This window comes from Magallana gigas, chromosome 8 (assembly GCF_963853765.1).
Source record: "Magallana gigas chromosome 8, xbMagGiga1.1, whole genome shotgun sequence".
Taxonomy (NCBI): Eukaryota; Metazoa; Mollusca; class Bivalvia; order Ostreida; family Ostreidae; genus Magallana; species Magallana gigas.
Window position 1 is genome coordinate 31,601,492 of NC_088860.1, and position 72,089 is coordinate 31,673,580.

Sequence of the window (72,089 nt, forward strand, 5' to 3'; positions counted from 1 at the left end):
AACATTTAGAAGCCCTTGTGGTAAAAATCGTAGGAGAAGCTCTTGTGGAAAAAATCGTAGGAGATATAAGCCTTTAAAATTAGCCAAAGTCACTGGAACCTTCTACTAGTACCCTTTCAAGGATTATCATAGGGTGAGAAATGATAGTCATATAGCTCTCCTACCTTTCCTTGTAGGAGATGTATATCTTTTTCTTCCAACTCAAGCGAGATAGAAAAAAATGTCTAAAAAGAACCCTCAAAAGCCACTTATTGCCATCCCTACAGTCCAAATTTGAGACCGGAAAACATGGCTCTCCTACACAGCCCTGGTATCCGTTTGATGCACACTTCAAAGATAAGGGAGATAATGTGCCACCTTTCATCCCTATCAATGTGAAATGCTAAAAATGCCAAAGTTCGGATGAGCTAACTGAATCCTTATAAGGGTCGTAGGCTCCCTCTAGCTGTTGAGATTTTCTACTTAACATCAGTGTTTTCTAGTTGTTTTGATCAAACTCAAGTGAGATATAAACCCCTGAAATGAGCCCGAAACTCTGGGAATCACTTGCAATTGGTGGTACCCCTACAGCTCAAATTTGAGACCGGCAAATAGTAGCCCCATAGGTTCCTTACACTGTCCTGGTTTCCGTTTGATGAAACTTCAAAGATAAGGGGGATAATTGACCTCTTCTCCCCTATATCATTGTGAAATGGTTAAACGTTCGGATGAGCTAAATAGTTGCTCGTATATATCTTCGCGATATTTCTCGAAGGTTCACTTTAAAACATAGCTATCACAAAATAATCCAAAATTCACCTTTGGATGTATGTTGTTTTGGTGTGGATTTGCGACCGATGCAAATTTTTAAATGATAGTGAAATCACAATCTAAGATGTCCGATCTTCTCGTGTTTGTAATGATACGAGGACATTTTGAATTTTCGATGCATTTATTTCTGAAGGAAAGTTAACAGAATCGGGGATCAATTTTGAAGCATACTTACAGGCAAATACCAATATTCAATTGAATTTCATTAGACACAAACACATTGCTCCCTCCAGAGTTGTCAAAGCTCATGAAAATTATTCATGAATAAATCTTCTTGATATTAATTGAAATATGCCGATATAATAAAGTAAAATATATTTTTCTGATCGAGCACTCTCAGTACTTTCATGGTTTTCCTTGTTATCTGCTAGCTTCAGCCAGGTATTCATACCTTTACAATGCTACTGTACATAATGTAATTTTTTTATATCCATTTTGAAAATCGGTAGTTTGATGTGAAAATGTGCGTTTATGATGATTTTGGTTATATAACTCTTAATTTGGAATTTTACCTCTGTCTGCTAATGTAAAGCTTTATGTTTGTACCTAGAATAAATAAACCATTTGGATTAAAAGAACAAGTAGATTTCAACGTTTACAAAGGCGAAAATATGATGATAAATTCCAAAAATTATATTTAAAAATCACTTTGAAGAGCTGTAAATCATTTGAAAAACAGAGATTTGGTCTGCGATTTTAGCTTCTGAAAGAATAATAATTTCTTATGTGCTGTGTGTTCTGATGTGTTAAATAACTTGAGAATTGACAAATTGATACACATAGAAATAAACTTGAAGGACAAATGAAATGTTTAAGCGCTAAATAATCAATTTCTGGCCAAAATCAACCGTAGAACAAATGAAATATTTTAGAGTGTTTGGTTGTTTAATAATGTATCAATTCATTTTTGGGGCCAAAAACACTTCATTAAGGTGGAATAACACATCATCACAAAATGGCTGACCGCTGATCGAAACGACATTTCGTTTAATCAAAAGCATTTTATGGACTGAAACATGTAACTTACTCCATAGCCGAGTGGATAAAGTGTCGGACTTGTGATCCGTAAATCCAGGCTTCGAATCCCGCAGGAGCTTTTCTTGTTACTTACTGGAATATTTATTTAAGATACTCATTTTTATCCCCAAACTGCAAATTTTTCGCTTATTTGTCATTTGTACAGTTTGTTTATCATTATACCTTTCATTATTAAAATATTTCCTGTAATTTGAGTGACTTTTTCCAGGTGTGTTATTCCACCTTAAAATTCCTACGTTGTAAAAAGTTACTTACGCAATGATTTGGATACAAGCACTGTAAAAAAAAATCTTAAGTCCAAAAAAAACTCTACTGAGTACCCTACCAAATCACCACCTCAACCTCAGTATAATCTACCTTGTAAAAGCCTAAACCACCTCTACCTCAGTATAATCTACCTTGTAAAAGCCTAAACTTATACTAAAGGTTTGAGCTCAGTACATAACAACATAAGTTGATTGCTTTTAAAATACTTTTTATACATTTCATCAAATGAAAACACCGAAAAAAATAACAATGCCAAAAGTTACCGATTTATTCCGAGAGTAATGACAGAGGAAATAAGACACAAAAAGAAAGTAATCTTAATCCGTGACATAATTCTGAAACGAAGAAGCTAAACTGAGCAAATTTCATGAACTTGACTGTACTCTGGATACAATGTCATCTAAGTCAGAGGTATCCACAGATACAAATAGATGATTAAAGTTATTAAAGTTAAAGGGACATGGTCACGATTTTGGTCAAATTTTATTTTTCTGCAATTATTATTTAAAATGCTTTAGGAATGCATTTCTAATGATCAAATGAAATTTGGGTGCCAGTCGATGAGTTTTAAGCATGATACAAGGCTCAAAATTCTTCGTCATGTAAACAAGGCTAGTGCCCTGTTTTTGTTTACATAGGTTCAATATACCAGCAAAAAATATTTTTCAAGCTGATATTTGTCTATCTTCTTATTCGTTTTAAGCATAAATAAACAGTTCCTGACGATTAACACATTTATTTGAGGTCTAAAACTGGGATTCTCACTTCACCATTAAAAATGTAAACAAACGCTTTGATTACATAGCGAAGAATTGTAAGCTCTGTAACTCGCGTATAACTCAACAAATGACACTCAAATTTTGGTTGCCTATTAAAAATGCCGTACTAAAGCATTGTAACCATTAAAATTGGAAAAAAAAACAATTGATCAACATCGTGACCATGCCCCTTTAAATCAATATTTTGAACATCAGTCAATGTAATGAAATAACTATGCTGATAAACCAATCAGAACATCAGTTGAAAATAATGTATTTACTCACAGTATGTAATGTGGAATCATTCGATTTCGAGATGGCTCAATTTTCGTGGAATTCATGGGTACCTCTCATCCACGAATTTATAAATTAGGGCTTTAAAGTCATTTTTTGTAGGTATAAGATAATACGTCCCCTTGAACCTGTAAAATTTAAGCAATCCACGAAAATTGGCCCCCATGAACTTGATTCATGATTCCGCGGTATTTCCCCTTGTATTTGCACTAGAATTCTGGGACGTTTAATTTCAATGACACTCCAAAGCTGAGCACGGCGAATGAGCACAAGTAAACGTATTTACCCGTTTTGAATAAATTTGTTATATTGTAAGTTTATAAAATTAATAAAACGTTTCAATTTACATAACCATGGCCGATTTGGATTGTACTTATGAATACAATTCGTTAAAATCATATCTATTCGTTAATATTATAGTGTTTCCTCGACAAAGTTTCGGGCATTATATTTTTAGTCGCAGAAGCGAACTAAGTAACATGTTTTATGGTTGTTCCTTATATAATTATTATCCCTGACAAAGAACGCATATAATGACTTTCTAACGACGATACACAAATATTTAATGCAATTTAATATCAGTTTACATTAATGAATTAAGACATTTTGCCAATAAATTAAAAAAGCCTCAATCAGAGTAGCTGCTTACATATTGGATATTTTAACACGTGTGATATTATGTCCGTAATCTATAACTGAATTTTATTTGATACGTACTTATCGTAAAAATTAATTAAAACCCTAATTTCATTTTCTATAAACCAATCCGAAATGCGCAGGGCACCCTTTGGCGGATCTAAATGAGTAGAAGTTTACATCAAATTATATACTTGCAATGAAATAATATTGAATGATTACGTATAAAGTGAATATATTTACTGAGAACTTACACAGAGTATGCATTAGAATGAAGATTTGACAAATGTTGATTAAATAAGATAAGACAATTCGTTTCTTGAGTGTCAGATCTTAGTTTTAATGTATAGAACTCATTCAAAGAACGGCATCATCTGGCGTGTTCAGCAGAGCGGGTGCTCGCGGGCGCTAGCCAAAATTCCTTCAGATATATATACATGCAACACAAATGTTGGCGCACACGCAAATACTTTGGATCTGATTTAAAATGTGCAAAAAATATGTATATATTATCGCTTTTATACCAAAGCAGTTTCGATAAACAGGTTGTGTTTTTCGTCTTTATGGATAAATAATGTAAGCCTAATACGGGGAAGTTGAATGGGGTAGAGGTAAAAAAGGGTCTTTTTTCTAGTCAGCTGCAAGATATGAATTACGACCACGTACATATATTACTATACGTGTATTCATATTATCCATTTAAGTTTAAATTTTTCACCCCTGTCTGCTCCTCTAACTATTTAGCTTGGGAGTAAAAATTTTATTTCAGTATTTGGGAAAAGATTAAGAAAGCTATTAATCAACAATTCGGACACAGTCTATATATAAAGAAATTGGGGGGGGGGGGGGTATGGTTCAACATATTAAGGCATTGTATCATATTGTGTGTTAAAAGATAATTCCTGCGCTTGCGCGGTTATCATCTATCTATATATAAATTAAGACATTTGCCAATAAACTACGAAACGCCTGCACCAGAGTAACTGCTTATATCTGTCGTATTTCAATTGTGTGATATGATGTCCATAAGCTTCACTGAATTTCACCTGATAATAATTAGTAAGACATAAATTAAAAAAACCCACTTCCATTTTCGATAAACCTGTCCGAATTGGCATAAATGAGAGTAAGATGGTGGACACTCTTTGGCAGATCCAAGACAGTGGGAGTTTGCATCAAAATACATGCTTGCAGTGAAATAAGACTATTGAATGGTTACGTAAAGAATGAATATATTTACTAGAAACTTATTTAGGGTACGTGTATACATTAAAGTTAAGATTCGACAAATGTTGAGTGAAAAAAGATGCGCGATTTTAGTTTTGATGGATAGACGCTTGCGAAGCACGACCTCTGGTGAGAAAATCGGATAGAGCTTCATTTCCAGAACGGGGTAACCAAGGACGGGGGATGATAAGACGAGTTTCACATCATTGCAGGCTAATACCTTGGATCGGCAATCTTTGGTTCATTTTTTTTTCAAAAAACTTCAATGGATTAATTTGATACAATTTTAGTTTTGATGGAAAGAACTTTCCAAAAAGCGGTTCGACTAACTTTGGTTTAAGATGCGCAAATAAATATGCAACACCACAGATTGGTAGTAAATTCTAAACAATGAACATATTTTGTTCTACGTCTATATTAGTAAATGATGTATGCATAAAACGGGGAAATTGAATGGGGTGGCATTTTTTTTCGAAATTCTAATTTGAAACAGTGACAAAAATTAAAATGAAATTTGACCTAATGAACATTTAGAGAACGACGCACAAAATACCGACTCACTGGTTTGAAACTGAATGAAAAAATATTGCTATTTTTTCCAGTCAGCTGCAACGAATAGAATTAAAAAATGTATATGCCATCCATTTCAATTTATATTTTTCATCCCTGCCCACTCTTCTATATATTTTACCCATTCTGTTTTTATTTTAATTTGAAAATCATGTTAAGAATTCAATTAGGAAAGTATTTGGGCACAGTGTGTACAATAATGAACAAGAAATTTGGTTCTACATATTAAGTATCATCTTGAAATATTTAAAAAGTCCTATATAATTGTCTTACCAAATGACTGTGGATATAAGAAGCAAATTCTATCATCAATATTTAAAACAATGTTTGCTCTAACTTGTAAATAGACTTAAGGCATAATGATCGGTAGTCCAGATATAGTAACTCTGTTTTATATATTGCATATTAATTGAAATCAAATGCATGGCTGAATAACTAACAAAAGAGTAATATAAAATACATCTACATAAACAATGAAATGCTTTCTTTGTTGATTCATTCGGGATATGGATGTGGTGACATTGCGGAAAAAATACACAACCCGCGTTAGAGAAAAAAGTTCTATCAATACAAAAAATGGGACTATCAGACATCTTACATTGTGATTTATTCTCATAAGAATTAGCTTCTTTCACAAATCGATAAGATAACACCAGAAATCCAAATGTGAATATAAAATTATTTTGTGTCAGCAATGTTTTACGTGAACCTTCGAGAGAAAAAAATTACTAAGATATATGTGAGACATTTTAGCTCACCAAACTGGCTTTGGCATTTTTTTAGCATTTCACAATAATGTAGGGGGTCCATCGTCTCCCTTATCTTTGAAGTGTGCATCAAACGGATACCAGATCAGTGAAGGAACCTAGCTATTGGGCTATTATTTCCTGGTTTAAAATTTGGACTGTAGGGGTACTATCAAGTGATTCTCAGGGTTTCGGGTTGTTTTCAGGGGCTTATATCTCACTTGAGTTTGATCACGAACGCCTGGACCCACTGAGATTTATTAGAGGGCCTCAAGAAGTATTTATTGAGAAGATTGGCAATTAAATCCTTTGTTTTTGAATTGTATTAAATGAATATCGTGACAGGATACTAGTATGAGGACCTATAGGGATACCATATCTCGCCTCCAGATAAAGCGTGTAGGGATACCACCAGGTTGTTCCACTGGGCTTAGACACATTAAACGTATTGCTTATGTCGCCCTAGTTTTTTTCTATCACAAGAGCTTCTTCTTATTGGGTTTTTAAGAAGACTTATAATGTTTCATGCCAAGCATTAAAGTCATCTTGGGTCCATAAAAATGCCCATACAGTTCACTTGATCGAAATTAACCACTATAAACCGTTTAATAAGGAAATAGGGGTAAAAGGTGGGTAATTATTTCCATTTTTTTTTTCGAATGTCCTTTAAACGAAATACCAGGTTTAAGTATATAGAACCCATATAGCTATTATTTTCCGTCCTGAGATTAGGCTTGTAGGGGTAGCATTATGTGGTTCCAAACGGTTTGAGCTCATTTCAAAGGTTTATATCTTCTTTGATTTGAATCACAATAACTAATAAGATTTTTATCTCAATAGCTTCAAATTACTGCGCTTAAAAAGTGGACCTTCAAATGTATTCATGCAATATTCATAACAAAAATTAAAATCATTTGAAACCCTTTAAGGGGTCCGAGATGACTTATAATGAAACATCTGAATGTGACTTCAAAACACCAATATTAAGAATCCCTTGTGGTAAAAATCGTAGGAGATATAAACCTTTAAAATGAGCCCAAGCCCCTAGAACCCTCTGATAGTACCCCTTCTAGGCTTATCACAGGGTGAGAAATGATAGTCCTACAGCTCTTCTACCCTTCCTTGGCATTTGTTTGATGCACACTTCAAAGATAAGGGAGATAATGGACCTTGAGCCCTATATTTTTGAGAAATGCTAAAAAATGCAAAAGTTTGGGTGAACTAGCTGGACCCCTTTAGGAGTCGTATGCGCCCTCTAACGCTTATTTTGGATACTTCTTGATGACATCTACTTAATTCAAGTGTTTCCTTGTTTTTGTAATAAAACTCAAGCGAGATAGCTGAAAAGAGCCCGAACCCTTGGGGCCACTTATTGGCATGAATACAGTCCATATTTCAGACCGGGAAACAATAACTTTATATCTCTCCTACACAGCCCTGGTATCCGTTTGATGCACACTTGAAAGATAAGGGAGATAATGGGCCACCTTTCATCCCTATCAATGTGAATTGCTAAAAATGCCAAAGTTCGGATGAGCTAACTGAATCCTTATAAGGGTCATAGGCGCCCTCTAACGGTTGAGATTTTCTACTTAGCTTCAGTGTTTTCTAGTTGTTTTGATCAAATTCAAGTGAGATATAAACCCCTGAAATGAGCCCGAAACTCTGGGAATCACTTGCAATTGGTGGTACCCCTACAGCTCAAATTTGAGACCGGCAAATAGTAGCCCCATAGGTTCCTTACACTGTCCTGGTTTCCGTTTGATGAAACTTCAAAGATAAGGGAGATAATTGACCTCTTTCCCCATTTATCATTGTGAAATGGTAAAACGTTCGGATGAGCTAAATAGTCGCTTGTATATATCTTCGCGATATTTCTCGAAGGTTCACTTTAAAACATAACTATCGCAAAATAATCCAAAATTCACCTTTGGATGTATGTTGTTTTGGTGTGGATTTGCGACAGATGCAAATTTTTAAATGATAGTGAAATCACAATCTAAGATATCCGATCTTCCCGTGTTTGTAATGATACGAGGACATTTTTAATTTTCGATGCATTTATTTCTGGAGGAAAGTAAACAGAATCGGGGATCAGTTTTGAAGCATACTTACAAGCAAATACCGATGTTCAATTGAATTTCATTAGACACAAACACATTGCTGCCTCCAGAGTTGTCAAAGCTCATGAAAATTATTCATGAATAAATCTTCTTGATATTAATTGAAATATGCCGAAATAATAAAGTAAAAGATATTTTTCTGATCGAGCACTCTCAGTACTTTCATGGTTTTCCTTGTTATCTGCTAGCTTCAGCCAGGTATTCATACCTTTACAATGCTACTGTATATAATGTAATTTTTTATATCCATTTTGAAAATCGGTAGTTTGATGTGAAAATGTGCTTTTATGATGATTTTGGTTATATAACTCTTAATTTGGAATTTTACCTCTGTCTGCTAATGTAAAGCTTTATGTTTGTTCATAAATGAATAAACCATTTGGATTAAAAGTACAAGTAGATTTCAACGTTTACAAAGGCGAAAATGTGATGATAAATTCCAAAAATTATATTTAAAAAATCACTTTGAAGAGTTGTAGATCATTTGAAAAAGAGATTTGGTCTGTGATTTTAGCTTCTGAAAGAATAATGATTTCTTATGTGTTATGTGTTCTGATGTGTTAAATAACTTGAGAATTGACAAATTGATACACATAAAAATAAACTTGAAGGACAAATGAAATGTTTAGGCGCTACATAATCAATTTCTGGCCAAAATCAACCGTAGAACAAATGAAATATTTTAGAGTGTTTGGTTGTTTAATAATGTATCAATTCATTTTTTGGGCCAAAAACACTTTATTAAGGTGGAATAACACATCATCACAAAATGGCTGACCGCTGATCGAAACGACATTTCGTTTAATCAAAAGCATTTTATGGACTGAAACATGTAACTTACTCCATAGCCGAATGGATAAAGTGTCGGACTTGTGATCCATAAATCCAGAGTTCGAATCCCGCAGGAGCTTTTCTTTTTATTTACTGGAATATTTATTTTAGATACTCATTTTTATCCCCAAACTGCAAATTTTTCGCTTATTTGTTATTTGTACAGTTTGTTTATCATTATACCTTTCATAATTAAAAAATTTCCTTTCAATTTGAGTGACTTTTTACAGGTGTGTTATTCCACCTTAAAATTCCTACGTTATAAAAGTTACTTACGCAATGATTTGGATACAAGCACTGTAAAAAGTCTTAAGTCCAAAAAGAACTCTACTGAGTACCCTACCAAATCACCACCTCAACCTCAGTATAATCTACCTTGTAAAAGCCTAAACGTATACTTAAGGTTTGAGCTCAGTACATAATAACATAAGTTGATTGCTTAATACTTTTTACACATTTCATCAAATGAGAACACCGAAAAAAATAACAATGCCAAAAGTTACCGTTTCTTCCGGGAGTAATGGCAGAGGAAAGAAGACACAAAAAGAAAGTAATCTTAATCGGTGACATAATTCTGAAACGAAGAAGCTAAACTGAGCAAATTTCATGAACTTGACTGTACTCTGGATACAATGTCATCTAAATCAGAGGTATCCACAGATACAAATAGATGTTTAAAGTTATTAACGTTAAAGGGACATGGTCACGATTTTGGGCAAATTTTATTTTTCTGCATTTATTATTTACAATGCTTTAGCAATGCATTTCTAATGATCAAATGAAATTTGGGTGCCAGTCGATGAGTTTTAAGCATGAAACAAGGCTCACAATTCTTCGTCATGTAAACAAGGCTAGTGCACTGTTTTTGTTTACATAGGTTCAAAATACCAGCAAAAAATATTTTTCAAGCTGATTTGTCTATCTTCTTATTCGTTTTAAGCATAAATAAACAGTTCCTGACGATTAACACATTTATTTGAGGTCTAAAACTGGGATTTTCACTTCACCATTAAAAGTGTAAACAAACGCTTTGTTTACATAGCAAAGAATTGTAAGCTCTGTAACTCGCTTATAACTCAACAAATGACACTCAAATTTTGGTTGCCTATTAAAAATGCCGTACTAAAGCTTTGTAAACATTAAAATCGAAGAAAAAAAATGGATCAAAATCGTGACCATGCCCCTTTAAATCAATATTTTGAACATCAGTCACTGTAATGAAATAACTATGCTGATAAACCAATCAGAACATAAAATGAAAATAATGTATTTACTCACAGTATGTAATGTGGAATCATTCGATTTCGTGACGGCTCAATTTTCGTGGAATTCGTGGGTACCTCTCATCCACGAATTAATAAATTAGGGCTTTAAAGTCATTTTTTGTAGGTATATGATAATACGTCCCCTTGAACCTGTAAAATTTAAGCAATCCACGAAAATTGGCCCCCATGAACTTGATTAATGAATCCGCAGTATTTCCCCTTGTATTTGCACTAGAATTCTGGAACGTTTAATTTCAATGACACTCCAACGCTGAACACGGAGAATGAGCACAAGTAAACGTATTTACCCGTTTTGAATAGATTTATTATATTGTAAGTTTATAAAATTAATAAAACGTTTCAATTTACATAACCATGGCCAATTTGGAGTGTACTAATGAATACGATTCGTTAAAATCATATCTATTCGTTAATATTAAAGTGTTTTCTCGACAAAGTTTCGGGCATTATATTTTTAGTCGCAGAAGCGAACTAAGTAACATGTTTTATGGTTGTTCCTTATATAATTACCTCTGACAAAAGCGCATATAATGGCTTTCTAGCGATGATACACAAACATTTAATGCAATTTAACATCAGTTTACATTAATGATTTAAGACATTTTCCCAAAAACTAAAAATTGCTTCCATCACAGTAGCTGCTTACATATTTGTCATTTCAACACGTGTGATATTATGTCCGTAATCTATAACTGAATTTTATTTGATACGTACTTATCGTAAAAATTAATTAAAACCCTATTTTCATTTTCGATAAACCAATCCGAAATGCGCAGGGCACCCTTTGGCGGATTTAAATGAGTAGAAGTTTACATCAAATTATATACTTGCAATGAAATAATATTGAATGATTACGTATATAGTGAATATATTTACTGAGAACTTACACAGAGTATGCATTAGAATTCAGATTTGACAAATGTTGATTAAATAAAATAAGACAATACGTTTCTTGAGTGCCAGATCTTAGTTTTGATGTATAGAACGCATTCAAAGAACAGCATCATATGGCGTGTTCAGCAGAGCGGGTGCTCGCGGGCGCTAGCCAAAATTCCTTCAGTTATACATAAATGCAACACAAATTTTGGCGCACACGCAAATACTTTGGATCTGATTTAAAATGTGCAAAAAATATGTATAAATTATCGTTTTTATACCAAAACAGTTTCGATAAACAGGTGTGTAAGCCTAATACGGGGAAGTTGAATGGGGTAGGGGTAAAACAGGGTCTTTTTTCCAGTCAGCTGCAAGATATGAATTACGACCACGTACATATATTACTATACATGTACTTATATCATCCATTTAAGTTTAAATTTTTCACCCCTGTCTGCTCCTCTATCTATTCAGCTTGGGAGTAAAAATTTTATTTCAGCATTTGGGAAAAGATGAAGAAGGCTATTAATCAACAATTTGGACACAGTCTATAGATACAGAAATGGGGGGGAGGTATGGTTCAACATATTAAGGCATTGTATCATATTGTGTGTTAAAGGATAATTCCCGCGCTTGCGCGGATATCATCTATCTATATATAAATTAAGACATTTGCCAATAAACTACGAAACGCCTGCACCAGAGTAACTGCTTATATCTGTCGTATTTCAATTGTGTGATATGATGCCCGTCAGCTTCATTGAATTTCACCTGATAAATAATTATTAAGACATAAATTCAAAACCTACTTCCATTTTCGATAAACCTGTCCGAAATGGCAAAAATGAGAGTAAGGTGGTGGACACTCTTTGGCAGATCCAAGAGTTTGCATCAAAATACATGCTTGCAGTGAAATAAGACTATTGAATGGTTACGTAAAGAATGAATATATTTACTACAAACTTATTTAGTGTACGTATATACATTAAAGTTAAGATTCGACAAATGTTGAGTAAAAAAAAATAGTCAATTCGTTTCTTGAACGCGCGATTTTAGTTTTGATGGATAGACGCTTGCGAAGCACGACCTCTGGTGAGAAAATCGGATAGAGCTTCATTTCCAGAACGGGGTAACGAAGGACGGGGGATGATAAGATGAGTTTCTCATCATCGCAAGCTAAAACCTTGGATCGGCAATCTTTGGTTCATTTTTTTTCAAAAAACTTCAATGGATTAATTTGATACAATTCTAGTTTTGATGGAAAGAACTTTCCAGAACGGGGATGCCGAGAAACACGGTTCGACTAACTTTGGTTTAAGATACGCAAATAAATATGCAACACCACAGATTGGTAGTAAATTTTAAACAAAGAACGTATTGTGTTCTACGTCTATATTAGTAAATGATGTATGCATAAAACGGGGAAATTGAATGGGGTGGCATTTTTTTTCGAAATTCTAATTTGAAACAGTGACAAAAATTAAAATGAAATTTGACCTAATGAACATTTAGAGTACGACGCACTAAATACCGACTCACTGGTTTGAAACTGAATAAAAAAATATTGCTATTTTTTCCAGTCAGCTGCAACGAATAGAATTAAAAAATGTATATGTCATCCATTTCAATTTATATTTTTCATCCCTGCCCACTCCTCTACATATTTTACCCATTCTGTTTTAATTTCAATTTGAAAATCATATTAAGAATTCAATTAGGAAAGTATTTGGGCACAGTGTGTACAATAATGAACAAGAAATTTGGTTCTACATATTAAGTATCATCTTGAAATATTTAAAAAGTTCTATATAATTGTCTTACCAAATGACTGTGGATATAGGAATCAAATTCTATCATCAATATTTAAAACAATGTTTGCTCTAACTTGTAAATAGACTTAAGGCATAAGGATCGGTAGTCCAAATAAAGTAACTCTATTTTATATATTGCATATTAATTGAAATCAAATGCATGGCTGAATAACTAACAAAAGAGTAATATAAAATACATCTACTTAAACAATGAAATGCTTTCTTTGGTGATTCATTCGGGATATGGAGGTAGTGACATTGCGAAAAAAATATACAACCCGCGTTAGAGATAAAAGTTCTATCAATACAAAAAATGGGACTATCAGACATCTTACATTGTGATTTATTCTCATAAGAATTAGCCTCTTTCACAAATCGATAAGATAACACCAGAAATCCAAATGTGAATATAAAATTATTTTGTGTAAGCAATGTTTTGACGTGAACCTTCGAGAGAAAAAAATTACTAAGATATATGTGAGACTTTTTAGCTCACCAAACTGGCTTTGGCATTTTTTAGCATTTCACAATAATGTAGGGGGCCCATAGTCTCCCTTATCTTGGCTGCAGGGGTACTATCAAGTGATTCCCAGGGTTTCGGGCTGTTTTCAGGGGCTTATATCTCACTTAAGTTTGATCACGAAAGCCTGGACCAACTGAGATTTATTAGAGGGCCTCAAGAAGTATTTATAATGAAGAAAGATTGGCAATTATATCCTTTGTTTTTGAATTGTATTAAATGAATATCATGACAGGATACTAGTATGAGGACCTATAGAGATACCATATCTCGCCTCCAGATAAAGCGTGTAGGGGTACCACCAGGTTGTTCACTGGGCTCAGACACATTTGTATTGCTTATGTCGCCCTAGTTTTTTTCTATCACAAGAGCTTCTTCTTATTGGGTTTTTAAGAAGACCCCTGATGTTTCATGCCAAGCATTAAAGTCATCTTGGGTCCATAAAAATGCCCATACAGTTCACTTGATCGAAATTACAAAGTGTATAGAACACATAGAGCTATTGTTTCCGTCCTGAGATTAGGCCTGTAGGGGTAGCATAATATGATTCTCAACAGTTTGAGCTCATTTCAAAGGTTTATATCTTCTTTGATTTGAATCACAATAACTTATACGATTTTTTTTTTCAATTGCTTCAAATTACAGCGCTTAAGAAGTGGACCTTCAAATGTATTCAATATTCATAACAAGCATTAAAAATCATTTCAAACCCTTTAAGGGGTCCGAGATGACTTAAATGCTTATTATGAAACATCTGAATGTGACTTCAAAACACCAATATTAAGAATCCCTTGTGGTAAAAATCGTAGGAGATATAAACCTTCAAAATAAGCCCAAGCCCCTAGAACCCTCTGATAGTACCCCTTCTAGGCTTATCACAGGGTGAGAAATGATAGTCCTACAGCTCTTCAACCCTTCCTTGGCATTTGTTTGATGCACACTTCAAAGATAAGGGAGATAATGGACCTTTAGCCCTATATTTTTGAGAAATGCTAAAAAATGCAAAAGTTTGGGTGAAATAGTTGGACCCCTTTAGGAGTCGTATGCGCCCTCTAACGCTTATTTTGGATACCTCTTGATGACATCTACTTAATTCAAGTGTTTCCTTGTTTTTGTAATAAAACTCAAGCGAGATAGCTGAAAAAGAGCCCGAACCCTTGGGGCCACTTATTTGCATGAATACAGTCCATATTTCAGACCGGGAAACAATAACTTTATATCTCTCCTACACAGCCATGGTATCCGTTTGATGCACACTTGAAAGATAAGGGAGATAATGGGCCACCTTTCATCCCTATCAATGTGAAATGCTAAAAATGCCAAAGTTCGGATGAGCTAACTGAATCCTTGTATGGGTCATAGGCGCCCTCTAACGGTTGAGATTTTCTACTTAGCTTCAGTGTTTTCTAGTTGTTTTGATCAAATTCAAGTGAGATATGAACCCCTGAAATGAGCCCGAAACTCTGGGAATCACTTGCAATTGGTGGTACCCCTACAGCTCAAATTTGAGACCGGCAAATAATAGCCCCATAGGTTCCTTACACTGTCCTGGTTTCTGTTTGATTCAAACTTCAAAGATAAGGGGGATAATTGACCTCTTTTCCCCTATATCATTATGAAATGCTAAATCGATCGGGTGAGCTAAAAAGTTGCTTGTATATATCTTCGCGACATTTCTCGAAGGTGCACTTTAAAACATGGCTATCACAAAATAATCCAAAATTCACCTTTGGATTTAAGTTGTTTTGGTTTGAATATGCGATAGTACGAAACCCCATTAAGCTCATTTTTGTAGGTAAAAAAACATTTTTCGCGAATAAACGCGTAACTTTCGCGAATAAACGCGTAACTTTTGCGATATAACGCGTTACTTTTGCGAATAAACGCAGAACTTTCATATAAATATTGACATTTTTTACAATGACCTTTATGAAGAACAATGACTAAAAGCAAACATATTTTAGTATTAAATGAAACAAAATCTTTAACACATTTAGATATGAATAAATCTGATAAACTTCATACAAGTTAATATAAATTTAAACTTGGGAAATCTTTAAAATCTTACGGCTGATTTTCTAACGACATAATGCATCTTACTTTTTTTATTCTCATCAGTGCTGTATTATTATACATTATTTAACGTTTGCATTATGACAATTTTAATTCGAATTAAAAGTTTCATTAAATATTACTGTCAAATTGAAAGGATATCATTGTTCAAAGCATTATATATGTTTTATCGCCGCGACATAAGTTAACGTCTAGTTTGACGGCTTTATATCAGAAAAATAAGTCAAGTTGTGAATTAATCTATACATTTTAAAGCTATTGTTTAAATTTAGATAACATAAATTCGTCCTCTACATTTATCACACATGTCGTTTGTATGGTGTTCCGATGGGACCACTTTGACCTTCGCACTTTCGTTTTTAGGTCGAAGATGCAAGAGTGCGAAGTCGCGAAGGCGAAAGTGCGAGAGTGCGACGGCGAAGGAGCGAAAGAGCGAAGATGCAACGGCGAAGCGCGAAGATGCGATGGCGAAAGTGCGAAGGCGAAGAAGCGATACTATACTTTCGCTCCTTCGCCATCGCAAATTCGCACTCTCGCCTTCGCAACTTCGCCTTCGCCTTTTTTGATAGCATTCAGAATGTCTTGGTCGATTACATAGAATTTGATGCAGGCACCGTACTTGCCAAGGTTTTCCGATTAATCCATGATATTATTGGTACGCATGCGCTAGGCCATTGTGCTTACTATGAATGTTTATAAATATTTTAATGTGTATATGTGACATATATGTTTACCAGTGCTGGCTCTGCCTAATCATTATATTCTCCACATAAAATGTAATGTCCGCCATAATGTATACATATACACTTCCAGACTTACGTCACTTACCAGCTGTGGATCAAACACAGTAACATAATTTCATTATGCGACTGGACACTCCCTGCTCATGTACATATATGGATCTAGAGGGGGAGAGGGGGTCCGCCCGCGCCCCCCCCCCCCCCGTAAATTCAATATTAATAACTTCACACATGTAGTAAAGTGGAAGAGAGTGTCCGGATCCCATCCCTCCGAAAAATTTAATTTTATTAATTATATATAATAAAATCTCCAAAATATGCCTCGGACCCCCCCCCCCCCCTTCCCCTTGAAAAAGTTATGGATCTGCACAGGCTGTTGAAAATAAATTCTAAAAAGTTCACCGTCTGCCTCAGTTGTCCTTTTATACATCTAAAATTGTCTTTCAATGATAGAGAGCTCCACAATTATAAAATGGCGACGGCGAAAACGCGAAAATGCGAAGGCGAGAGTGCGAAGTTGCGATGGCCAAGGAGCGATGCTACTATCGCTCCTTCGCCATCACAACTTCGCACTGTCGCCTTCGCATCTTTGCGCTTCGCCGTCGCATCTTCGCACTTTCACTCCTTCGCCGTCGCACCTTTGTACTTTCGCCTTCGCAACTTCGCACTCTCGCACCTCGACCTAAAGGCGAAAGTGCGAAGGTCGAAGTGGCCCGGCCGGTCCATCGGAAGACCATACGTTTGACAATCAGTACTAAGATTTAAAGATTTTCAAGTTTGATTTTATATTAATTTTACAAAAAAAAGATAATTATACAATGCCTGTGTACAGGGTCGGCGAACAAATAAAAAATGATGTTCTACCTTCATATCTACTTGGAACATCTAACATCTAACAGTTATATGAAGTTTTATTAGATTTGTTTATATCAATTTATAAAAAAAAAAAAAATTGTTATCATAAATCAACGTAAAACGGATGATATAATAATACTGAATAATAAGTATAATACTGAATAATAAGTATTTATCTAAAAATAAACTGTATTTGTTTTCAATCGTTGTTTTTAATTAGAGTTCTTCTAGGAATTGACACTACTTATGTAGAAGTTTCGTGTTTATTTGCGAAAGGTACGCGATTATTCACGACAGATACGCGTTAAAGCGCGAAAGTTTCGCGTTTATTCGCGAAACTAACGCGTTTATTCGCGAAGCAAACGCGTTTATTCGCGAAAAAAACGCGTTTGTTCGCGAAAGTTACGTGTTTATTTGCGAAAAAAATATTTTTTACCTACGAAAATGAGCTCAATGGGCAGAGGCAAATTTTTAAATGATAATAAAATTACAATGTAAGATGTCTGATCTTCCAGTATTTGTAATGATACGAGAACGTACATTTTTAATTTTCGATTCATTTATTTCCGGAGGGAATTTAACAGACTCGGGGATCAGGTTGGAAGCATACGTATAGACAAATACCAATATTCAATTGAATTTCATTGGACACAAACACGTTTACTTTATCATATCGGCATGTTTTAATTAATATCTGGAAGATTTATGCATGAATATTTTTCGTTTTTCTTTTTCTTTCGCGCCGCCTCGCTGCGCTCGCTATAAGTCTCGGTGTAGTGTATTACCTTATGACGGTCAAGTACTTCCAGTGCTTTGATTTTCTTTATTGCACAGATCGGGTTCGGGATCGCGTTTTTATTACAATCATTTGTGCGTTTAATTAAATGCAATTGAATTGCCAAGAAAAAAAAAATGTTTTACATTGATTAAAAAAACTTGTCTGCTGTTTGAGAACTGCGAAACGGATATTAATTTCTAATGGTGTTTCCAGTAAAGACAAGAAATGTTTGTGCTTAGGAAATGGATAGGATTAGAGAAAGTATCTAATGGAGTGAGATGTGTTTCATTTGCTTCGTCATACAAACGAAGTCTCATTTCAATAGGTAAAAAATTAGAAAATGTTAAGTACAGTAGGCCTATTATACATGTAAAAATAGACAGCTGACAACGTAGTACAGATTGTATCCACAAACATGTTGTAAATTTATTCTATGAGAGTGTAGAAATGTATTTGTCTTTTTCTTCAGCATGTTTAGTTACAGTTTTAGGCAGCAATTGAAATTAATTTTTATGTAGATATTTGTTTTATATTTGAACCAGAATTTCTTATTCTTCTTGCAGGTTGTTTATCTGTGGCATTTACGGCTACTGGGTAACTGTATATTTTTTTTTTTACAAAGAAATTTAAATATTGCAAAAATGTTTGAATTGTGAATAAAATTTATTTTTTAACGATGGTTTAAGTTGTAATGATCTTCCTCAGAAGGTGTACAAGATTTGTGGATACATAAACAGAGACAACATTTTATAGCAATACTTGCGTGCGACCTGTTCTCACAAAATACCATTTCTCGCTAGTTTATTAATTGTTACATCATTGTATCAAAATTATATGCGAAAAATGATGTAAAAATGCACTGGCGAGAACTGGTAATCGTCGAGAACTGGTTGCACACCAGTATGGTGCTTTTAATTAATAATGAAACAAGTTGATCATACATTAAGTATTCATATATATATTTTTACAATTTCTGGTTGCAAAAAAACGACGGCATCCTAACATCCAGACATGTCTTAAACTTATTGAGCCCAACACTCTTAATGAAGCATTTGGTCAATTGCTTATATGTTATCGTTAGTTAAGAGTGTTTCGACGGTATTAATAACACATGTCATTTTTGAATTGTAATAAGGCCCGCCTCATCAGGAGTTCACCTTATGCATAAACCAATTAATCTCTTTGAACTTCATTTGGTTTTTAATTTGGATCTAATAATTAGATTACCTATATTTTTGTGTTTATACTGTATGCAACCATAGGAGGTGCAAAAAAACGACGGCATCTTAACATCCTAACATCAAGACATGTCTTAAACTTATTAGAACCCAACACTCTTAATGAAGCATTTGGTCAATTGCTTATATGTCATTGTTATAGTTACATTTCTATCAATTACATGTTTGTTTAATCTATCATTGAGCCTTGTGGGAGGGGAGAGATTAGATGCAAAACAATTAGCAGAATTAGCTGGATAACAGTAATTTAAATATCACATCATACTGATACATGTATTCCAACAAAATAAAATCAATAATTTAACTTGGCACTTTTAATAACTCACATGTATTGATCATTAAATGATTTCTTATCTGATATCTATTTGACAAAATTAATATAAACCTCAAAACAAAATTTTAGAGTAAAAGGCTCTGTTTAGGTAATGCTTATATAGGACTACATCAAATGAATGTATAAAAATTTAAGTTTCTGATGAAATCAGCATCATTCAAGAACAACAACAAAAAGACTAAATTGTGCATGATAATTTATTCATTTGTTACATGTATCATAGACAGAAGCTTTTAGATGTATAAGTTAAATTATTATTATTTTTTTTTTAATAGTGGTACATAACTATTTCTTTGGCAGGTTTTATATCATAAAATATCGAATTTTACGAGATGAAAATTTTCGAACTGTTACTGGTGCTTCAACGGTAGACAGGAAAAAACATTTCAACACAGTTCAGGAAAAGATCAATGAAAATAATACAAAAGGTAAGGTAGATGCAGAGATCAATAGCATTGTATCTTTTGTATCTTACCTTTTTTTTAACATAAATTATTCAAGTATTGGAAATAAAATTAAATTTAACTATATGATTTTTTAGCTTTTTTTTAGCTCACCTGAGCTGAAAGCTCAAGTGATCTTTTCTGATCACTTTGTCTGGCTTCCATCTGTTCGTCTGTCTGTAAACTTTTTTATATTTTTGACTTCTTTTCAAGAACTACTGGACCAATTTCAAATAAACTTGGCACAAACATCATTGGGTAAAGGGGATTCTTTCAGGGGGAGATGATTAAAAAAAAAGTTTTAATTTTTTGGTATTTTTAAAAAATCTTCTTCTCAAAAACCATTTGGCCAAAAAAAAAGAAGACTGAAACTTGTTTTGAGGCATCCTCAGGTAAGGTACATACAAGTTTGTTTAAACCATAATCCCCAAGGGTAGGGTGGGGCCACAATGGGAGGTCGCATTTTCACATAGGAGTATAAAGAGTAAATCTTTAAAAAATCTCTTTCTCAAAAACTAATTGGCCTGAAAAGCAGTTACTAATGTTGAGCTTTGAAGCATCCTCTGATAGGGTAGATTCATGTTTTCAATGATAAACATAAGAATATCCAGGGGAACAAAAACTGATTTTTTTATACAGAATCTGTTATAGTATATGGTCCAGATATTTTGTATATGATTCATAATGCCTAAATTTTACTATGTCTATTGCTGCTGAAGTGAGCGATGTGGCCCATGGGCCTCTTGTTTCAATCATTATTTTAATAATGAAATAATTTGTTTTTTATTTTTACAGATATTAAGTCAGCTAAGAAAATTTTAGACACGGTGAAAGATGATTTTGGTAATCTTTACATGGACTGCATTTAAGACATGAGTTCAATTTTTTTACAATTAAATCTGCAAATATAAGTATATTCCACAATGTACGTTTGATTCAGTATCATCCTATTTGCAGTGAATCGGATTGCGACACATGTACCTATTCCTCTTCTCAAAATTCTTCGAGTAAATGATCCCCAAGTTTTGGTATCGTTGACCAAGTCCAAAAATCCAGTCAAAAGAAAGAAGGCAGTCCAAACCTTAGGAACAATTCATCATTGGCCAGGTATTTACTTGATACCAAAAAAAAGAATTTTATCCACACGTCATAACAAATTTAAGGTGACTTTTTCTTTTACATTTTCTTTTGGTTTCAAAGACCATGTAAGCAATATAACATTCTTGATACTCCTCTGATAGTGCATAGCATTGGCATATAAATTCTTGATCTCCGATGAACATGAAAAATATTACCAGAAAATGAATATAGAAAAGAAACATTTTGCGTAGAAACCCGTGAAGCACACTATGTAAATACCGTAGTTTTTGCTTTGTTTAACATTTATGTTGACTTCTGTTTTTATATAGACAAAAAGTATGAGAAAGTTAGAAAAGTGTGTGATTCAAAAACATTGGTTGGTTTGGCAAGAACGCTAGAAGTAGACGATCGTTTCTTTGACCCGTTCCCTGCTCCAGACAAATATGAGGTCAGATACATTTCCTTTATATTTATTTCAGAATTATTGCAGTTTTCTGTGTGTCTGTACTTCTGAATCAATTGTTTTGGAAGGGGCAATACTGCTGCTTATATAAATGACTCATTTAAATTTCTATGCATCCTATACTGACAATCAAAAGGGGTAATACATGTTGGGTTTTTTTTACTTGTATGTATAGTATATATTTGGTTTATATTTCACTGACAATCTACTGCATATAGCAACTGCTCGTTGACCATTGTTGACAAATACAGTAAAACATGGTTATAGCGCACATGCTTATAATGAGTTGACGCTTACAGCGAAGTGATTTTCATTCCCTGAGACTCTATTACGTGTTGTAAACATCACGAAAATAACTAATTACGTTTATGATGAAGTAAAATCCCCCGTCCCTGCCAACTTCGTTACAAGGGTGTTTTACTGTATAAATTTCAAGGGGGAGGTAGAGGCGGTTGTCTATCAAATGGTGGAGGGAATTTTAGATATAATAATTGCATTGTTGAAAATTTGAATTCTTACAATACATATTTGTATATGTCTCTGTTTGTTTTCATGATCAAATGTCATATGTTTAAAGATTGAGATTTGGAAATGCATCTTTATGTCATATTATAGTACTTACGTTATACTTAGGCATGTTTTTTTTTTTTGTACACTTTCAAAAAAAAATGACTAGGAACTGTAGAACAATTAAATTTATTTATTCATAATTATAATGGCCATTACTTAAAGAGTTTCTCTGTGTTCTAGGAAGACCTGGAGTCGTCTCTGAAGGCTCTGTTGTCTTCCTTGCCAAAAGATGGATTCAGCAAATGTGTGGAATACTTCACAACACAGGCACTCATTGAAGGGAACATAGAAGAAGAAAGGGTAAATCTTTAATGAAATTGAAACAAAAATTTAAGGTCTTCAAGACAAGACAAAATGTATAGTACAATTTAGTTCTGTTCAAATCGATGTCCATCTGATTCTGGTGCTTTAAATACATAAAAGTCTATTTCAATAACCCAGAAACACATCCGCTGAATGTGCACACATACATGTATGCAATATATGTTATGGATTTTCACTGGAGTAATTTTATGTACCAGGTATTTATTTTGTTCAGTTTTGTACTGATTACCGTTCTGAATGTGTATGCATATGCAATATACGATATGGATTTTCACTGGAGTAATTTGATGTACCAGGTATTTATTTTGTCCAATTTTACCATACAGTACTCTACCTGGTATTCTGGTACTGGTACAATGTATTTTGAAATTGAAATAAACCTGATCAAGCAAGAAAAGAAATTACAAATAAATGTGAATAAAGTTTATTGTGCAAGTCTGACTATTTTGGAACCAAATTTTGATGCCTATGATCTGAGATGTGTTTAGCAGAGCGATTGACTGCTAGCACGTGCTTACAACGTACAAGCATTCGCCTAGCTGCAATAATGTTGCCCTTTCCCGATTTTTTTTTTTTTTTTTTTTTTTTTTTTTTTTTTTGGGGGGGTAGAGGTAAACATCAGATATAAAAAAATCGGAGAGGGCTACATTATTGCAGCTAGCATTCGCCAAAATTTGTGTTGCAGTTATAGGAAATCATGGCAGGTGCTTGTCAGCACTTACATTGCTCTGTGAACAAACCTCTGTTTGATGCTGTGTAGCCCATTATCTTTGTCAGGGAGGATATTGGAGTTTTGGAGGACCGGGGGTGGAATTTGCCAAAACAGTGGACAGAGGTCCAGAGGAGAGGGTGGAAATCATATGCCTGCAGGCTTTGATCAGCCACTCCAATGTAAGTTAATTCTTTTAAGTAACTGTAAATTCCTAATTAAACACGAGGAATTATTGTCTGCGTAAAATTGTGAGAAGCCCGTCTCATGAATTTTATAACTTCTCTTTTAATTTTCGGACATATGTAAACCACATGAAAATATGATAAAATTTCAGCATTTGCGATTTTATGTTCTCGCACTTTTATGGAAAACCGTTGAATCACGGAATTAAGGACTCACGTAAAATAAGGAATCTAGAGCACTGCTCACAAAATACTGTATACAAGGAAATATTTGCCCCTGTTTATTTTCGTCCCTTTCACCTTCGCCAGCAGGTGAATTCAAAACAATTTTTAAATAAACAGGTTAATGAGTATCTATGAATTGAAAATTTATAAATTCAAGGTCAAATAAGCATTGAGGTAAAAATGTTTGACTTTGCTGTACCTTGTAGGAGCGGCACAATTGTTTTGAAATGATGAAGATGGGGGTGCTGCCATTGCTTCAACAGACTTATCACAAGAGGAAGTACAGCATCGTGATGAGGAGACAGATAGCGAGGATTCTGGGAAATCTGTCCGCCCATAAAGAATTGCATAATAGAATAATCAAAGAAGGTGAGGGAAATAATAATGAATAAAAACAGGTAAAGAAGTAGAAAACATTCCATTAAACTGTCTGACAGTCCAACAGGTGCTAACTGATTTGTTTTTTACAAGTACATCATGAGACAATTAGTTGGAACTGTTATTTATTTCAGCATGTGATGCATTAAGATACGTATTTAATTACAGCTACTTTACCAGTGCATATAAGATATCTTTATTTTATTGTATTCCATATAACAAGTCATATGATTGGTCTAAACAGGGCCAGTATACAGGGGAGTTAAAATATCATATCCCAATATTCCTCACCCTTGGGCACCTAGTTATTTATCATACCATGGTTATGAAACTGCCTGAAGATGATCATACAATGAAATCAAAAAAATAACCCGTATTGATTCTACAATTTTATCAAATTTTATAACAAGAATTTAATCCATCTATATAGTAAAAAACCAAATTAAATTACATATATATGATTCAAATGATTGAAAATGAGAAATTACTATAGAATGATAAATTATGCTCTAAAAGAGTTGGAAAACTATAAGAGCTTTATGTATTCTATCTTATTGTATTTCGGTATGATAAACAACATATTGCATGAATGTTTTGGAGATAAGATTTATTTCCAAGAAAAATCATATTTCCTTCAGGCATTGCTTCGAGAAATATGATTTTTTTTAGATGAACAAATCATACAATAAAATTAATTATGATTTAAATTGATCAATATGGGAACATGATTAAGACTACCTGGTAGACTTGTTCAAGATGAGTAACACTGGCTGTTTTTGATAATTACAGATTGAAATTTTAGAACATTTGTGTGCTATTTATTATGTTTCTGGTATGTAACTTCCATAATTTTCTCAGGCTGGGTGTCGATACTGTATAAATGGTCCAAATCAGCTGATCTTCAGTTATCTCTGCATGCCGCCCGAGCTCTGGTCAATCTGGACAGGGAAGAGGGAACAGTGCTGTACCCCAGTGGGGTGTACCTTCTCCACCCCACCCACAGGTCAAGGTCAGTACCAGCTGGCAGGGTCAAGGGAGATATTATTATGTACAATGAGACAGTGTTATAGGGATCCCCAGGGATGACATCTGGAGAATATTGTTACATTTACATGTATTTGTACAGATAAACACAGTTATTGCAAAAAAAACCAAAAGAATAAAGTGAATATTATTACATGTATGTACATGGACCAGTACTATAGAACATGCTTATAGCAATTGTCCCAGGGTTAAGTCAGGGATATTGTTATCTACAAGAACATTAACAGTAGAACATAATTATCATAAAGCCCCCAGGAACAAAAGATTTTTGATTAATTATAATTGTTATTTGTTTTATTTATATTTAAAGAATAGGGAAATGAATCTGACTTCACTGTAAGCAGGAATTTGTTTTAAGTATTTTTGCCGAAACTGTGTTTAACTGTACTCCCTCAGGCATAAACAAGGTGTCTGATTCCACGGTGTTGAGAAATGCAAAAGCTTATGATGATTGGGTTTTGGGGGGGTTTTTTAATTGTTTTGCTTTGTTTTTGTTTTTTTTTTAAAGAAATTTTAATTTCTGAAGTATGATGAAGACAGCTTAATATGCAGTTTTATTCTAGGTTGGGCCAAATAGGTAAACCTATAAACCTATGCATGTACACTGCATGGGTTTGTTGGATTGATTCAGAAGTACTTTATAATTTAATGTTAAAAAAAATCAATCTGCTGTATGTCATTAATGATTGATTATTTACTACTTGTTTCTCCTCTTTAATCTGTCTGTCTGTCTATCTTAAGAAAAAAAAATGTGGTTTAAAAAGCAATATACATTCATGTATATTCTGACATGAACTTGATGTCACAAACACGGTTTTTAGTTAAATGATTAAGATGAATTTTAAGATAAACTCTAATGAAATGAAGTTCACTTTATATGCAGTGACCCATTAATGGCCGACGTGGTTTTTGTCCACGGCTTACTGGGAGGACCTTTTAAGACCTGGAGACAACAGGACAGGAAGCTGGCGGACAAAGACAAGGTGTCAGACGGACAGGAGAGTGTCCGCAAAGGAACATACACATTCTGCTGGCCAAAGGTACGGGTGTACTGTAGATTCTTAAGTAAATGCGCAGAACTAATATCTGTCTAAAATGGGCGGAACTAATATCTGTGTAAAATAGTTAAAAACGCGTCCTTAGTAGATTTTTTAAAATCTCGCTTTGAGTTTTCTGACATAGAGTAATAATGGCATGAATAAATGCAAATTCATCTTTAAAGTATAATAGTCAGACCATGATGACATTTTTTGTTATGTTTGCTTCCTTTTTGTTCAAGTAGAGCATATTTTGACATTTATTGAAATATTTGCTTGCATAAACTTCGAGTAGAGCATATTTTGACATTTATTGAAATGTTTGCTTGCATAAACTTCGAGTAGAGCATATTTTAAAAAAATTTGTTTTCTTTGGGTGCATAAACTTTGTGGGGAGCATTATTTAACATCTTATCCAATTAACAATTATTACAGGTATTAGCACCTATACTTAACCAGTAATTACCACCACTGGCAATCTTATATTTTATATGATGGTGTTTTGAAGGACTGGCTGGCTAAAGACGTCCCCTTCATAAGGATTTTGTCTGTAGAGTACGACACGAACCTCAGTACCTGGAATGCTAGCTGTCCATATGAAATTGAAAAGTACGATTTGTTGATATATTCAATTTCTTATATTAATAAACTGATAATAATCTTATACTCTTCGGTCAGTAATAAATCACAAACATCAAATTGCACATTCTTTGCATGGTTACCGATAAGTCACAAACTGATTATGTATGTTAAGCAAGGAGGGGTTTTTATTGTTTTGTTTTCATCATATTAATGTCTTTCTTTGCATTGTTGACCAAGCGTTGGGATCATGAAGCTGTTTTAGATTTATCAGAATTTGTATGCAGTATATAATGTTTGCCATAATGCAATCAAAATTTTAAATACAATGTATATTTTTGAATTATTTTCACATCTTGTTTGCAACCTACGCATTTCAAGTGACATATGGTGGCATCAGGGGATTATAATTTTGACTTAAATTTTAGATATTTCATGATTTTTTAATCAGAATTTTTTGTAATTATATCTTGATGATTCTGGTATCTTTAGGCGTTCACTGCAAAGAAGAGCATCAGAGCTACAAGAGAAACTGAAGGCAGCAGGGGTGGGGTCCCGCCCCATTATCTGGGTCACTCATTCAATGGGAGGTCAGATTTGCTCAAAGATTATATGTATTCATTTTTTTATTATTCAGATGCTCATTATATGTTAAAATCTCACACAAATCATGCCATTTATAATTGAATGGTGCAGCTTCGAAGTGAGAATTACCATTAATTTAGGATGTGATCATATATACATGCAACCTATTCCTCTCAAACTAACAAGAAAATATTTTTCACCTGAGTAACAACAAGAAACTATGAGACTACGAAAGTTTCTCTCATATAATTTATATTTTAATGTAACTAACTTATGTCCATGCATGTATAAAGTCATCTATGAAATTCAGTCGTTTGGTAAGTGGATCTGCAGTCAAAGGGAAGAAACTCTAATTACTCTAACATAATCTTGTGTTTGAAATTCATTGACAGGTTTGCTAGTGAAGGAATTGTTATGTCAGAGTGACCAAAAATCAGATTATTCAGACATTGTTGACAACACCTCGGGAGTCATCTTCTACAGCACCCCCCACCGTGGATCTGCCCTGGCCAACATCTCCAGCAAGGGGAGTCGTATCTTCTCCCCGACAGTGGAAGTACAGGAACTAAGCCAAGGTAAAACCCCTCAGTAAGGAGAATATATACACTATATGAGATATTACAGTGCTTTGATTTTGAAAGATAGTAAAATATGTGTATTATCATAAATTAATTTGCATAACATAGTTTTTGTGAAATACTGCATAATGCGAGTTTCTATTTCAATTCAATTCAGCTTATTGACATCACCATATTGGCATACAGTCAAAATGAAATCAACGAAATGACGGACAAATGAATATTTATATATATATACATGTTTATGAAAGTTTATAAGTAGCAATATAACAAAAAGAGAATCTTATAATTTTATATGATGCATGAATATAAAAAAATTTTAATATAAATGTTACCGGTGAGTGTTTTACACAATTTTGTGAGTGAAATAATTACATTTACTTGACGATATTGAAAGTAAGGAAAAGGGTAAATCATGGGAACATGACTTGTGTATTGTAGATTCCCCAGCTCTTAGAACTTTACACAGTAAATTCAAACAGATTGTGTCAGAAAACAGAATCAAGTGCTTAAGTTTTGGTGAAACAGAGAAGCAGTCCGTTGGTTATAAAAGAATCAAAGTCCTGATAGTCCCACCAGAGTCTAGTGGTAAGTGAGATCTAACTGATTGTTGTTAAATGTTCAAATCATCTTCAACCAAATTACTTGTTTCTGATTACATGGCGATCACTATGAAAGTTAAAATAAGGAATATATCAAATGAATAATGATCATCAACAAGGATGGACAAGAGAAATCTCGAGAATTTATTACTAGTCTTAGATTTCTACTTTTGATAACTTACAGATCCTGGTTTTGGAGAGTTTCATCCACTGTCCACGACTCATTTAAATGTGTGTAAGCCGTGGGACAATAATTCGGAGCTGTATTTACTTACCTTGAAATTTATCAAACACTGCATAATGTTGGATCCACTGACTCGTATCATGAAGGCTGGCAATGTCGTCCATAGGTGATGAAAGATGTACAGATCAGGCTATTGAACTTGCTTTAATTACCATAAGTTTACAAAAGCAAATGATAAGAGCCAAGATTCAATTATAAAGCTGCCATATTTCCTGCCCATAAACTCTTACATGTATAATATATTTTTTATATACCATAGAAATCTTTGGCATTATGAATCAGGATAGAGACTCAATGAGAGAAACTTATACATGTTTATTTTTCTGTCAAATAAAATCAAAATGTTTGATCAATGTTTTGAAATATTTCAATAATTCTGAAAGTTTGTTGTAAATCAGAAGTGTTGCATAATTTTTGTTTATATGCTATGTTTGTTTTTAAAGGCAATTAAATATAAATTCAGGAAAAATTCACTTAGCTTGGAGAGATATGCATACTAGCTCAGGTATTTGTATTAGTTGTAATTGATACCATCATATTTAATAATTTCATATATTGTGTAAAACTTGTTTATTGCCTGCACCAGTGTTTAAATCTGCATAATCCACCAATAAATTTTTGGAGGCAAAAAAAGGAATGATCACCTTATGAATACATGCTTCTGTCTACATTCATTCACATGTTAGCATTCATGCAGCAGTTAATATTTCCACCACAAAATTGAGAAGAACCCAATCAAAATGTTTCATAAAACCAAAAATGGGAGTTTTTTTACACCACCAGGAAGTATATACATGTAAAAATGTATGAGACTGGCTTTGGGTTTCCAACAAGGTTCTTGCATATTTCATGGCTTATTTGGTTGGTACACTTGATTAGGTTATATGTGAATTATCTAGTCTTAATGTTTTAAGTGACACATATGTAGTACCACCCGGTACTTTTTTTTATCTTTTTTTAGTTCATTTTTTTTCAATTGGACTACTTTTTAATTTTGTTACCTTTGTTAGAATCATGAGTATTGATTTCCTCTGTTATGTGTTGAATCTTATTTTATCTTTGTTAATTTCTCTGGGTTTTTTTTTTAATTCTTATAATTTTTTTATCAATTTATGATGTATTGTTATCTCAGATTATCATTTTTTCTATGTGGTGGGGATGTCTTATGAAATTTAGTATTTTGTTTTGAATTAAGTTTTAACTCTTTCACTTAAGTTTGCATGGATCCTTTTACTTTTTGATACAGTATATTTTATGAGATAAAAAGTGAGCAACACATAATATTTAAAAACATAAGACAACTGACTCTCTGTTTTTTATTTGTGTGTTTTTTTTTTAGTTTTATTCTCACAAATTCAGTGCATTTATAATTTTTTTTTCCAATGAACATTGTTTGTGTTACCAAATAAATTTATATAAAATCTTGTTCTTAATTGTGTAAGAAAGACATGACCCATAAATTTCATTGTAAGATGTGCCGTTTTATTATATTTCAGCAATTTTCTGATATCAAAACAAGAATTCTTGCATGTAAATATCAATAATGAGATATATTTGGTAGTGAAAAGAATTCTTGAAATTTTATATAAAAAATTCTAATTTATGTTATATAGTCTATTCATTAATTTTTTTAAATGAAAATGTGATTTTTTTTAAAATTCAATTTCTTGATAAATCAGAATATGATTATCTGATATGCAAAGAAATTGTTAGTTTTTCTTATATCAGAAAAATCAACTTTTTGATTTTGGAAAATAAATCTTTAATGAATCAATAAAAAAAGAATTTGACACTTGTGCAGCAATTTAATATGGGTCAAGGATATATTCATTTTAATCGATTATAATGTGGATATTCTCCAGCATTTGGAAAAAAAATTGACAGAGAATATATTTTGTGATAGGAGACAAGAAATCAGTTTGAATTTCTAATATAAAAATATTTTCCAATTTTGAAAAAAAAAACCTGTTAATTTGATTAATATCAAATTTTAAAACTGATACTAGAAAATTATTTCGCATGTGTGTGAACAACGCCTCATATAATGTCTTCTTTATATTTACACTAATGCAAAGACCCGCGAAAATGTACCTTTAGTACGAATAGTTTATTGAACGAACTAGCTCGCTGTTGTTTATCTATTTTAGTACGACTTATCTAAATCTGATCCGCCTTTCTGCTGCAAAAACACTGGAAGTGCAACTAAAATTTTCAAAGCCCAGCAACGTTTACCTGTCAAAGGTAATATGTTTGTTAAATATGAGATATTTTTCGATGAGTTAATTATTTTTTTGTAATCTGTTAATATAGTCAGCTATTTTAAATTTTACGCCAAAAAATATTGCTGGAAGACGAACAACCATGAATTGATTGAAAGTGACGTAATAGTAAACACAGGACAGTATTCTAAATCGCCCCATCAGTTAAAGACAACAGTTTTTATCCATTGTGTACTATTTTATAACATCTAATTCTTGTCAGACGGCCTAAATAAATTTTTACTTTTAGTGTATATTTACTATATTACACAGTTGTAAGCTCAAGCAGAGACATAAATTACGAGTGAGTGCTGATTTTGTAATTTCACAGGATGATTTCATTCACCTTGAAAATTGTGTCACTTACATACCTTAATAAAAATTCTCATGAAAAACATGATTAATCCAGCAGATCAAGCACAGGCATTCTCATTATACATTTTTGCATATAAACTGCACCACCTTAATCCCTATAAGTTCATGTTGAGCAATTTAGAAAAGGATGCCTTTCATTTGAGAATTGGGTTTTTTTGGTGAGTGATGTGGTCTGGCCATGTTCTATATTACAAGTGAAATATACATCTACAAAAATAGACTTACATGCATTTATTTTACTCCACAGTGATTCATATTGTAATGTTTACAATGAATAAAGAGAATTTAATTTGTTTTCAAGCAAGACTAGTTTGAAATTGAAACTGTTTTTCATTGTTGGATTGATGCATAAGATGTGTTTTTATATTTATTTTCTTTACACCTTTTCTGCCTTTCTAAAAGATATGAATTGCATTTCCTTAAATCTGCTTAATTTAAATTTTTTTAAACAATTAAAAATATCAATTTGAAATAAATCTTCATACAAACTAGCAAAATTTTGAAAAAAAATCTCTCATAACCCCAATTAGAATTTCAGTCATTCCTTTTAGTAAGTGTTTATTAGTTAACACAGTTTCTACATCATTTCACAGAAAGATCAAAATACTTATCAGTAAATTTGCTTATTACATTGATATACATACTTGTACATATTTGAAAGATAGCCAAAAAAATCACTGTATCACAGTGTCAATAAAGTGGGCTATACAAATGAATCGAGCAGTTATAAATGACTTTGATATATGTGAGGATTTTCCCTGGCTTTGAAACTTTACACAAGAAAAAAAAATGAAATGAAGTCATTTGTGGACTTTGCAGACAAGTTTGACAGAGTTGTCTACCATCTTGCTGTTTCGGTTGCAATATGTTTGAGGATTTCATAAGATTCTGATGCCATTTGTGTCTGTTATTGCATGTGGTGAAGCTTCATTTTCTAGGATTATTGGACATTTTCATTTTGTAGTAATCTAGCTTTCTGTAAATCTAGTTTAAATTTGTGATGTATTCTGTATAATTCAGGATGGGGTTTACATGAATTTGATGTCTGCATCATAACTATAAAAAGGTTGGACATTCAATGATAAAAAGAAGACTAAAATATTTCTGAAACACCTAGACAATTATAGAAAAAAAACAGTAATTTATCAACTCTTGAGTATTTTACTGTTGATTAAATCCTATATTTACTACCTGGTAAATGTTGACACTTTGTTGGAGTGCATTTTATGTTCGGCTTAAATTTACATAATTTATATGGTACGTTAAATTCTTACACAGCATGGTAAAGAGTGTATACATTTACAGCATGTATGGAAGGGGGAGTTGCCCATTTTTGCATTATTTGTACCTTTACAAATTGTTTTTCTAGAAAAATCCTTTGATGAACAAATTAATGAGTCAAGACAGTCAACCATTTGAATCAGAAACACAGGTAAGGAATCTTCTTAAATGCTGGACTTTTTAAAAAAAAATTGTTAAATACATGTAGGTTTCCCATTTTTTTATAATTGAAGTCGATCAGTAAGACTAATAGGCCTAATACTTCCTAGTGCATTTGTATGCATATACTGACTATAAGTGTATTACTAATTAAGTAATCACATTTTGTACAGCATTCATTGACAAGTATATAGTTTCATAAAATTTTGATCTAATACTAAAACTATTTCAGCTAAAAAAAAAATGGAATGGTATTTTATAGAGTACATAATATTTCTTATCATAAATATATGTATCGTTATATTCTGCAATATGTATTTCTAAATCCCTTAGTTTAATTTTGTTTATGCAAAATTTAATATACATGTATTAACTTTAAAAATTGGAATAAAAAATCAAGGTCTGTCAAGTTGTCTTTGACAAAAAATGTACCACAAGGGGTATTGTATCTGTATATATTTTCATAGATTCTGAAGTCCAATTTACTGGATAGACATGAAAACTGTAATTATTTTCAATGTAGTGAAACACTCTTAGGCTAGGCATGCTAATTAATATGTAACAAATTTGTGCAAAAATGAAAAGAAAATCACATGTTAAAAGTATAAAAACAGCCCTTGAGACATATGGTGAATGGAACATTCTAGTGTTATTGTTGTCATTTGTTGACAGCTTCATGGTTTTACAGAGACAAAGCTCGTAATGTGAAAATATGCAGACGTTAAGAACTTTAATGGGAATTTTTCTGGTAAATATAGAATGTTAAGACATGCTGCCATTCAGACCTGTCATGTGACATATATAAACTGCAGTCTGTGTCAGCTCGAGAAAATGATGCTCGTGATCTTTATATATACAGATGATTAGATATTTAAAATGCCTTCTATGTGACCTGAATAATTTCTTATAGCCCCAAGGACTAGCACTTGTTGTTGTTGTGGCAGCAAGTATATGTAGTTATTTGTATCGTTGATCCCCAGCATTCTGTATTGACAATTGTTGCATGTTGTAAGGTAATGAGCCTAATTTATTCATGTGTAAGGTTTTCTTGGTGACAGGAAACTGTAGCTATTTACAAGCTTTCAACTCTTTAATTTGATGTTACCTCGGGCTATGTGTCGAAGTTTTGTCTGTACAATTGTTAGAAAGAAGTGCATGCATTAACGAGGTGAAGGCTATTCCGTTACATGTTTCCCTGCCTTCAATGTGCGCGGATATCCTATTCTTTGTATACAGAGGTCAGTCCAGTTACTTGTTTCTTTTCATCACTGAAAATGCATTAGTAATATATACATATACTAATAATGTACATATTTAATCATGTTTATGAATATGGTACATGTTTAATATGTACATGTTTAAGAGGTATTTTGGAAATTTTGATTAATATAAATGTGATATTTTTTTTCTTTTCTTTCAATTGTTAGTTAATATAAGTAGTTTATAATTCTTCTTTGAAATGCCATGACGTACAGCAATATTTTGAAAACACAGTTGGTTTCTTAATTGCATTCATACAGATGCACAAATAAAATTCTTGTGTTTCTAGGAACCATATATCATAATTGTGCTTGCATGAACATTCATCATTCAAATTAGCAACGCAAATTTGTTAGTGATTGTAAAGAGATTATATTTATCACTGCAACATCTGTCCCTGTATAATATTTAATCATTGGAGTCGGATGTATTTATAAATCAATTGTTTTATCTATTTGTATTTTGAAATACACAGCATATGTATACATTAATATACATTTATATCTTTTAAAAAAATATCTAATCGCAATAAAGGGTTACAGGCTGTAACTTGAAAAAGAGTAATCATTACAATCGATTATGATTACTTGATTACGATTACCCCATGCCTGGTTACAGATAAAAATTTTCTTAACTTGTAAAAATCATTACCTCTTTGACCCCCCCCCCCCCTTTCCATCATGCATCATACCAAAATAGTCCAACTTTCCTTTAGTTATGAGTTACAATTGAAGTAAAAGGAGAGTATGTGACTTACTATATTCATTTGAATTCTTAATGATACGTTTACCAAACATACTGAGGATATTATGCCTTTGAAAACTGATGAATGGGATTTATCTGATTTTATTTTTACGTATTAAGATACCGGTAATGTCAAAGGTAACATATGAGAAGGGATTTTTCGACCCACACTGATTGCTTTATTAAATTATCATCTTGAGAGACAGGTGACTGTTTTAGCCATGAAAAACTTTATTATCATCATCACCAGATTTTGTCAAAGTTACTATGACATGACTGTATTATTGAGTCATTATGTAAGTAAATTAACCATCCTAGTTAATTAGTTCACTTCTGGAAACTCTGTAAACTACGACTTAATTACTGTACCTGTAATATTTCATCATGACAAGGACAACTTGTTGGTGTATTTTGTGGGTTAATTCCCGAAACACTGTAATGATCTACTAACTGTACCTGTACAATTTTAGCTGCATCACCTCAAAGCCACTAAATGTGCAGATACCACAAGTCATCTGTTTTAATGACATTTAGGTTTTGTGTGTTCTAGCTACACTGTACACAAAGAAGTTTTCTCTTATTTCATAGTTTGTAGCCATTTCAGATTTGCCACATTAATTAATCAAATTCTAGTTCTTATACAGAATAAAATAATGAAAGTGAATTATGATTTCCTGTTAATTAATGTATAAATATATGATGCTGCAAATGGTAGATAGGTAAAAATTTTCTGAGGGCTTTAACAATTACTGTAATAAGCTATAAAGATTACTCATGTTTATATACACAGACTTATTTTAATATGTAATTACATATTGGCCTGCATATAGATAATAACTCTTTTGCCTTAAAAATGTGTTCCTGCATTTTAATCAGGTTTTTCTTTTTCTTGCAGCTATCTGATCTGATGGTGATACGGCAGTATTTAGATAAGACAGATAGGGGCTTCATTACAAATACAGTCATGGGATAGATGACATCAGAATGCATAGCTTCATCAGCGATATGGAGAAATAAATGGGATCCATGGAGAAATAAACGATTGTGAAATTAGTTAGTGATATTCTACATATAAGAGTGACAAAACTTTTAAAGGATATAAAACCTGCTGAATGTGAAGACAGAAACAGGTAAAATGTCAGAGGAAGGGAATATAAATGATAACGATATGAAAATTGGTGAGGTGGAAGGGATAGAAGGATCTGTGAATGATGAAGATTTAGGGGGAAATGACCTTTTAAGGAACCAAGATCTAGAAAAGGAGGAACATCTGAGGAACCAAGATTCAGTGGAGGAGGAGCACCGAAAGAACCAAGATCTAGGGAAGATGGAGCATCGGAAAAACCAGACGGATGATGAAAAACAGGGAACAGAGGAAGATATTACAGAGGTGAAGATTTGTGAAGACAGCGAGCTTAAAAGTGATAAAAGCAAGGACATAACAGATTGTGATCATACACCAATAAAAGACAAGTCACACAAGGATAATAAAGAGGATAACACAGAGTCTACAGAAGGAGAATTAAATGAGACCGATCAAGACTCGGATGAGAAATTTCTGTCGTCAGTTGAATCGGATAAAGACGCGGAGGTTAAATTTCTAAATTCCAGTGGAACGGACAAAGAATCAGATACAGTTTCCATCGGATTTGAGATTGTACCAACGGACAGCCTGCAAATTCCCTTCACCCATTATGTGGATCATAGAAATCTCACTCATTCTGGAAAGAGTGCACACAGTGGTGAAAGGACAGATCATGAAACTGAGCTTGTTCGACTGCTGAAGCTGTACAGAACGAGCAACAAGGACTTGAAGGACTTTCATCGACGGAATCCTTGGGGAACCCACGACACTATTCGGGGACAGCTGTGGGTCAGAGTTTGTGAGACGCTTCACAAAGCCAAAGGGAATCTCTATGACGACTATGAGAAAGATCTTTTCCACCAAAGTAAGTTTAGAGTACCAATCTCTTTTCTTTCTTCTATCAAATACTATATTCATCTCATGTCATTTGCTGTGTTTTATTTTGGTAAGAATTTGTTTGCCAGGGAGGTCATTGGCCTATTTTCAGTAACTTTATTATGTAATATTACATTTAGTCTTAATTTTACAGGAGAGTCTGGTGTGAACCTGCTAAACCCCCTTCTAAATTTGATCAATGTTGATAAAGTGATAAATATTTATAGAAATTAAATAATTCAGATGAGCAATTGTATACATGTATGATTTTCTTGATTACAACTAACATTTTTTTATCTTTCAGGAAACACTGATGATTTAGCTTTACCTCCCTTTGTGGACTTCAATAATCTCACCTCCTACCATTTATCTGAACAAGGCACCAAAACTGTGGCGAAAATTCTCGCTGTGATCCAAAACACCAATCCAGAGATTCTGTACTGTCCTACACTGTATCCCAAACTGAGCATTTTTCTGCATTACATGGGGCCCTCTGATGCTTTTAACTGTATATATGCTTTACTCCGTTCCAAAGATGCCAATATAATGCAGACCAAAGTTGCTGTTGAATCGTCCAAACTTGTACTTCGAGACCTTACCAAAAAATATGCGGTAATGCACATTTTTTTTTTCATGCATTGATACATGTACAATCTTATATCTATCGGCAGATTTTCAAACAGTGTTATAAAGTGGAAATTGAATTTAATAGTATATAATCAGAAATTATTTTGTATGTTGCAAGGATTATGGTTTTATGTATGTTTTCAGATAAACCGTCAAACTTTGTTATCTTGAACTAGTGTGACCATTTAAAAACTTCGAGATATCAGAGTTTTCGGCATATCAAGAGTAAAATGCTTAAAATATAAATGGTTGGGACTTACAAATCACTTCAACATATCCATTGTATTCGAGCTATCAGTGTCCGAGATATCGAAGTTCAACTGTATGTAAGGATAGAAGTCACATTGAAATTAAGATCTGTATCTTAATTTTCAGAACTGATTATGTATTTGTAGAAATCGGCATATGTGTATCTGGTGAGGAACTGCAATGATGTGACAGCAGTGTTCGACTCCTGGATGTGGTGGCTTTTCTCAGACCTCCCTTTCCCTCATATTGTGAGTACTGATACCAATGAATAACTTAGTACTTCAAAATTATTAAGAATCTACCATCTTAATAAATAGATGTACATATCAACTCAACATCCACTCAGATAGCTGACTTGTATCTAAAAAAAATGTGAATTTTGTTGAATATATTAAGAGGTTTTGCTTGTGAGTTAATTGAATTTTTTTTATTGTGAAGAGTCATAAGTGTGTGAACATTTATACTGACTGTTCTTTAGCATTTCCTTGTGTGAAGTGTGTTGTATGGGAAGTTATATACATGTTTCACCTGTAAATCCCTTTTTTTTCTTCATATGTCCGGTATTATTCACGTAGATTTTAGATTGGATGTATGACATTTTCGTCAAAATATCCTCCCATTGATTCATATTAATATCTTGTTTTACATGACAGTAAATAAATATCCTTTATTCAGGGATAAACTTATCATATATAGAAGTTCAACAAAGAAATAAAAGAATTATATTATTCTAGAAAAGGAAGTACATTTCTTATACATGTATTACAATTTATTCTGACAGATAGTGATTTTGAAATTCTTATCTCAAATTTCACACATTGAATGCTATCCTGTACCAGTACTGTACTCAGCATTCAGAGAATTGTAATGTTTGCTGTGTCAATGTGATTTATTTACCTGGTACTCTATCAGTCATGACCTTAAATGTTTGCCCCTTTGAGACCAGTTTAAGGCAGTTTTATGAAGATAGTAAGGACAGATGGAGATAATGAAAGCCTAGCCTGCTTTCCTGGTACCTGTTGTACTTTTGTGATGAATTCCCTGTTCTCTTTAAGGCCGCTGGATGGTTGTGGCAATTTTTAGACAATATAAATCTTCTTTTAAGAAGAGTTCAGTATAAAAGATATTATAGCAAAATATTAAAATTTCATGAAGTAATTTTTCAATTTTTTCTTAATTAAATGATAGTTTATTTAAAGCTAATCAAATCATATCTAAAAAATTAATGAAGATTTGATGGCTAATTTGGTGACCACCCAGTCTCCTGAACAAATTTTTAATGGTATACAAAATTTTTATATGACATCTTAATGGTAGTGTATGTTACTTGTACTGCTATACAACATGCTTTTTTATAGCATGTTTTTAGGTTTTAATAAAGGGGGGGGGGGTGACATTCGAAGACAATGTGATTTATTTTGTAAAACGGAGAAATAAAATGCTTTTTTACTTACCGTTATTGTAATTCAGATAATAAATATTTATATTGGTCTCATTAATTTTATATAGTTAGTGTTTGAAGTGATGTAAAGTTTTTGGGTCTCTTGAAATACCGGTTGTTAAAAAGGAAAGTTTATTGCACATCTCATACATGTGTGTTGAGTTTTGTGATACCATAGATCTTGGTTTTATCGCCTATCTCCCATAGAGCGGTTGATTATATATCTTTTAAACGCAGATAAATTTAATTTTTGTCATATATATTACTCTGAATAAGAATATTGTTATTCGATTTTTGAAACATATGGGGCAGCTATACCTGTAAAACAAAATATATACCAAATAGATAAATGGGTTAAACCAAAAAAAAAAAAGAAAGAAAGAGTCCACTGTGAACTAGAATAAAAAGTTAGAAAATAAAGAGGTCATTGTCCAATAACTGGTTCTGTGAGCACTGGTGAGGCCTGAATACTGCTTAAAAAATAAGGTTGACATTTATTATGTGAATTTTCAGGTGAGAATTATTGACTGCTATTTAGTGGAAGGAGTCAAAGTGCTGTACCGAGTAGTACTCTCTATACTCATCCTGTTTACAAAATACTCAGGTAAGATTTTAAACTCTGTTTTACCACTGATTATGAGAGTTTTAAAATTACTCGGGCTTTTAAAACTGCAAGATCAGTAATTTTAGTCCAATTACAGGTATGTAAAGACAGCTCAAGATGCTGAGTCTGCAAGTTTGCTTAAAAAAAAAAAAACCTCCAGTTAAGCTCTTGTTTAAAATTTTATTGCCTGCAGGATGTTCGGTAGCTAGAATATTGAATTTGGAACAACTACGTATTTGACACACTGGACTTTGGAGAAGATGTATACATAAATGCAAGACTCTTTAAAAAAATTCACCAGAGACTCTAGAAAAGATGTGATTCATTTTTTGGAACTTTAATTTTATGATCTAATATTTTTGAGATACTGATATTATATTACTTATGATATAAAGAAAGAGCATAATGTCTTAATGCTACAGTTGGAGACTGTGTAACTGTGTATTGCATTTATTTCCGGTTCAATCAGTATCACTCATGTATCATCAGTGAATCTGTTTTATCAAATATTGAAGTGTTGCTGCTGTAAGGTGTGAACTTTTTTAGAAATTCAATTTATTTTGAAACTGATGTTGAATTCCTTTAATTGAGGGCTAATAAATAATGTTAATTAATGGGAGTATAATAGTGACCTAATTATGATGAGCTAGATGTAAATGGCTGATCATCTATTGAATTTTTCTCCTTTTTTTTCTATTCAGTGTCAGCGAAACACCATGGTGCGATAAATGACACATTTACTGTTGGCGAGAGGATTCGTCAATTCTGTACTAATATGCCTTTCCCTGTTGAAAAACTGCTGAAGGTAGGTTTTGTTAATGCAAGTTAGTGCATGACTTCATGAAACCATTTGCTAGACTATGAAATATGTATACATGTAAAAACTTGCAATTAGGTAGTTTATATAATCTAATTCCAATTCTGTAAGTTTGTGTTTTGACCAATTTTTTCATGCTCTCTCCTTTTGCAAAAAAGAAGGCATATTGTTTTTCACCTATCTGTTAGTTGGTAGATTTATATATCATTTGATCAAGTACTGTCCATTTGAAATAGACCAGTCAGAAAGTTGTGTATGACGGACATCAAACTTGGTATACAGGTACATCTGAAAAAGTAGATTCTTACTGGGTTTTTTAGGTCATAAAGTAAAAGGTCAAGTCCAAAAATATTCAAGACAAAGAAAGATATTCTCACTTAATATATCATCAGAACTTTTTGCTTGAAAAAATCTACCAAGGATTAAATTGCCTGGACCTATTAATTTTCAGGTCAAGGGTCAGAGGTCAAAATACTCAGAACATGGACGATACTGTCTGTTTAATAACTTGAAAACACCTGTCTTGAGAGATTAACATGGTGCACTAATTCCACTAAAAGAGTAGAGGACTCCTTTTGATTTTGAGGTCACCAGGTCAAAAGTCAACCTACTCTGTACAAAGCAAATTATTGTCTGCTCAATTAATAGGTTCTTTATTTTCTTAAACTTAATGAAAGAGAATACAGTCCTTACTTCAAATGATCTTTTTCTTTCATAATAGCGAGGGTTTAGAATCCGCGGCCTGACAAAGAAGGAGATCCAGAAGCTACAGCTGCGCCACGAGATGTGTATCAGCAGTCAGCACCACCTCCAGCACGAGTTACAGAAGTCCGCCTCCGCCCACTCCTTCGGCGGCCTCCCTCACTCCCACTCCTTCAGTGGCAGGATCGTTTTCGATCAGACCACGTCAAGCATCGTCACCAGTAACGAGATGGTAAGAATTTATTTAATTTTTTTTTCAGGGTTTCTCACAAAACTGAGTTATTTATCAGACTTAGTAAATGTTTGTACTGTATTTTCCCCAATTTAGTACCCAAATTTATCAAATCTTACTAAGTTACGCATATTTTTCATACATAGAAGATTTTATGAGAGAGATCATTTACACATTCTCTCCCATCCCCTCCTCCCCAAAAAATGTAATATCAGTACACAATGTGACATTTATGCTCAGTACAGTTGAAAATTCATGTTTTTTTTTTCTAATAAACAATTTCATAACTTTTTTTTTTTTATCTTTGTCTCATATTTAATTGGAAAATATTAGTGGTGAGAATTTTGATAGAGTCTATGTCTAATATTTAAGGAGGAATAAATCTTAAATCGAAACAAGCACATGGAAGATAGAACAAACCCACAATTCATACAAATTTGTAAATACAAAAGTTATGTACTATTGCTCAGCCCAAATGGTCATTTCCAATGAAATGAAGCAGAAAGTATATACTGATTTGATGCTACGGTAATTGAGAATTGTACCTTACTTAACCGACCTTTTTCTTTTCTTCCTTAAAAGCCGCGCTTCAGGTCTCTAGGCCTGCTTGTGTTTAATTATGTGGATAGTCTGGTGGCCATTATGGATGATGTAAGTTACAAGCATGTCACAGTTCCGAACCTTTCCTTCCTTAAAGCATACCCCCAAAATAAAACATAATTATACTTAACGGACAAGATCATTCATCGTTGACCTTTGCTGCTTGTTGGAATTCTGACTGAATCTTGAGTTTATATATAAACATATTAAAATTTTGTTGAACTTTTCAAACTTTACATTTTACTAATGGTTCCTCCATATGAAATGTACACCATTATTCAAATCATGTTTCGATGCTCTTACCTATTAAGCAAATCAATTTGGTCATGTGATCTACAATCTTATTACACAACCTTATAACTTCAATTAAAAAAGGTGTTTAAATAGGATTTGATCACATGACCAAGAGATGCTGTAGATGGCATCCAATATATGGGAGCCTCACAAATAATTTTGTTCTTTAAGTAATATGTGCAAGTTACAAATAATTTTTAACACCTCAAGGTACATTGGTTCTATTTTTCTGGTTTTGCACATTTGGCATGGTGTTGTCTTTCTGATCTGATGTTGTTCTAGCTCCATTTCACTTTCATTTATGACTTCTAAAAATCCTCCCTCAAAAAGTGAGGAGAAAATATTTAATGATTTTATTGAATAATTAAATGTATATTGACATATACATGATGTATAATATATGATTCTCTGTGTGACTTTCAACAACAAGTACATGTACATGTAGCTTCTCTCTTGTATATCATTTGTACACTTCATGCATACATCAATGGCTGCATAATTCTTCTAATTTAAAACTTTTTTGGGAGGAGGGGGGTTTGTACCCAACTTGTTTGCTATTAAAAATAATGCTTGCAAGTGCGATTCTAGTTCTAAATATATGACTTTCAATGCTTTATATGAAGATCTGGAACAATTTGATTGATTTGTTGTTGAAGATGACAGCATTTATTCAGTGACGTTATGAGCATAACATAGAAGACTGGTCAAAGTCCCTTAGTGTAGTGTACCGAGTACTTTGGTGGATGTAGAGAGCAGGATATACAGAGAACAAATCATCTCCACAGGTCAAAGAATCTTACTGATATTAATAATATAGGAATGTTTACTGAGATGTGTAACATTACATAGAATATGAGTGATTAACCCATGACAGCTACCTAGCTTAGATAGAAATGAGAACATGTGTTGTAATATATATACGTATACTTCTACGTATATCTTTGGACGGGGGCCCAGCAAGGGTCAATTTAACAGAATTTAAAAATTCATTATTGATTTATAGTTTGGATCCGTCTCTCCTATAGTAATTATAAGATTTGTCTCTTGGAGCATTTTTTCAAAACAAGATCTAAAGTTTATTGTTTATCTTTGATTGTCAAAGAAATTAATTTTCCCAAAATAGGCCCCCCAAGTCTGTAGCAAATGATCTTATTGGGGGACATACTAAACTTGTGTCTGGATTCTATTTTGCAGTATTTTCCAGGTAGAACTGGATGGGGGATGTTTGATATCGGCTTTTGATTTTGTTTGAGAAACCTTCAGAATTTCAGTAATTTGTTGTCCTTTTGAACTTCCCCCAAAAAGACACCCATAAATATTGTGAACTGGTTTTTTTTTCAAATATTTCAAGGACTTGTGATTTAATGCCAACGAAGGACCTCATTTTATTTAACCATGCTGAAAAAATGTATCAGCACCATACAGTGATTGCCTATCTCCAGACAAGTGTATGGTACACATCCCAGCTCGTGGACAGAGACAAAGGAAAGGGTCCCATAAGCCAAGGATATTGACTTACTGTTACACATTTAAGCCTTTTTCATTCTTTGCTTGAAATCTTTTTTTCTACCTTTTATATTTTTATACTTTTTGTAAACTGAAAGCATTAAGCTAAGAGATCTCTGAAATATGCCGTTAAAAATAAAGAAAATGTTCAGAAAGCCTTTCAAAAAGTTGTTCCATAGACATTGTGGTAAAAAAACAATCACGTCTGTTGATGAGGAAGATACTGTCGATGAGAGAACCATTGAAAAAGTTCGCAGGAAACTGACATGCAAAAAGGTGGGAAATAGTTGAATAAAAAATCATTGGCATTTCCAAAATGTCCTTTGTTAAAATTTAACCTACAGCTGTATATATGCAACTTGCAATATCAGTATCATTGGTTCTTTTCTGGGTAGTTTATCAGTACGCTAGTACTTTTCTTGGTAGTTTAAATAATGCCTATCATGTATCCTGTTTGATATTGAAAATTAATTTAATGGCCTGTTTAATTTTAATACTGGCTTTATCATTTATACCTTGGTTTTAATATCTTTCAGTTATCCCGTATGCTTTCAAGGGGTTAATATTTATTTTGATTCTACTGAATATTGTTGGTATCACATAATGCCGGTAACCGCGCCCTTAAGACACTACTTCATACTCACATTCTACCCTCCAGCAATGCACAGACTAGTATATTACCATAAAGCTAAAATTAGGATTGATATAGGTGTACATCAATCGTATAAAATTTTCATGTTTACATATAGATTTGTATATACATGTAATGAACATGCATTACCATAATTCCTAAAGGAGGTAACAGGTTTTATTCTGAAATTACTTGTGCAGTTTTAAGCATGAGGGCTATTAAATTGACTTTGTTGAAAAATAATACATTGATTTCTAATATTTGCCATTTATACATTTTTAATTACTTTTCTTGAATATTAACTTTGATCATTTAGGTCAGTTTCACAATTTAACATGAATATAATTTTATGATTTAACTCTTGGAGATCTATAGTAATGTGCAAATAAATGTGTAAATAAAATGCCCAGTACTTTCAATACTTTGATGTTTTTTTCTTCTGAGTGTTAGTTGTACATTGTGGTCTGGCTTACTTGTAATGTGTTGTGTAGCCATAAAGTGAGAGTTAGAAAGGCATAACAGTTCAGTTAAGGTGTTAATACCGATAGCAGGTTACTGTAAGGTTATTTCAGTCTTTATCATCCACTTGTTATTCCATGCACACCTGTTAAAACTTCTGGTAGTAAAGATACAATGTTGTCATGCATTCAATGCAGAAGAATTTTAAATGTATAGCAGCTACGTTCCAGTCAAATCGCTTTTAATCTATTAACATATATTTAATATGTACACTTTGTAAATATGGAAAGAAATTTTTTTGCATTTGCAATGCTGCGCTTTTATATTGTAAACTTGTAAAATATGACGTTGTATAGCCATGATTAAAGTCCTGTTTAATGCCTTCTGAAACATTTGTCCACCTTTATAATGTTTAATCCGTTAAAGAGCTGCAAAGACTAGACTGACATATAAATAAATCATTTGGACACAAACGATAATTAATTTTACATGGTGTCTGACTTTACATGGTTCATGAGAATGCTGACAGTGTGAACTCTAGACACACCATCTGCTGTCAGCAGTGTATCTGCACTAAACCTAAGAGTCCATCCACTGATTCATCATTCTAATTTGGGTTTTTTAACAGCTGTATACCATCTGGTCATGGCTGCCGGCAAGGTACGCGGTTTGTCAGCCGGAGCTGTTGTACACCTCCGAGGAGCACGGAACCAGTCTGAGGACCCTGTACACGCGGATCGAGAACCACCAACCCACCCTGATCCTCATCAAGACTACCACAGACGAGGTCCGTCTAACTCACAAAGTGCATAGTCATCCAATTGATCTTACTCATTACATTAATACCCCTTCAAGTGAAATTAAGGGGATTGTATAAATGTATATTAGGAATCATTCAGTACATGTAATTTCTTTTCTTTTTCTTAACTTGCCTGAGCCAAAGACTGATATTGCCTAAATTTTCAGTTATGCACAAAATGTAAAGTTAAAAATTGAGTAAATTGGTTAAAACTTTGGAAAATAAATAGAAAAGAACTTGGTGACTGAACCTTTGGATATCTTTATACAGGTGTTTGGGGCATTTTGTTCCATGTATTGGAGGGAGAGGAAGAAGAGCAATAAGAATGTCTACTACTTTGGTACCGGGGAAACATTTGTGTTTACACTGTCCCCAGAGAGAAAGAAGTATGAATGGGTGGGCCTCCACGAGGAGAATATCTCCAACACCGCAAACATGTTCCTGGCTGGGGACAGTAAAATCCTCACCATAGGAGGAGGGTAAGTTCACTGTGTTTTTATCAAGCAATTAGTTTGATGATTTATTGGTACAGTGTAAAGATGTGCTTTTAAAATGGACATTTTTGAAAATGTCGTCAATGCAAAACTGACACAGACTTGTGATTTATTTGGAACTGAAATTTTGATGTACTGTAAAATTGGTTATTTATGCTGGTGGTTAATTACACATTTTTTATAGTCAAACAATGTTTACTGTGTACTGATAACTAGCGCAAATTTCCCCCGCATGTTAATAACCACTTTTACAGTAAAATGCAAATTGAAGAAAACACCCACTTTTTTTTGTGTGTGCACAAGATGCATGACATAATTTTCTTGATTTTAACAGCAATGGTGAAGCCATACAGTTGGATGAGAATCTCCTACACTGTCGGACTGAGCACTGTGATACGTTTGATAACCCACCCCTCTGCTCCGATCAAGACTTCACGTGCAAAGTAGTGGAGGTCTATGGATTTCAATAAGAGTACAAATGTGTGATATAAAGGGCATGTATTCCATAGTCAAACAAAAAAAACAAAAAACCAGCTCTGGCTATAATGTTGCATTCCAAGTGATTTCCAAGTTGTGTGATAAAGATTTTATATGTATTAATACCTCTGTGTAGTTATTGCAGTTTTTTTAGCAGAGGCACTTGATGTACGTAGCATGGAGGAATGCTTCTTGTAATAAAAGGACAATTTCTTAACATCAAGTACCTTTGCCTTTTTAAGGGCTGGAGTGATTGCAAAGATCTGTTCAGTTTATTTGTTATTGTTTTTATTGACCGTGCTACATGTATGACATAATACAATTGTATGACATCATTAGTTGTATGCTATGTCAAAAAATGATGACTAGTCGACTATATTTTTTTTATTATAATTTGTCATTGATGCTGATACTGTTTTGTGTGGGTTTTTATTAGTATTATTATTTTTGGAGGGGGGATGCACATGTCCAATTTTAGAAACAAAAGGAAATTAATTTTTTTGCTTTGCCTTTTGTCAAACAGATTTCAAACTTTGTAAAATGAATTTAGAATTCATACATTTACAATAACACTTTGGTTTTCATTGAAAATCTAAATCAAAAAATTATAAAGCAAGAGGTTGCAAATAATGCAAATTAACTTGAATATTAGTATGGTAGTTGATGATATATAGGCTTTCATGTTTGAAAGGTTTTTTTTTTTATCATCATGTTTAACCTTATGATTGTTTACCATCAATTAAGAAGCATATGCAGAGGTAGACACTAGACAGTGCTTACAAATGGCAAGTTTGAACCAAATTATATTTTTGTCTTCAGAAAGAGTCTCTCTTTGCTGTGACTTTTTTTAGACCATTTTCCTTATATATTCCAAATTCATTGGCATCCTTCTTTTTTATGCAAAGAATATTTTTTTCAATGCCTATATCTGTATGTTTTAATTGTCTATGATATTTGTAAATCTGGTCAGCAATTTTCTCTTGCACCATCATGAAATTTTTTAACCAAATGCAATAGAAAAATAACTTTTGAAATATCAATGTCTTTATTCATAGTTATGCGGCAGTTTTTGTCATATTAAAGAAAAAACACTCATTTACTTGAAAGCATCTATTTGAAAGTTTCTTGCCCTTCAAATTAAATATGTGTTATATTGTGTAACTAAACCAGTGCTTCAATTTTTACAGAAGATTTTACAGCAATACATTTTGTTTTGCCTCGGACTAGAATGTCGCGACGTCATTGGATGAAACGCGTCACGTTGCTGCCTTACAAATTTCTTTAAAAGGCAAGCGTCAAAATTTATAGCGCAACATGGCGGACGTAACGTTATTTGAACTGATTTTCTACACAAACGTTTGTTTACATATCAAACTTTAGGTCCTCGACAAAACAAAACACTTATTAGGTTTGTTACTGACTGTTTAAAGAAATTTGTGGGGTCGGTAAAGTCCATAGAAGGCTCGGCTCCGCCTCGCCTTCTATGGACTTTACCGACCCCACAAATTTCTTTAAACAGTCAGTAACAAACCTAATAAGTAATAATATTAGTCTTTTTGATGTATAGCTGTTAAAAATCCTTACAAATTTTACATTGGGATAGAAAACTAAGAAACTAAAAGAGGAAAAAAACCTTTATTACTATGTATATGTTGAAGTTGCAAATACATTGTCATTTCAAAAGGAATTGGTTGTCATGTTTTCCTATTTGCCCTAATTTGGGTTTTTCTTTGGTCTGAGGGTTGGGGGGAGGGGATGTTCAAAATAAAAAAAAAAAGATGATACAAGTATCGGTGCATGTCCTATACGAGGATATACACATGTATGTACATTTTAAATTTGGGGTTTAAGGGTAACATTTTGCTAGCTGATACTACCCTCACTGGCAAGACATTACGTGGCCAGTAAGACTACATTTCATTTTATTTTCATAAGCAACAGTAGTATAGTTACTCTTTATTTGTACAAGACATCTCTTAGTTTCTTTTTGAAAGAGGTTTATTGTTCAAATAATTTTGTTTCTTTGTAGCTAAACATTTGTTATATTTCTGTTTGTTATAAATTTAACTTAGTAATAAAAAGAAATTTAATTGTGTACCTGCGTGGCCTTGTTTGCTATAGTCAAGTTTTCAATACGAGAAAAAAAATTCTTATTAATATTACAACTTTATTAGATTTTGGAAGGTTTATCAGAAAAAGTAATAGAATTAGGGCAAAAACATGTATTATAAACAGTTATGGTATAAATATAAAAAATCTCAATATAATTGTTTTATTATGTTGTTGCTCTTCAAATCCTGCATAATTGTCTTTAGTAGCAGAACAGTTCCATTGGTTAGAAAATGTAACAATGTACGTCATTTACATCATTCAGTAGTTTGTATTGAACAGCTTATGATTATTGTCAAGTAAAAAAATTTAAGATATTATATCTGTAGATTTTGTGTGAATATTAATATTTATAATAGATTGTAATTATGACAAGTTTATGTTCCACCAATGGCTAATGGAAAAATACACCAATTATATTTTGATTCATATGAAAGGCATTGGATGTTTAAAATTATGTATAAAATTGTTTTTTGTTTCCAACATTATATTGCATATAGCTTTATATATGCAACAGAATCTATGAATTACAGTGCATACATGTATATGTATGTTGTAAACATTATGTACTAAGTTTTATTGATGCTTGAGATTTGGAACAATAGTTTGTTGTGTAGTACACACAAATGTAAATGTGCAATCATATGTTATAAATATTTTTAAAAAGTCAAATTTTTTGGTCAGTGATCTTCATAGTATGGTACATGTATGTTGCTATCTAAGTGCTTGGCCATCTTATTGGACGTCCCATCTCTCCAGAAGAAAAAGCATGTAGTCTCTGTAGAACATGTCCAACAAATAGAGAGGCCCTGCAAAAGAAGATCAATTTATTTCAATGAATGACAGTATCAGTCACTATCTGCAAGAATGAAGATCCAAAGATTCATTTAATTGCTACCACAAACTGTAATGGTGGCAGTGGTTTGAAGCAATGGGCTAGTGTAGACAAGAATGCAGATTCAAAGGTTCATTCAACTGCTACCACAAACTGTAATGGTGGCAGTGGTTTGCAGCAATGGACTAGTCCGAAATATCTGACGTTTTTCTGGCTTTTTTAACGATTTTGATATTTACTTGCCAGGAAAACGTCAGAACCGGCGCCAGAACTGGAGCCTCAATAATGCTTTGAAGCAAACCAATCTTGCAATATTCTTCTCTGAAGTCCAATCCCCTGAATTTTATAAACGATTAAAAAAGCCAGAAAAACGTCAGATATTTCGGACTACAATGGACAAGTGTAGAACAGTACATGTTTGCAATTGAATATTTACTGCACTCTTGATCTATATACCTTACAACCACCAATTGTATTCATAACTCATTGAATGCAAATTCATCAATAAAATAAAATGATGTAATAGTGAACATGCAATTGTTCTGCTGGCATATTTTATAACTGTAATTATATCATCATGTACTATCAAAAGTACATGTACTCTACCTAATGTCTCTGGACAAATGAAAGTTATCATTTTAAAAATCTGAGTGCTGATGTACGTCCACTCTAACACAAACTGTCTGATAAGTTCTTCTCTCAACTTAAGCTTGTTCTGTGAAAGGCGGGTTACCTGAAATTATAAGTTATAGTATTGATTTTCTTCATCTTATCAAGTTCTGAATAATCATTCCAGAATTACTGTGGTTTCATCAATATTGAATGGATGTAAATTTTTTGTGGATTTCAATATTAAATTGCAAAAGATTATTCACAGGAGAACAAAATTCACAAAATTTTATTTGGTTCAATTTTTTTTCATAGAACAAATATCTATAGCATTTAAAAAGTATTTGAGATAGAGTCAAACCTTAAAAGTCATTATCTTGAAATTCATAAAAACCAGAAAAAACTATGTAAAAGCCAAAGATTCAAGAGAAAAAGATTACCATACATAAAGAAACTGTTGTTCATACATGTTCTTCCAAATTACCGGTACTTTGATATTTAAATGTTTTTAGAGTAATCAATTTTTTAGATATCCACTTTCAACTGTACAAACATCTCGGTCATAAGCTTAGATCTCACAATCGTTAGCATGCGTACCTTTTCCATGCTTTTCAACACGACACCCTCCACCCAGTTCAAGTGCTCAGAAAGTGAGCATGAGGTGTCCCAGAGATTACCATACTCCTGCAAGACTATAAAAATAATATCCATTGCATAAGAGATTGATAAACCTTAAGTTTGCTTAAAAAAATGCATGTAAATAAAAACTGTACCACTAGCTGACTTTTGTTACACATTGCTTAGCCCAAAAAAATTTGATTTTTCAGTTTACATCTTTTTTTTTCTAATGTATAACATAAATTTGAAGTACCAGGTAAGAAATATCGCACAGAGATCAAGATTTAGGGATTGTCTGACGTCATATACTGCAAGTGAGTGCAAATAAATCAAATGCACTCTCAGTGAGAAGTAATGAGTAATGAATCTAGAGAAAACTGAGAGAAACAAGGTCTGTAAAAATTGAATCTCTAGTACCGATACATTGTAAGTACCGGTATATGTACTTCTGCAGTTATGTATAGTTACACTGATAGACAAGGTCGGCACCAATGGAAGCAGGAGAGAAGTGGTAGAACAGAGGCGTGTTTTTGAATGTCCGTTGGAGTTGATGCCAGGCCCTCTGAATGGTTGCCGCGGTGTCTCGACTCTCCACCACTGAGTTAGCGGTGATACTCATGTGGTTCAGCTGGATCTGTCTCAAGAAACTGGTCTTGAATCGATAACATGCTAACAAAAAAAGCAAATCTATAATATAAATACAATAAAACATGCTTATAACGAACTGCCAGGGACAGGCTATTTTGCTTTGTTATGCGTTATTCGTCATACTGTGGAATCATTAAAATTCATGGGGGCCAATTTTCGTGGCTTGCTTCAATTTTACAAGTTCGTGGGGACGTAATTTTGTGTATTCTCTTATACTTACAAAAGGAAATATGACTTTATAACCCTAATTTATTTATTGTGGAGGGTGTTAATTCATGGGTAAAAGGAACCCACAAATTCCACGAAAATTGAACTTCCACGAAATCTAATGATTCCACAGTATCTGTCAAGTTTACAACATGTAACATAGTCATAGGGAATGAAAGTCACTTCGCTGTAAGTGTCAATTCGCTACAAGCGTGTTTGCTATAGCAATGTTTTACTATACCAGTCTGCATGCAAACATTGGCCCCTCTATAAAGAAGCTATTAAAGGTCTTAAGAAATATTTTACCTTTAATTTTGGCATACTTGATGATTGGAGGAATACAGTAAAGTCCATCTTGATGCCAGTGAAGAAGATTTTTTACAAAATTCTTCAAAGTCAGCATAAGGCTGTAGAGACAATTAAAAAAGCATATTGTGCTAAATTTAATGGGCAAAAAATCTAATTCTGTATCTTTATTATTCCAAATGTGAAATTCATCTAATAGCAAGAATTGGCTATGCCGTTTAACCGAAACATAATTATAGCTTAGACTATTTAAGAATACATGAAATACACAATTCTATTTACATGTATGCACACAGTTCTGAAATGATTGCAAATGAACAAAAGTAAAATAATCATGCAATCATATTACTGTTAACATATTTTTGACGTGTACGATATTTGTTGGAAATTAGTTTTTGAACAAGTTGGCGTGGATTTGAATTAGCACACTCTTGAATGTGACCATTCAAGGATACGCATGGCATTTAGCGATGTACTTTATTTAGCTGAAGCCGCATTCTGCCAAAAGCGCTAAAAAGAATACACAGCCAAATGTAGTACATGTATATGTTTACAGTGCATGTATTTGGTAATCATTCACATGTGTATTTTTATCATCAACCTGAACTTATGGTATGCTAAATATACTCTGAAGGGAGAGGCTTACCCTGAGGGGAGGGGGACTAAGACATGGGGTAGAAGGAGGCCATTCATGTTCCTGTAGATGATCTGATCGCATCTCTCAATGGCTGCCACCACAAGCGGGTCAGACAACAGTTTCAAGGTCAAAGATGGTATTGACCTCCAAAATTCAACTATTATGTCTCTGATCTGAAAATGGTTTTGAAAAAATTAACTAAATTCAAAATGTGGATCTAGAAGGCAGGAAAGAACATCCATGTCATATATTATCAGTAAGCAGAAGCCCAATACTTTAATCACTGAGCTACGACGATATACAACCAAATAGAACAATATAAACAGTTTAACAAAACATTTAAATTGCCATCTTGTGATGTAGTGTCTTAAAAAGTATAAGTGTAGGTGTAGTGAGGTATAACCTTAACCATAAGAATTAGACAATTAATCCCTTTAATCCCTTTCACATAAGATTACTTTGTGCTAAGTTTTTTTTTATAAATTATCCCAGTGGTTCTTGAGAGGAAGCTAATAATGTGAAAAATTTACAGATGGATATTGAGACAGTAGGACAGATGCCAGACAGCCAGACAACAAGGGTTTATAAAAGTTCACTTGAACCTTCTGCTCAGGTGAGCTAAAAAGAAACAAACTCACTAATTCTTATACAAAACATTAAGACTAGGTCAGTATGGAAGACTATAAAGTAGAAATTTAAAGAAAGCGATTGAAAACACTTCATACCTGATAAAACTCAGCCCTAAGGACACAATCTAGAAGTCTAACCGCATGCCATCTGTATGTTAAATCCAGAAAATCTTCAACCTTTGAGAAGAAAAAATAAGGAAAAATTTTAAGAGGTTTTCTTTTCAATTTTTTTTTAATAGAAATGTATTTATTATCAGGTTCTAAATTTTTATTTTATTTTTTACCTTAAAAAAAAGACAATACATCTTTTACTTTTCAAAGCTAATATATTCTAACTCTTTCCTTGTTTCTGATTAATTATTTAGCAAAAGAAGTTATTTTTAGGTAACTTGTTTTACAAACCACTTGATTCTCTGATTTCAATAATCCAATGTCTTCACAAGTTGGAAAACTGTGTAGTAAGGGCAATAACTCTTGAGAGTACTCCACCAATATGTTAGAGAATTGCCCATTGGCAAGCTAATCGCCAAGTAATAAATGGAGTAGAAAGCAATTCTTACATGCAATCATATAGAAGAATGTTAATTGGAATTTAAAAAAGTTATATTTTATTTTTATGTAATGAAACAAAACAAAACAAAATAGATGACGTTAGTTCTCAAACTTACTGAAGTATTATTCTCTTTTAATTGTTTTTCTCTGCAAGATAAGAATTGTAAAATGAATTAATTAATGGGTAGTGTTCTCTTAATTCTTATTTATTATATCAAACAAAAAATGAAGTCTGAGTAGTAAGACACCATTGTAATCAAAAAAAGTATTTGAATGTTTTGATGTAAAAGTGCCTTAAAATGAATAAACATTTCAAATTTTAAAGTTTATTCTCATGAAATAAACCATCAACATTAAAGTAAATACCAGTTAATCTACAAACATGTTTACTGCTAAAATCCCACTTTATAATATCTAGAGTTCATACCTGTCTTTCTGAATTTCCTTCTGTTGTCTCTCAGTTTTAGGTTTAACCCCAATTCCACAATAATGATATCTGAAAATATTTTGGAAAAAGATGTCTGCAAGATTTTTTTTCTAAAGGAAAACTGCTGATTTAAATATGAACTACAAGTGTTAAAGTTAAATACAATGCATACAGATGAAAATTAAGGGATTTAATGAGAAAAAAATCACTGATACAGTACTTGAAATCTTCAGTTTATAGGTCAAAACATTTCAAATAAAAATGCAGGATGCATTACATTTTATTTCAATTAAAAAGGGGAATAACTCAATTTTTCTATTTTTAAACAAAAAAATAAAAAGTGAGTTATTTCCCTTTCCAATATGGCAATTAAGCTGATGTGGGCAGTCCCAGAGAAACTTAACATTGCTTTTTAAATTGTTTTTTGGCCTTATAACAAAATTTAAGTCATGATCAATATCATAACTTTTTACAAAGTTTAACTCCTTTACATTCTACAGAAATATACTAAACATATGTTTCTAATACTGCATTGAGAAAATTTAAGATGTGGCTTTAAATTTATATAAATTGTATCAGAAAGTGTGAAATGAATTCTGATTCATTAACATCTAAAGATATTAATATCATATGGTTGGATTTAGCTTGTGCATTAATACCTTGTGTGTACTCAGTTTAACCCAAATTATATCAAAATTTTACAAATTAAAATAAAAAGCTTGATTCAAACTGAAAACATTTCATTGATTCATGAATCCTAATCTAGCAGTTCTAAAGAAACACAGTCCCAGTACTAAAATATTGAATCTTAATTGAGATGACTATCTAGGACAAAAACCTGTTTGATCAAATTGATTCGGTAAAAGATGCCTTGCTTCTGGGAAGATATATCACGATCTAATCAAGAACAGCTGACCTGGTTCATATTCCGGTGAGTAATTTTAGTGATTGGATAAGGTTCTGCTTTCTGGGCAATACACAGTTAGAACCAGCACACGCTTAAACTCATTTTATTTCAATGTGGGTTTTTTGGTTTTGTTTTGTTTTGTTTTTTGGGGGGTTTTTTTCATTTTTTTTTTGGGGGGGGGGGGCTATTTTACATACACACTGGCTTTACAGAAGCAAACCAAAATGTTTTTAGAAATTAAGTAGAATGAAGACAAGGGAATCCATCGATCAATCCAGGAATATTTTTAAAACTCTAAGTATAAAACATACTTCATAGCTTTGAAGGTTATAATACCAATATGCATGGCGTTCATGGGCATCTGTTGTTGATTTATGGTAACTTTAACATATGGCCATCATTCATGTGGATTCTAATGTCAGTTACATTAGATATCTATCAGATACATTTCATCCAATCTTCAACTATAAACTTTAGTCAATACCAGTACATTGTACTACAGTGTGTCCTTCTTTGGGTAATATAACTGAAGAAGTCAGAGAAATAGAAAACTTTCTTTTCATATAACCTTCATCTCTACTGCAATACCAAGGAAAGACACAAAGAAGTAAAGGACTATATTATATATTTAATCATTGCGTAGATTGTACAGTCTGATTAAAATCAAACATTTGCTAGCTCATTTTTATATTGATAAAATATATACATGAAGCTAGTGAAGTTTTTTATTTTAATCAGAATGTCTTTCATATCTGTTTACCTTTGATTTAATTGTTCATTACTGACGTTTCAACCTTTATTTCATAACACTGATTTTTTACTTTCAGCAGAAACACAAGGTCTGACCTGGAATTTCCCCTGGTTCCTATTCTCCGTGTCTTGACATCGGGAAATATCGAGCGCAGGATTTTCCCAAAGGTGGCCGGGTTACAGTGAGTGATGTTGTTCCTCTCGCAGTGAACGATGTAGGCCTGGAAAATGTCGCCTCTGCTCAAGGAGTTATTTGGCTGGACAACAAAGTGGCTCTTTAACCTGTCAAAAGACTCCTCATTATTACAGTCTCAAAAACACAACTTATATCAGAAAATGTAATTGATGCAATGCAGAGGTCCTCTTAGAACTTTAATTTGTACATTCCATCTCTATAACCTACAAAAATGTTAAGGACAAAATGTTAATTTTCTCAAGAGAAGATTTTATCCTACATGTACTTACATTTTTTTTTCTTTCAAAATGAATAATGATTGATAATTAATCAATGTGCAAGAGCATTTAGGGAAATGTCTCAAAAAATGATGATATGTACTACATGTATCTCCAAATCTCTAAAGGGTTTCTTTTATTATTGCCCACCATTTGGTGACCACGGGCCCATGTGCTCCTCCAAGTATAGGTATTGATTCTACTGGATTATGTCCCTTTGTATCCTCCTCATCCTCTGAGGTGCTGGTCTCCTCATCAACACTTTGTCCAGTCATCACTGAGTTTGACTGTGGGTTCATTGCAATGCGTGCATTATTCAGTTCTGCTATGATCCCCTCATCTAAATAAACAGAACACCTCTCAGTGTAAATTTCATAGTGTCACAGAAAATGCTTAAAAAACTGACAAGATCTGAATTGACATTATAAATCTTATACAGTATTTATTTACTCTCTAATTTATAACTGTATATTCATAAATCCTTACACTAAATATTTTGTTCTAAAATACCTGGTATACCGGTATACAAAATACCTGAAGGGCTCGGTTTGACACAGAGTTTAGTGGATGACAAAATCGGGTCATCAGGACTTGTCAGACATAGTGCTCTGTCCTCCAGAGTCAGTCTCAGGTAGTGGGGGGAGGGGACTCGGTACTCCAAATCCGTCATATCTCTGCTGTATCTATCGGACAATCTTAAAAATAACAATAGTAATAGAATTCAGCACATATTTTTTCAGGCCAATTCATCATAATTACGTTTCATTATTTAACCGATTCATCCAGAAGAATCTATATGTATTTTACAGCTAAATAAATTCTTACTTGTTCCAACAAAATCAATAACTTCCTGGGTGTGTTGTGTATCGCTTGTGTTTTCCCGCAATCTCGACATTGGTCTGCGTCGCCAAAATGCTTTGATGCTGTGAGACACAATCGCAACTCCTCGGACCTTTTCCGACAAATAAAATACCAGCTAGGGCAACACACTGGGACTACTTGTGATACATACACTCTAACACTTATTTTTGCGAGTGACTTTTATTATTTTCTTTTTCCCACGTGTTATACAATGGATGCGTTTGCCATACACCTGGTGTAAATGATTACCTATAGCCGATATAGTGTTGACCTCGAAGAAGTCCATTTTTAAGTAGGGTTTTTTTTTTTTGGGGGGGGGGGGGGGGCTTTGTGGTTTATTTTAACTTTTGATATTTTATTAACCTTTTTTACCATTGGCTGTTGGATAGGAAAATCCATGAATACACAATATACTTAAAATCCCACTCTATATATTGAGGAGGGGGGGGGGGGGGCATTGTAGCCTTATGGGCAAGTATAAACAACAATATTTTCAATCATACATTAATTTGAATATTAATTAAGTTAAATGTGAAAAATAAGAAATAACTGTCAGGGTTTTGCTTGATGGTGATCAATCGATGGTAAATTCCATAGGGTTTCTGATCCGCACCGCTCCTCAAAATGTTTTTTGAGAAATCCCCGTGTGCGTTACAAAATTATCATTAACAAAAATCTAGAGGCTAAGTTAAAAAGAAATTCCTCGAAGACTGGGTTTCTATTAGAATTTTTTTATTATAAAAATTATGTGAAAATTTAGGTGCTAGAAATAGATATTTAGAAAACTATACGGAACGATTATTTATTTTTTATGATTTTTTTAAAACTTTAAACATGATATTCATTTCATTAATGAAAAAGTAGATTTTCAAGTTCAATGGATATGATAATCATTGGACTTTTTGACGCATGATTTGGAAAAGTATTTAGACCCCGCTTAAAAAGCGTTGTACTCTATAAATTAAACACTATCTTTAAGTTGTCAATCAATTTTTAATTAACTTTGTATTGGATAAAACTGATAAGATAATTCGGTGAAAATTCCAAATGGTACGGATGTCAAGTGTAACGGTATAGGTGAGATTCAAGCATTGGAATGTTTGTCTTTGAGGTTTGTTGATACAAGGAGAGAGAGAGAGAGAGAGAGAGAGAGAGAGAGAGAGAGAGAGAGAGAGAGAGAGAGAGAGAGAGAATTAAAGCGGTTATGGAACTATCGAATCCTAAACAGAACGTTTGAATATCTGTTTTCTTAATCAAGTGTCAAGTGATCATTATAACTCTTTCTCTCTCTCTCTCTCTCTCTCTCTCTCTGCATGATGCTTGTGTCCGGAAATACACAATCAATTAAAGGTATTTTAAAAGTTTTTTTCATATCTACGTTGTCACTTTTTAAAATTTTCCACACAATACCCTCTAAAAGGTTTACAGACAAGTGAGAGAAGGCAGACATCGAGCGCGCCCGGATTCGTGACAGTAGGAACTAAACGCGCCTTTGTTTCTGGATGCCTCGGTGTATATTCTAGTTTCCTGTCAGATACAATCAAGACAAGAAAGTATCAGATTTTGTTCAATATGGGTCAAGAGTTATCAACCGCAGTCTTTAAATCGGCACAAATCCTAAACATGCTTTCGGATATCTGGGCAATACATAATATATTACTCCGGGTATTTTTTTTCTCTCTCCTTCATATATACCTGTTACGGAACAATTGTGTTGGGATAATGGACATTATTTACGTTCTAGCTGAACGAACCTCTTCACAAGATCTGTGACTGATTGTGTGCTCAACCTGTTTTTAAAAACCTCAATCGATTTGTTAATAAGAAAAAAAAGTATTCAACAGATTTCATTCATTCATTCATTCTCGCCAGCCGTCTGGTGAAACGGAAGAAAATAGCGAAGATTTACCGGAGTTAAACTTGACATTTCCACAGTGGGACCAAAGACTTTGACACGGAATCTTTTGTTGCAAAAAACCACAGTCCGTATATCGCGAGGACTGATCGACATAATAAATACCGGGACTAAATATAATAACGGTCCCAGCCGTGAGCTTTCTCGGCTATATCTGCGCGCCGATATATATACATTCTGATACAAATTGGGGGATAATGATCTATATAAACAATAAAACGGACCCACAGACGAAGCGCAACCATGAATGAACCTCAATAAAATTGAATGCGGTGGAGGAATCCCGATTACTACATAGCGTGCTGCCGATGATACGGACGGGACTAAACGACAACAGTTCGTGGAAGACGGAGCTGATACAGCGCGCGCGCAGACAACCAGCAGCAATGACCAGACTCTCGGGGGTCGGGGTATTCTGGGCCCTACTGTCCCTCCTGGCCGCGGTGGGGGCCAGTTTCGGATTTTACATGCCATATTGGCTGCAGGGACAGCTCAATGGGATACCGGTGTATTTTGGTGTATTCAGACGCTGCAACTACCCAAGAAGGACTTTTAACGATGAGTTTGAAATGGTGGAGCAGTGTGGACGCTATTCGAGCTTCACGGACATTCCGAGTCTGTGGTGGCAAGTGGCCACCATTGCCGTGGGGACGGGATGTGGACTAGCCGTCCTCATTGCTTTAATTGCTATTCTGGCGATCTGTATTAGAGGGATTATATCGCCTTTCATAGCCAGAATTGCCGGAGTGTTACAAATGTGTTCGGGTAAGTATGAATGTGTAGTAAGTTTCCACTGGTAATTGAATTTTTTTCCTTTGATTTCTTAAATTCAAGACGGGTTTTTAAAAACGGGGATACAACACAAGATCAGTGGATTAATAAGTCTGGCAATAAAGAAAGGGGATGCGAAGCCCATTTGCTTGGATGAAAAAAAAATTGGTCCATTTAGCTAAAGTCTACTGAGAATAAAATTGCATGGCAAGATCGGATGATCAGTGATTGATGCAATTGCATTATGATAAGATGAAATGCATTATACATGTACTTTTCCAATAATATACAGTCAGACATTCTAAAACGTTAAATTAACCCACTGTCACAGCTGCATATACATGGACCAGCTAGATAGAAACTTGTCATATACAGCAAGCACTTCGACTGTCATCGCTTTATTTGTGATTCATACTTTTTATCGATTTATTTTTCTCCCTCAAAAGATTCCGAGATTTTTCTGCCAATAATTATAAGGGATGAAAACAGTGAGGGAAATAAAAAAAAAACAGCCCTAGCCTCTGAGTCATTGCATGGATAAACCATCTAAGAAATCCCTTAAATCTGCAACAAAATATAAAAATCGTGCATGAATAATCTCCACGCCTGATGGTAGGGGCATCTTTTTCCCCTGATAGATTTATCAATCTCAAAAGAAGTTTTTGGCACCAGTGGCTTTGAGAATTTCATTCACGTTATCTCGGAAGTATTAGCTCTTGCAAACAGGGTTTAGGTAACGTCATGATAAATATGAGGGGGGTGCTGTAAAATTGACCTGGATTGTTTGTTGTTGTAAACAGAGATCGTGTCACCTGGGTATTCCTGTCACCCCGGCGAGAAGTGTATACCTGTGTATGTACATACCTGTGTACAGTCAGGTAAATATATATTAGCCTCAGAGGTGATTCCTCTACATCTTCAACGGTATGCCACAATGGCCGTTTTGTATTTTCAATAAAACAATGAACTCATTTGGAAGTGATGATACCTATAATTAACTGATTAAGCTACGTGGTTGCTGTTTTGAATTACAGGCCGTATTTTGGCGAGGGTAAGAATTAAAACGTGACAGAGGGCGAGGCTTGCCGAGGGGTGGTTGCAGGATCAATAATCATGTCAGTTGCATGTATGTTCATTTATGTACACAGGATTTCCCCACATATGAGTGCAGTAACTTGAATACTGTCTATTGTTCATTCAGAACAATCTTGTAGTCTTTTATGGGTTGTTGGGGTTTTTTTTGCAAAATAATAATGCCTGTCTGACTGCAATGTCTCCCCATCAATTTAAGGCGATAATGTTGGACATACTGTTTCCTGAAATGCCAACAATTATAAGCGTTGGTTTGTCCGTCACATCGGCCTGGTGATGGTCCCATACTCTAGAGCAGCACATTTTTCCCTCACTGACCAAACCTTAGGGTCATAAATCGTTGTGGTAAACAAATACCTGTCTTAGCAATTAAAAACATACGACAGTTAATAATCTCGACCTAGATGTGCCCGATCTGGAATCGCAGGTGATATTTTATTGCTACCCCCCCCCCCCCCCCCCCCCATTACCTTGAGGAGAAAGCTGAATGTCGCAAGTAAACCAGTGGACTCATTATTAAGGAATGAGGTTTTTCTTATTTTTTAAAATAAATTGCGTTTAGTGCCCCTCCCCCTCCCCCAAACACAAACACATTCCAAAACGAGTTTGCTTGGTACAGCAGGATACTTTCTTGTCCGTTTTGTCTCTCGCAAACCGTGTGATAGACACATATATATGTACATGTACCGGTATATCAATTATAACAAGGGTAAGATTTATAGAAGCTTATTGCAGACACATTTGCTCTACACGTACAGCTGTTCTCTTGTGTTTTATGTTTTTTTATGAGGGTTCGATCAATTTTAATTCTAATCAAATTGTCAATTAATATATATTTTCCTATGAAGGTCTTAATTGGGATTGTACATACAATATAAGATCAATATTGTTAAAAAATAGACATTTATTTGATCTTACAATAACTCTACCGTGTGCATGTACGTGGCTGATGTTCTTACGTATGTATATCAAATTTTGTCTATATTAAAAACAAGTCCTTTTTATAGGTTTACTGATTGGAGGGGGTGTTGCTATTTACCCTCACGGCTGGACCAGCATGGAAGTACAGCAAGCATGTGGCAATTTGTCAGGCTCCTATAAATTTGGTAAGTTATCCCTTCCCAAACATACCTCTCCCCAAAATATTAACTCCTTATTAATTTTTTTAAAGGACTATACATGATTTGAGCCTAAAACAGCCCCTTAAAATGAACATCATCGTTTTACTTTCATTCCTTGGTGTTGTTGTGGGTTTTTTGGGGGAGTTTTTGGGGTTTTTTTTGTTTTTTTTTTGGTTTTGTTGTTTTTTGGGGGTGGGGGAAGGGTGGGGGGGGGGGTGTTGTACTTTGGTATCATAACCATATGAATACGATGTTACCATGAAGAATATTTACAGAAGCAGTCGGTTCGAGGGGGGGGGGGGGTCTAGAGAGGACTCTTACTTTTTTTTAAATTTATTTATTATTTTTAAAAAATAAAAAAAAATTATAAACGAAGTAAATGATAAATTTTACTTTTCCCTAAAATAAGTCACTTTATTGACTTTATTCAGTATCTTTTTAATTCAAAATTTAAAAAAAGATAACTGTCTCTTCATGCATATCCTCATAAAAAAATCAAATCAATATCCACAAAATGATTGCATGGCTGAATTTTTTTAATTTGATAATTAATTTTGAGGTTGAATGGGCCAGGTGCTTTAATTATTTGACGACGACTGTTCAATTTGAATACTGATCTAATGATAAATACAACAATATCAACAACAAAAAAAACGTGCATTGCCATGATTTATAAATAAGTCTGTACATTAAGAATAAGTTTCAAATTCGTGCAGTAACTTAGAACTTAGAACATATAACTTAGACTTGAAAGAAAGTTCAGCACTTCTAGATCTCAAAATAAACCATTAATTGGTGTAATTTGCACAGCCACCATCCTCTTTTTGCAAGTTAATTTGATACAAGGCTAGCAGGGTTTAACCCAATTGACGATAATACGCCAGATTCATGGAGATAATCGCAGCTTCCGACACGCTTTCCGCCCGTCTGTGGCGGACCAGATAGCCCCCCACACCTCGTAACTCACGGTCTGCTGTTGCTGAAACCCAATCCCTCGTTGCGCCTGGCCCGACCTATTCTGGACCAATTATCGTCCTTTGATGAAAAGCCGTGTACAATTGGACAATCCTTTGAGAATTATTACAATCCTTGAGAAAAAAATATCAATAAATCCATCTAATCTAGTATATTTCATACGACACTCGAGGCAATATCTTTGAAAAATTGTGTTAATATTGAAAATACCTCTCCTATGATCGAAAATTGATTGCACTATCCTTGTATGAGGATGAACTAAGGCTTTTCCACCATGGATTAAATATTAATCATAATATTATTCTAAGCCGATTTATTAACACGTGTATTCATATAACGATTGGCACATTTCTATAAAAACGCGTACCTTTACAATCTAAGATTCCTTAAATAAATATAGTTCCTTTACCCCCGACCACCTGATTTAAAAAAGATAATATTTTGATGCTGTTGTAATGGAGCACAGAGCGCTTTAGAATTTTGCATAATGTGGTGATGAAATATTTACACGTGGGTTTTATTTCGTACCTACAGGTACCTGTACATTCTACTGGGCCTTCTACCTGACCGCCGGGGGAGCCGCCTTGACCCTGATCACCGCAATGTTCTCGTGCTGTGCCAGCACGCCCAAGAGGGACAGACCTTACGATGACGTGTAGCGGACCTGCGGATGTCGTCATCATGTCGCAATATTCTATACAAAGTCCAATGAAATTTAGAATTGTCTTGGAATCGTGCGTAGGGGAGATGATATTGTTCCAGTCCCCTCAGTGTTGAAAGTTTCGTGTCTGGACTCCGACATTGGCATGCAGAGGCCGTAGTGATACGCATGCAAAGTCATGTATTATTGAATGCACTTGATGTCTAGCTGAGACTGACGAACATGCATCCAAACCGCAATTGACCCGAGTGTAGATTTTCTGCATTTACATATGTTCAGATATATTTTATTTAAATGTATATTGAATTAGATATTATTATACACATGTCAGAGAGAGAGAGAGAGAGAGAGAGAGAGAGAGAGAGAGAGAGAGAGAGAGAGAGAGAGAGAGAGAGAGAGAGAGACGTTGAGTAACAGTGACAGTTCTGTGTAGCAAAGCTTTGTTTACATCATGTTAACTCCTGCACCTCTGACATCAACATGTTTCTGTGTTGTACAGTACATAGAATATTTGGCTGGATTCTGTTCCATTACCTACATGTACATTGTTGCACACATAGAGTTTTGATAAGTTCTTTTTTATTATTATTATTTATGTTGTATATTAAATTTGAACTGCACGTTGACTTTTTATCTTTCGTTGTGTTGATTCTTGTAAAGACTTCGTTGCACAACTGAGTGCTTTGGAAAGTTTGGTAATTGATTAAAAGATTGCGAAATAATTTCCTTCCAGAACGCCCAGGGAGCAATGTAAGATAAAATTAATGATTCTTAAATTCTTGTCTAGTTTACAATTTTTTGGTATATGATATGGAATGATCATAATTGACCCTTTGGGTCTCGATGGATTACATTTTTGTATTTGGGAGCTTTCGGAACAACCCTGAAAATGACGTGAGTCTCGTTATCATTCAATTGACTCAACCATGAGCTCGAAGTTTTAATACAAGAAATACCAGTTATCTTAGATAAAAGTTTGGTTCACCTAGCAGAAGATGAGAAGTATCGGAAAGGTTTTTCTGATAGAATATCCTTGGGCGAAGTGCAATCAACTTTGTTTGTCTTCAAGGGAGGGTAGGGAAAAATGAAAGGGTAGGTTGTATTCAAAATCCTCTTTTCAGAACAAGTTACTACTAATTGGGGGAGGGGAGGCAACTTTACCCGAAAACTCTTTTTTATGAATTTGGAGGCTATTATGATTAATTTTCGAACATAGCATGGAAGTCCAGAATTAATTCAATTTATTTCACTCAAACCGTCAACGTGACGGTACATGAGGTACATATGTATGAATATTTACAAATGTAGATATAATGTCAGAGATACAGTGTAAATTATATAATCAATGGGGAAAATGTACAAATGTTCAAGGGGGACAGATTTAAAAATTTCATGTTTAAATAAAGTGTTTTGAGTTTTTAAAGTTTCAAAGTATAGTCATTAATTTACAAGTTGGTGTTTGGTCTTTCACAAAATCAAGGTTCTAAAATGTTTTGTATAAAACATGATGAAGCATTACATTCTGACACAAAATCCATTTCATCGGCCATTTGGTGATATCATGAATTACATAAAAGCTCAAATGAAAATTTTTGATTTAAGGCCAAAAAAAATTAATGATTTGTTTCTCAGGCACCGCCGCATCAGTAAAATTATCGCCGCATCAAACATTTTTATCGTTATTTTTCCGGATTTTTCATATCTTATCATTATCGGTTTTCTCTATTATGAAATCAATGTAGAATAAATGCTTGTCTCTGTCAGTGAAAACGTTATTTTATCTGACACATCTACCCAGTGACAAACCTAGGGGACTTCTTGGGCTAAATACAAGTTTATGTAAATATAAGTACTCGCTTTGTGGTCGGTAACTTCGCCAGAATTTCCTCAGAAAGTGAGGTTGAAGTTGCCCTGTATTCTGATTTCACGATCGTGAAAGTTAACCCCAATGCAATAAAATGATAATTATCTAATTTAAAAGACATTTTCATAGCCTAAGTTAACCCCTATTGTGATTAATAACTAGCGACTGTCTTATCTTTAGAGGTTATAAATAAGGTTGATGCAACCACTTATAGGCCCATACTGTGCACTGAAAATTAAAACCGATGTTTATAACATTAGGTGCTGATATTATAATTAGTTGGTAACTTGTAATTTGTTAATAACTTTGCCAAGTTAATGTTAAAATAATCATAAAACCGTTTGTCTACAGTTATCTCTAAAGTTCTTAAACAGATCCAACTATATGACGGTTGTAATTGGGTCAAAGGGTTGGACTAATACCTCCAAAATACACTGAAACACATAGACTGGTTTTATTTGTCATTTAGCCAACACAATTACGAAACATTTCATCTACAAAATGTATGAATACACCTAATAAATTAAATTTAAAAAATTGGATAAGATTTTATTTTTTTTAGGAATTATTTTTATATTTATTGACTTGCTTCTAATCCAATTTAAATTAAGGTTGAATCTGTGTATACAAATATTATCTTTAGCATTATGCCATTGTCAAAGAATGGAAGTCCACCTAATTTCTCAAACTTCTCCCTATCTTTCTGTGAGGGAAAATTTCAGAAGTGAAGTCTCCATAAACTAAATTTGCCCTATGTTGGTCCCTGTTAACACTACCACTGAAATTTCTGTTATCTTCAGAAATTGAAGCCTCTGTGATATTGCCTAGTAGCAGGAATAAAGGACAATTCTATTGTTTGAAAAAATTTTCATGACTTATTTACTTTTCCTTGATTTCTGACAATTTTTATATGGCAAATTCAGCTAGTGAAATACCATTAGAAGTCCCCTATTTCAGTTCAGACTTGTGTTATTACTGTGGAGGGGATAGATGGGCTGCAAAATGAAGCAGGGGCATACACCATTTGTCATTGTTTGCCATTGTTTGTTCATCTGCAAAAACCTAACCTTTGAAAAGGAAACAGAGACAGTTTAAACCAAAAAGAACAAATTAAAAGAAATATTTAAACTTAGCCAATGTATCAGCATGATGAATAAATCATAAAATATGGGTTACCGTCACTGTAAAAAAAAAAAAAAAAAAAAAAAAAAAACCTGCCTGCCTCATCAAAATTTCAAAATTTTGGCCCGAGAAACTATTGATTAATTTTTTTTGGCCTAAGTTTTTAGGTTTTTATTTTTCAAATCATGACCAGCAGAAGTCAGGAAGAGATACGATTGGGGGGGGGGGGGGGCAGAAAGCAAAGACATCTTCCGCAAAGTTTTTTAAGGCTAATATATATTTTATGTCGGTGGATGTTTCAAAATTGTTAGTTCTAAGGGGTTCATATTTTATACAGAAATCACAGGCATGGAAATTTTTATACTGTTCTCTTGATAAATGAAAGGTATTCCTTGCACTGAAAGTGATAGCTATGTGGATTAGTGTGAATATGTATGAAAAAGAATAGATAAATAATTTAATGTCTTATGAAATCGATGAGCTTGTAGAAACTTTTCGTAATGCGTTTTACCGGGTGATCAATACGACCCATTGGGCATTTGTTTCTTCAGAATGCGTTTTTGTTGCTATATCGGTTCTGTTAAAAAGCATGATAAAGGTGCAGAGAAAATTTCATCATGCTATTTAGTTATATACTCACATGTAGTTTTTAGATTATCTCACTTAAAATTGAACAACTTTAAAACTCACCCCGTGAAAGTTTCTTCATGCGGAAGGAAAGAAAGATAACTCGTATATATACTATGATGCCCATCTTAATATTTTTTAAAAACTATTGTCTATATTTCAATAATATCACTCGAAGTTAAAAGAATTTTACTCAGATATTAGAATGATCAATGATAATTACATGTATCTGTTTTAGAATATTCAACACGTGACGGTAAATAAGCACAGCTGAGATTTTCCTATCAGTAAAAAAATTTCAAACGATTTATACAAGATTTCTTTAAGAACTCCAAAAATTAGGTTCAATTTAATCATCTATATTTTTATTTCAAAAGGGATGATTTGAGAGAGAGAGAGAGAGAGAGAGAGAGAGAGAGAGAGAGAGAGAGAGAGAGAGAGAGAGAGAGACTAATTACAAGTTTTCCAAAAAGGTGTAGAGTCAGGAAATAAAAAACCATTAAAATTTAGATTGGTATACACATGCAGACAAATATGTCATAATTTTAAAGTTTCTGATTCATTTTGAATGGAACATATAACGATTTATTCATAGAAATATGTAAGACATGGTACGACATTTTGTTTCGAGATACAAGTACATGTAATCCCATGTAATGCATATAAAAATAACAAGGAAGGCTACTTCCAAAAGTGTCTTCTTGAAATCACAGAGTGATTTTCATATTCAACAGAATGTGTTTATATCTCGACAACCATCTAAGTCCTAGTGGACTTCCAGTAATAGTACATTTACCGCTGGTTTAAAAAAAAATAAAATAAAAAGAGACACCGTAGCATTGATACAAACTTCTTTTTTCATTTCAACACACCTAACCCTCTATTGTGTTTTAACAAAATCTACTGCACAAAAATATTTTTCAAAAGAAATATTTCTATCATTTGTAACGAAACTGGACAGTTCAGACAAAGGACATATATTGACATGTAATATTAAATGAAATACTAATGCTGTTCACAAGCAGGTATTAATTCTTGTAGGGTTTTTTTTTTTTTGGGGGGGGGGGGGGGGGGGGGGTTCTTGGTTGTTGTTTTTTTTTAACATTTGAAATGTATTGCAGGCAAAATAATGACACAGTTTCACTTTGGAATTAGAAAGCAACTCATAAAACATTTGTGACATAATGTATAATGTTTGAAAATGCTAAATAGGATGCAAATGAGATTAAGAATCGAAGTAATATTTACAGCTTATATAAAATACTTTTGAATAACATGTGCGTCATCGAAATGCAAAAAAAAAAAAAAATGTACGTTCACACGGCATAAAAGAAGTGGAGCCTTCTTTTCTTATCTTTTATTATCGAAGAATTGTTTTATAGAAGTTGTCTCGCTTTGAACGATCAAAGCGTTGCCGATTGAATAGGTCGCTAATCAGAGCAAGGGATGGCAAATTATCGCCTCCTTTTCCCAAAGATATGCAAATCCATTCCTTTCTTTGTTGAAGTTTGGTAACTTGTATATTGTATGGAACAACTGTAAAAAACAATCAGTTATTGTCACAGCATGGAGTCTTCTTGTGATTCCCGACAAATTTCACATGTGAAACTCAATGTGTTGGGCTACTATAAATAAATCAATAAATATGTTAAGATATGCTGTTTATCACAGAATAACAGCTGTAAATTAACATATTCAATTAGTACCCGTTTATCACACGAATCCATTCTGATGGCAATAAAACAAAATAACAAAATATGAATCGAAGAATTCTAATATGGCGATAATCAGTGCAACAATTTGTACAAGGTGTGAATGTTCAAAAGCCTTTTTTTTTTAATTTCATCTGTTATATATATATATATTCCTTTTTAAAATTTTGACGTTTTTATAAATCATCTTTTTACAATTGACTGGCAAGTCTGGGATCTTTTGGAAAGTATATTGGTGTTAATTCATTATTCTATTTTTTTTTATAAAACACCTTTTTTATACATTAACAAATTAAACCATGTCCATTTTTTAAGCTTTATACACAATTAATTTTGCAATTTATTTACAGTTCAAACTTTTTTTTATTTCCTAAATTTATTTTTCATTTTCAAATTTTGGATATTTCTACTGGAATTTCCATGTATTTGTGTATGTACATGTTTATCTACATGAGATTCCGAATCCCGCGCCCTTGACAGTCACTTCCTGTGTGTTGGGCCCGTTATTTGGGACGGTCTACTGTGTACTGGGGATTAGGTGGGTGTGACACGTGTGTGTATATATCTGTAGGTGTACCGTTTCCTGTGTACTGGCTACCGGGGAATAAACAAACAGCGACCTAACGGTCTACCCATAAACAAACACCACTCCGAACCCCTATCCCACCCCAGACAAATTTATTGCAAAGTTTATATCTTTATTTAACCGCACTCCTGTTTTTTCTGCAGTTTCCCATCCTTATAAAAATGCCTTTCCCATCATAATGAAAAAAAAGTTTATATTTTATGTTTGATATTTATAAATCGACTGCAACTATATTAATTCTAAAGTCGAATTTTTACAGGGTTTTTTTATCTTCTTTTTTTTAAATTCATATAACAATTAACAACTATCCGCGTTAATGCAATATCATTTTTAACATTTATGAAACTCTGTTTGTTTTTTAAAAACCTTGCTATATGTTAAAATCATCTACTAGTAATAAATATATCAAACAATAATTATTGCAATTTATTTTTCTTTTCCGATTTTCTAAAAATCCTATATAATGAGAATTTTCCCCATATCTATTACATTTATTACTATTTTGTTAAAACTTTCATCATTTTATAGAATATATTACTTTATATATAACTAAGGTTACACTATTCAGATATATAAAAGAAGTGTGATCTGACGTTACTTGTTCATTATACATGTAAAGGGTTGTCTCTTTGATAACAAAATTAAATCATGAACATCTCAGTACATTAACTATCGAAATTACAGATATTTTCAGCATAAATGTAGAACCGATCATTACGATATACTATTAAATTAACTATTAAAATATATACAAAGTAATATTTATTCTTGAAGAAAAAAAAAGAGTATATTATATGAATACTTATTAAGCTTACATGTAGTTATCAATAACTAGAAATTATGCCAATAGATAAAATACAAGTACGAATTAAAAAAAAACCAAATCTTATTTCATTCTATGATAACGTTAAGATCGTCAATTTTGCCTTTACATTTTTCAATACTTTATCTATCGATTTAATAAATTGAATGTAAAAAAAAAAAAAAAAAAATATTGACAGTTGTTCAAATTTCAATACCCGTTTAAATTTATTACAAATTTCATTTCACAACATCAGTTGTCAAAACATGAACTGATATCGATCACAAAATTCTAATTATCAGTTCACAATTAAACATGTCGATGATTAAGTGATTAATTAATCAGCTTGTTGGTAAAACCGGTGTTCTAGCGTTCAACACTGTCAAGTGTCTATAGCCGTGATCAAGTATTAACCCAAGCCAATCACTGATTGATTATCGATCAATTTATTCATATAACGGCACATTTTGGGGGGAATATTTAAATTTATAATATATATATATATATTTTTCGCAAATTAATTTCTGTGTTCTAATATTTGTATTTTCCCTCCCCCCTTTTTTACAATATATTTTGGAGACACGTGCTTCCGCTGTATATTTCATTGACCACTCGCTTGCTGGCATTTTTATGGCGGGAAATATATTGCTACCGAATGGCGCGCTATCCAATTATACAAGCTTCTGTACACACGTTGTATATATACAGAATACATGTACTATAGCTATTGATGACATGTCAACAGATTCCTACAGTTTTCTGATAATTTGTATGATAATACAATTAAGTGTATATACTGAATATATATATAATATGATGGCATAGCAACATAATTTAGAAAATTAATGTTAAACTTATGATGTTTTATATGACGGTTGAGAATCAAAAAGAAAATTCCGATATTTTTATATTTCACCCATTTTGACATCAGTTATGGGTCTGTTCAATTTGAAGTATGGGTGTGGATAAAATGGAAATTAGAATTTTAGTCTTAATCTCAACTTCATAGATTTTTTTGTTATACAACGGGGCAAAGGCTAATGTGTAAATGTCTACTTGTGATTAAAACAGTCAAATATATCAAAAGTCTGTTTAAATATGACCTCTGGCTGGCGTCAAAAAATTTCAGAATGAAAAAAATATGATTAAGAAAATTTCTAGAACGTATATTAGCAAATAATTTAATTTAATTTTCAAAGCCACCCCTGTGGTGTTATCGACATACTAATAAATCATCCCCCCAAATGATTGCAGAAAAATGTCCATAAAGTCATTAAATATTTATTGAAATCTGCATGCCGGGATAGTAAAAGTCGAACAGTTAATTTTTTGCTTTTGCCTCTCGATGAATCGCGTGTCACTCAAATCCACAGGGCTACAATCTCTTCCCTTTTTTCGATCAAAATTATATATTCTTTAACAAAATAAAATGAGACACTATACACTGATTATCAGTTTTCGTGAAAA

At 33.3% G+C, this 72,089-nt stretch overlaps 4 protein-coding genes across 9 annotated transcripts; 3 read left to right on the plus strand and 1 right to left on the minus strand.

Moving 5' to 3' along the window:
* The first annotated feature begins 18,368 nt into the window (after nucleotides 1–18,368).
* LOC105339359 (protein SERAC1) lies at nucleotides 18,369–29,456 on the plus strand. The gene is made up of 16 exons (XM_034473924.2): nucleotides 18,369–18,564; nucleotides 18,803–18,833; nucleotides 20,112–20,239; nucleotides 21,050–21,097; nucleotides 21,212–21,361; nucleotides 21,664–21,782; nucleotides 22,548–22,667; nucleotides 23,469–23,582; nucleotides 24,017–24,179; nucleotides 25,047–25,197; nucleotides 26,116–26,272; nucleotides 26,778–26,878; nucleotides 27,341–27,438; nucleotides 27,826–28,008; nucleotides 28,453–28,599; nucleotides 28,798–29,456. The coding sequence occupies exons 1-16, from the start codon at nucleotides 18,465–18,467 to the stop codon at nucleotides 28,965–28,967; spliced, it is 1,980 nt and encodes a 659-aa protein (XP_034329815.2). The 5' UTR covers nucleotides 18,369–18,464; the 3' UTR covers nucleotides 28,968–29,456.
* Nucleotides 29,457–31,004: 1,548 nt separating this feature from the next.
* Nucleotides 31,005–48,033, plus strand: LOC105339358 (GTPase-activating protein skywalker). Of its 5 annotated transcripts, XM_011444877.4 has the most exons (12): nucleotides 31,005–31,098; nucleotides 32,860–32,922; nucleotides 35,830–36,883; nucleotides 37,199–37,506; nucleotides 37,917–38,018; nucleotides 39,725–39,815; nucleotides 40,517–40,620; nucleotides 41,354–41,566; nucleotides 42,149–42,217; nucleotides 45,685–45,843; nucleotides 46,126–46,334; nucleotides 46,684–48,033. In XM_011444877.4, the coding sequence occupies exons 3-12, from the start codon at nucleotides 36,070–36,072 to the stop codon at nucleotides 46,817–46,819; spliced, it is 2,205 nt and encodes a 734-aa protein (XP_011443179.3). In that variant the 5' UTR covers nucleotides 31,005–31,098; nucleotides 32,860–32,922; nucleotides 35,830–36,069; the 3' UTR covers nucleotides 46,820–48,033. The 5 variants fall into 5 exon arrangements, with proteins under 5 accessions (XP_011443179.3, XP_011443184.3, XP_011443183.3 ...); XM_011444882.4 differs by lacking the exon at nucleotides 42,149–42,217 and having other exon boundaries at nucleotides 31,006–31,098; XM_011444881.4 differs by lacking the exon at nucleotides 32,860–32,922 and having other exon boundaries at nucleotides 31,010–31,098.
* Nucleotides 48,034–48,874: 841 nt separating this feature from the next.
* LOC105339357 (regulatory factor X 4) lies at nucleotides 48,875–57,480 on the minus strand. 2 transcript variants are annotated; one of them, XM_066068035.1, is made up of 15 exons: nucleotides 57,339–57,480; nucleotides 57,048–57,208; nucleotides 56,664–56,853; nucleotides 56,157–56,342; nucleotides 54,404–54,472; nucleotides 54,093–54,123; nucleotides 53,827–53,943; nucleotides 53,521–53,601; nucleotides 52,805–52,968; nucleotides 52,159–52,259; nucleotides 51,466–51,666; nucleotides 50,977–51,071; nucleotides 50,377–50,503; nucleotides 49,678–49,744; nucleotides 48,875–49,637 (listed from the first exon to the last, which is right to left on the minus strand). In XM_066068035.1, exons 2-15 carry the CDS (start codon nucleotides 57,181–57,183, stop codon nucleotides 49,616–49,618), a joined length of 1,587 nt encoding a protein of 528 aa, XP_065924107.1. In that variant the 5' UTR covers nucleotides 57,184–57,208; nucleotides 57,339–57,480; the 3' UTR covers nucleotides 48,875–49,615. The 2 variants fall into 2 exon arrangements, with proteins under 2 accessions (XP_065924107.1, XP_034329814.2); XM_034473923.2 differs by having other exon boundaries at nucleotides 49,632–49,744.
* A 1,978-nt stretch (nucleotides 57,481–59,458) lies between these two features.
* On the plus strand, nucleotides 59,459–64,050 carry LOC105339355 (LHFPL tetraspan subfamily member 6 protein). The gene is made up of 3 exons (XM_011444875.4): nucleotides 59,459–60,054; nucleotides 62,160–62,258; nucleotides 63,783–64,050. The coding sequence occupies exons 1-3, from the start codon at nucleotides 59,598–59,600 to the stop codon at nucleotides 63,905–63,907; spliced, it is 681 nt and encodes a 226-aa protein (XP_011443177.3). The 5' UTR covers nucleotides 59,459–59,597; the 3' UTR covers nucleotides 63,908–64,050.
* The last annotated feature ends 8,039 nt before the right edge of the window (nucleotides 64,051–72,089 follow it).

What these genes read in the sequence shown, in the direction of transcription:
- LOC105339359 (XM_034473924.2), top strand. Translation starts at nt 18,465, where the DNA reads ATGTTTGTGCTTAGGAAATGGATAGGATTAGAGAAAGTATCTAATGGA. An exon ending in GTGGCATTTACGGCTACTGG is followed by an intron (nt 18,834 to 20,111) that starts GTAACTGTATAT and finishes TTTCTTTGGCAG; the next exon opens with GTTTTATATCATAAAATATC. An exon ending in CACCCCACCCACAGGTCAAG is followed by an intron (nt 25,198 to 26,115) that starts GTCAGTACCAGC and finishes CTTTATATGCAG; the next exon opens with TGACCCATTAATGGCCGACG.
- LOC105339357 (XM_066068035.1), bottom strand. Translation starts at nt 57,183, where the DNA reads ATGACGGATTTGGAGTACCGAGTCCCCTCCCCCCACTACCTGAGACTG. An exon ending in TGTCAAACCGAGCCCTTCAG is followed by an intron (nt 56,854 to 57,047) that starts GTATTTTGTATA and finishes CTGTTTATTTAG; the next exon opens with ATGAGGGGATCATAGCAGAA. An exon ending in TGAAATCAGAGAATCAAGTG is followed by an intron (nt 53,602 to 53,826) that starts GTTTGTAAAACA and finishes TTCTTCTCAAAG; the next exon opens with GTTGAAGATTTTCTGGATTT.
- LOC105339358 (XM_011444877.4), top strand. Translation starts at nt 36,070, where the DNA reads ATGTCAGAGGAAGGGAATATAAATGATAACGATATGAAAATTGGTGAG. An exon ending in CCTGTTTACAAAATACTCAG is followed by an intron (nt 39,816 to 40,516) that starts GTAAGATTTTAA and finishes TTTTCTATTCAG; the next exon opens with TGTCAGCGAAACACCATGGT. An exon ending in TGGTGGCCATTATGGATGAT is followed by an intron (nt 42,218 to 45,684) that starts GTAAGTTACAAG and finishes GTTTTTTAACAG; the next exon opens with CTGTATACCATCTGGTCATG.
- LOC105339355 (XM_011444875.4), top strand. Translation starts at nt 59,598, where the DNA reads ATGATACGGACGGGACTAAACGACAACAGTTCGTGGAAGACGGAGCTG. An exon ending in AGTGTTACAAATGTGTTCGG is followed by an intron (nt 60,055 to 62,159) that starts GTAAGTATGAAT and finishes TCCTTTTTATAG; the next exon opens with GTTTACTGATTGGAGGGGGT. An exon ending in GTCAGGCTCCTATAAATTTG is followed by an intron (nt 62,259 to 63,782) that starts GTAAGTTATCCC and finishes TCGTACCTACAG; the next exon opens with GTACCTGTACATTCTACTGG.